The sequence below is a fragment of the Panthera pardus genome, unplaced genomic scaffold, assembly GCF_024362965.1.
Source record: "Panthera pardus isolate Hobbes unplaced genomic scaffold, ASM2436296v1 HiC_scaffold_7, whole genome shotgun sequence".
NCBI classification, from domain to species: Eukaryota; Metazoa; Chordata; class Mammalia; order Carnivora; family Felidae; genus Panthera; species Panthera pardus.
In genome coordinates, this window is record NW_026527002.1 from 29,404,250 (window position 1) to 29,476,338 (window position 72,089).

Genomic DNA, 72,089 nt, shown 5'->3' on the forward strand with positions numbered 1-72,089 from the left:
CGGCCGAGGAAACAGCATGCAAGAGCTGTGAGACAGCAAATATCTTGGCTCTTTTGGGAGCTGAAAGGAGGATTTGTAGCTCAATTTTTGAGGCTTGGTTTTGAATAAAAATGGGATATCTAAGTGGAGATCTCCTAGAAAAGAGGAGGAAATTAACAGCCTAAAAGGGAGTGAAACGTCACTGGTAATATTCATTCATTTCATAAATATGCACGGCGTCATTCTGGGCATTCTGGAGGTAGTGGTAAGAAGAGCTGGAAGGGGATGACAAATCAGAAGACAAGTAACTCAATAAACAATTTAATTTCAGATCACGATAAGGTGCTATGAAGATGGCACACGGCATGGGAGTGACGGTAACTGCTTTAAGTAGAGAAGTCAGGGAAGGCTTTGGAGGAAAAGACACCAGCTGCATAGCCTGGAGTAAGAGCATTTCAACAGAACATGTGCAAAGGCCCTGAGATTTGTGGTTCTGTGAAGCTTTTTCCAGTGTCACAAAGGCTAGGAATATCCTCATGGTCCCTCTGTCTCACCGCATGTAGGTACATCTCACTCCTTTGTGTCCAAAGGCAGCCTATAAGCCAAGGTTGTCCCCACATGCTGCATTTCCTCTCTCTCCTTGACCTTGGTCTTTCTTCCTGTCACCCTGTGCCACTTATCTCCCCTCCCCCCACCCCCAGCTACACTTCCAGCAACATCTTCTCCTTCTTGAAATGGGCACAGTGAAGTGCTGTGGGCTATAAGCTGGGAGGGGCCCCCAATAGCCAAGAACAGGAACCCTGTGTGACCCAGAAGGCTGGGTCAGGAAATTGAGTGTATGTAAATGTAATCATGGGCATTGCTCACTGACAAACCCAAGATTCAGTTCAACAACATGTCACTGAATTCCTGCTGTGGGGGCTCATGCTTGCATCACCCTAATGTATGTATGCATGTGTGGCTGAGAATGTGAGGTCTAAATGTGGAAACAAGTGCTGTGGTAGACCGAAGTAAAGTAGAAAATTATGTTCTCAGAGACACTGAGACTTTATCAAGTTGCAATTAAGGATGAACTGAGATGTTATCAAGATGCTATTTAATGAGAAACTATATAAAACAGGCAAATATATTTTCTTTATAAAATTAAGTCATACAAGAGTCAGACTCAACAAACATTAAATGAGCATCTATTATATACCAAGTACTCTGCTTAGAAAATAGATTTGATTCTGTCCTTTGCAATAAGTTTAATTTCCCCATTTTACAGGCCGGGGGGATGGGGGGAGAGGGGACAGCCTGACACATTGGTCATGTACTAGAAAGAGAAGAACATCTTGTGAGAACAGGTCTTTTGATGCCAGATCCTGGGGTCATCTGGTGAGGCACCAACTGCCTATTTGGCATAATGGCGGCAGGTTGGAAGGGAGCCTGGAGCACAGTCACGTCCAATGCTGGGTGTCCCCGGACTACAAGCGTGAGTTAAAGTCTGTTTTATCTCTTTCTAGCCATATATGATTGGGCCAGTAACTTTACCTTCCCAAGACTCAGTCTCCTGATCTTAAAATGGGAATAATAATAAAACCTACCTTGTAGGGTTGTTCAAGGATTAAAGGAGCTTCTTATATCAAATATCCGGCATCACGTCTGGCACATTTGGCACTAAATAAATGGCAGCTACCTATCGTATCAGAGGACAGAAGTTAGCGTTTAGGGTGGTCTTTTTTATATTTATTTATATTTGAGGAGAGAGAGAGAGATTGAGAGGGAGAAGGTGAGCAACAGGGGGACAGAGAGAGAGGAGACACAGAATCTGAAACAGGCTCCAGGTTCTGAGCTGTCAGCACAGAGCCTGATGCGGGGCTCGAACTCATGAACCACGAGATCATGACCTGAACCAAAGTCTGACGCTTAACCAACTGAGCCACCCAGGTGTCCCCTAGGGTTCTCTTTTTAAGCTTGATGACATCCACTAGTTTATTGTATCCTCCCAGACTGGAGGGGGTGGTTCAAATGGAGCTAGCTGATGGAGGAAGGGGTCTCTCAATAACATTGTCCTCAAGCAGGTGCTCTTGGCTCTCCCACCCTCTGCATGGAGGGTGAACATCCCAGTTGCCCTCATTAAAACATACACTCCCCACCACCCAGCCTCCTGGTGACAGAGATGTCAAGGGGACATGGGTGGCAGTCAGCAGTGACACTCATTATCTCAGAGCATATCTGCAACCTGAAGTCACTTGTCAGAGAATGTTGAGGTTTCCAACAACTGAAAGTCCTCATGTTTGAATCAAGGTGCTGCCTTCTAACATAATCGTCGCTCCCCTGTACCTTCTAGATGGCTGAATAGGACGATTTACATAAATATCCTGTGCACTATGTCAGAACATTTAAATGTGAGTGTTTGAATCAGGCTCTTATTAACAGGAAATTCGTTGCTAATTTAATTTAATTTAAATTTTTTTTGCATGCTAACCTCATCAAGTATCCTGCCTAATAAATTATTGAACAAAAAAGTTAAATATAAGTGAGCCACATGACGTTTGCAGTTAGAAAATAAATCAGAGAAGAAAAAAAGGGAAGTGAATTGTTGTAAGTATACTAGAAAGGCCTTATGTATTCAGAAACTCATTTACTTTTCTCCCAATCAATATGCAGTGCTCAGCACAGAGAACTATCCGAGACCTACTGAATATAAAGCACACCAGATAACAGCAGTGATTACAACATGCAATTGTGCAGCTGTGATCCAGCCCCTCCCCTTCAGCCCGGTCGCCTCCATCAGATTGGCTGCTATGTTAATATTTTAGGCTTAAAGGACCAGAATTAATGCATTCAGTTTTATCTCTGATGTGTTCGTTTTCTGTCAAAAATTCCTGGCAAAATTAATAACCAAGGAATCAGGATAATTAGATGGAGTGATGTACCCCATGCAGTCCTTGGAATCACTGGGCACACCATCTTCTCCTGCCTGGTCATGGAAACTTGGCACAAGATGACGTCCCCCCCTCATTTTTCTGCAGGGCAACAATTTTCAGCTATAAATAGGCTACCATTTTTTTTTCCCTCCAAATAATGAAGATAGAGGATAATTTTTCTCTGTTTTGATGAACAGCAGCAACTACAAAATCAGATGAAATCTGGGGAGGAAACTGGAAGAGGTGTAACAAAGTCTCTATCACTGACAAAGTTTAAATTAAGAAGAGTATATATAGCCTGATCATTTTACTGCCTTTTTTTTTTTTTAATGGTGATGAAGTAGTTGTCTATTAATAGAGAGCCTGTGAAATAGGCAAAGATCCTCCAGAGAATGTTCTAGTTCATTCAGCCCAACAGTAAAAAAAAAAAAAAAAAAAAAAAAATAGGGAAGTTTTTAGGGGAAGACAACAGAAACACAGGAAGCTGACAGCTGGAGAAGATAATGTAAAACTATAGCAATTTCACCCCTCACCCACCTTTCCCACTCCATCTCCTTCTTTTCTCTGATGCCCTTACTCTCGAACAGGAATGTGGAGGAAGAAAGAAGGGGAAAGAATTATAGAACTATCTGGCGGCCAATAAAATGAACACCTACTTTATGGTCAGAAATGATTAATCTTTATGATCTTTCTTTCCGCCATTTACCCAAGAACGGTAGAGAATTCGGAGTCCTGTTGCTGTCACAGGCTAAAATCTCCCTTATCCAGTTCTACTTCTGGTTTCTAATCTCCCGTTGGTTGCTCTGAGCTAGATTTCTTCGCTTGCCTCTGAGAAATTTACTTAATCCTGAAGACGTTCAGAGTCTTCATTCTGTGTCTAAGCTTGTGACCACTGTGGAAGGTGCTTTTGAAGCTCTGAAGGGAAGGTCACATCTTAGGTGGCCTCTGACCTGAGCCTCCAAGAGCGTTAGGCTTTGTCAGGAACAGGAACAGCTTGCTGAGGTCAGCTGAGGAAGTCAGCATCAAGCTGTCCTCAAAAAGGAGTTGAGGGGCGCCTGGGTGGCTCAGTCAGTTGAGCGTCCTCCTTTGACTCAGGTCACGATCTCACGGTCCGTAGGTTTGAGCCCCGCGTGGGGTTCTCTTCTGTCAGCGTGTAGCCTGCTTCGGATCCTCTATCTTCTTCTCTCTCTGCCTCTCCTCCACTCACTCATGCTCTCTCTCTCAAAAATAAATAAACGTTAAAAAAAAAAAGGAGGTGAGCTGGGGGAGCAGGAAGGTGAGAAGCAGATGAAACTGAAAAAAGAAGATCTCTCTCTTGATTCTTTCTTCTTAAATCAGCAGAGATGGGTCAGCAACAAAGGAGACAAATACTTGGTATGTCAGAAACAAAGTTAGTGTAAGAAATTAAGAAACTGGCTATAGCAAAAGTCCGATGAAATATACCACCCACCCCTAGAAAGATGGTTTCCCTTTGCCCTGGGACGTTGTTTACAGTAAGAAGTTGAGTAATGCCCACGCTTTAAAGCAACCCAGTACAGATTTCCAAATGCCCCGTCACTGTCCCAAAGCATCTGGCCCTATCTACTCTGATTTACTGTCTTGGGAGCAGTGACTGGCATAAATAATTAAATAAAAGTACCCACATAACTCTTGTCTCCAATCCCTTATCTAAAACTTTCACTTTCCCGGGGCACCTGGGTGGCTCAGTTAGTTAAGTGTCCAACCTCGGCTCAGGTCATGATCTTGCGGTCTGTGAGTTCGGGCCCCGTGTCGGGCTCTGTGCTGACAGCTCAGAGCCTGGAGCCTGCTTTGGATTCTGTGTCTCCCTCTCTCTCTCAGCCTCTCCTCTGCTCTCTCTCTCTCTCTCAAATAAATTAAAAATAAAATAAAATAAAATTTTCACTTTCCTAAAGAGTGGAGAAGATTAATTTTTAATGTTGTTAAATTAGTTAGAATAAAACCTAAGAATAGGCACATTTGAACATTTGATAGAATTGTACTTTCTTCCACTCATAATGAGAGTAGCATCTAAGGCCCCCTTCTCATTCAACTGTTACTAAAACTTTAAAGGGAAAACAATCCATTAAATAAAAACGGCTAAGCATTGAGAAAGTATCAACTGAATTGTCCCTTAATATTACCAAATTCAGTTAATCAGAAATATGGTCAAAAATAAAATATACCTCCAATTCTTGGTTATCCGCAGAAAGCAAAGCAAAGCTGAGAAGTGAATCACAATATAGTGACCACATGATTCTAAAATGTGTTTTTATTTGATTTTTAAATATATTTAGATACATTTTCATTGCAGGAATAGAGACTTTGTTGTTGGACCATGTTTGGGGTTAAATCAGATGTGACTGGCAGATCTCATTCTAAACTTTTGTACTTCCCAAGATCACTTTTTTTATTTAAAGTTTTTATTATTTTTAAGTAATCTCTACACTCAATGTGTGGCTTGAACTCACAACCCTAAGATCAAGAGTAGTGTGGTCTTCTGACTGAGCCAGCCAGACTCCCCCAAGATAACTCTTAATTATAGGACCACCAGACTACTAAAGACTCTTAGGCTCTGGAAAAAACTTATGGGTGGTGTGTGTGTGTGTGTGTGTGTGTGTGTGTGTGATCACTCAGAATAATTTCGAAATATAATTTTTCCCATACCATTTCCTATTGTGGTAACAATATAACACCTATGTATTTAAACATTTTTGAGTGAATTTATTTTATTAAGTATGATTTAAAGTATTTTAAAATGATAACAACAACAAGATAATAGGTTTCCAATTCTGGCCATTCTTAAATCTCCATCTTAAAAAAACATTTTGGGAACTGTAGCACCAGTCTCAATACACTAGTGAGTCCTTTGATCTGTTTGTTTATTTAAAAAATCTAGATGGAACTAAAGTGTATTATGCTAAGCTAAATTAGTCAGTCAGAGAAAGACAAATATCGTATGACTTCACTCATATGAGGACTTTAAGATACAAAAGAAATGAACATAAGGGAAGGGAAGCAAAAATAATGTAAAAACAGGGAGGGGGACAAAACATAAGAGACTCTTAAATATGGAGAACAAACAGAGGGTTACTGCAGGGGTTGTGGGGGGGGGCGGGGAATGGGCTAAATGGGTAAGGGGCATTAAGGAATCTACCCCTGAAACCATTGTTACACTATATGATAGCTAACTTGAATGTAAATTTAAAAAAATAAATTAAATTATAAAAAAAAAATGAAAAAAATATCTGAAAGAAAGTGAAACTGGTAAGAATGAGAATACATACTCCCAAGCATACCTTACTAGAGCAATATTGTCATCCAAATTTCTGATAAAGACATATAAATGTATAAAAATAGACCACTTGTTTTACAAAATATTGAATTCCACAAAATTTTTGTCAGGAGAATTTGATTAACCCACCAAATTTCATTCAAATTGAATTTGACTAGATCCTAGCTGGAAAAGCTGATTCTACTGAGACAGAACTGCTATAAACTGCATCATAATGTGTTCAAAGTACCGACTCTCCCGGATGGGACTCAGGTAGCAACATAGGCATCTAGAAGCAATTTAAGAAGTGATGAAGGCCCAAGGGCACAGTGAAAACAACAAATAATGAAGTAATGGCTGAATAAGATGTGTTCTTCTTAAGTCCATCAAAGGTAATGATAAAAAATATCCTAGGGATGGAGTTGATTACCTCTTCTTAAGATTAAATTCTTTCATTAAAACATCTTTAAAATATTTATTATTTATAAATGTCTTAATATAGATCAACTGGGGACATACTCATTTTTTAAACTGATAGGAGACACCAAATGCTTACAAATTTTCCAGAATTTAATATTAAAATAATTTAATGATAAGGCATCTAAAATCACACCTTTTCCACTCAGCGGCAAACTCTGAAAGAAAAAACAACAACAACAAAACCAATTCCTAAAGAACAAGAAAGAACGGTAAAGCAAAAAATATCATGGACAATTTGGCTTATAATGTCATTCGCTATAGTCTTGTGACTCCTGGAGATTATTTTTAAAATGCATGAGAATTTACGCATTTTATTTTTTAATTTATATCAGTTTTACATATCATTTTTAAACTATTAAGTCTGGGGGAAAAAGATTAAGGCTACAGGGGGAAAATTTTTGCGTTATTTAGTTCAGTGCAATAAAGTCATTTCATTTAATGTCCCAAATCTAACTCCAAGGAAGTCTGTGCATTCTTTTCAAGGCCTAGGAATAACATTCCAAATAAGCAAGGGGACCCTAGCTGCAATTTTAACTACCGGTGCTCAAAAGTCCACAGTGATCTTGATTTGCTTTCCTCTCCTTTTTTTCCTGCTCTGTGGTTTCTATGATGGTGACTTCCTTTAATACAGGTAGACCAGTACCCTCTTCCTTGGACTCCAACAGTTCCAAAGGTGCCACATCTCAGCAGGTCTCTGTGAAATCCAATCCCAGCAGGGAGAGATCTAGAAATCTACCCACAGAAAATAGATAAGCTTCCAATAATTAAAAAGGGAAATCAGGTTAAACGATTTAATGAGGTTTTGTTCTCGAAATTAGTCTCGTCGTTTTAGGAAAAAAAAAAAAAAAACCCAAAACAAACTCCAACGAGCCTTCTGTGCCATAAAAACTCAGATTTGCATGGTGTGTGCAGGTTTACAAAGTTTTTTCACAGATAATTTTATGTTAAGTTATATAGTACCTGTTTAATCTTCCATCAGATTACAGAATTCTGTTGTGATCACAGTCTGAAGTTCATGGCTGACTACAGGCACGACCTGGTCAATAGCGGTTGAGTTGTCTTGGATGAAATATAACGCAGACCGATAATGGAAGCCCCAGAAGGCACTTGTTCATATATTATTCCCTCTCTAGCATGATCTCAGAGCCAGGACTTGAGAGTTAACATCACTGTGAGACTTCACTGTACCTAATTTGATTTTTTATTATTCAAAATCATTTCCTGGGAGACCACATTCTTACTTAAGCTTAGTTTTTAAAACCCCTTTGTCTTCACCACTGTTTCTTTTAAGCTTTCCAGATTGAATTCTCACAGGAAAGCCTCTTTGCAGCCAACATCCACAGAGAGGAAAGAGGAACAATTGATACATGGGTTTGATTTTGAAACATTGATACGTTAAGGTAAAATCAAATGCTTCACATTGTGAAAGTAGCTAACATTCTTATTTCTAAAATTCAAATAAGCATTTCCTAATCATTTGTGTAGATCCAGTTTTGACTCATAATTTCCAGACTGCCACCTGGATGCATTCAAGCTGTTCTGTGACACAGTTGAGCTAATTTTGAAGGTTCCTCCTTTGTCTCTGGGCTCCTTCTCTTTTATCCCCCTAGGACTCTGCCTCAAATTATTTTATCTGAAGCTATGTCTGAACATGAATAGACAAACGGAGAACTGAGGCAATTATGCTATTAATTCAAGCAGAAAAAGAAATACGCTTTGCCCGAGTTATCTGGAAATTCCTGGCAAACGTCTTTTTCTGTTTCATTGATCTGGAAGATTGCCTAACTTCTTTTTTGGGGAGGTGTAGATCTGGTTGATGTCACATGGCTCTGAGCATTCAGCGTCCACACATGATTGCCTCATTTCCTGCCTCTTCAGACTGTATCTATTCTAGGAAGGCTAGGCCATGATAGAAGGGTTCAGCGGTCCTGAGGTACAGTGCTTATGAAGATATCCCTGTGACCACTTGGACTGATATTTTAAGTACTTAACTGACCTCAGGGACTGTTAAACCACCCATGGTGAACTGGACCGAGTGACGTTTTTATTCATTCATTCTCTCATTCTTCATTTATGGGCGCTCGCTCTGTGCCAGGTCCCGAGGTTATGAAAATGAGGCTGTCGGCACAAACACTTGCAGTGTTCAAAGACCCATTAAAAGGTAGGTACGATACAATGTAATAAATGTGAACAATGAATCTACTGTGCGCAAAAGCACACACCCTCTAGAAGTTTCAAAGACAGAGAAGCAGAAGCCACAAAAGCAATTTCCCATGAATCTATTTTTCATGCTTATCTTGTTTTATCTTTCTCCTACAATCCCTTAAGAATGAGATAAATCAGTCTTACTGGAGACTCATTTGCTACTTCTCAAAAAATATTCGGTCTCTGAGAGTTCTGGGGTAGACATTCTCAACACATGAGGGCTTGGCAGAGGTTTGTCTAGTTATCTCTGCCAAGGGCTCTGCCGGGCAGATGGCAACAGCTGTTTGTGATAGATTCAAAGAAAGTGCAGGAGGATGTCCTTTTTATTACACGAATGACTTTTTCCCCAAGAGTGGTTTCTCACTGTATCAGTGCATAATTGTTTTTGCTAATGCATTTGCTCCAATCATACAAATATGTAATAACTCTGTGTAATGAATCATTAGCAATTTCCTTAAATTCATTTCAGTGTTTGCATGTTGGTATTCAGTTTATGCTAATAAACCTAAAATATTCATGCCTTTAAGTCTAAGATTGCAGACTGTGTTAAAAAATTTGTTTTAGTAAATGTACATTTTAAATCTGCATTTGGTAGAATCATAAAGTGTCAACTCTGCGGGATTATCCTTGAAAACAGTATTCTAATTTTCTATTCACTTTTTAAGCAGAATTCTTTTATTTCCTTCACACCCCGTGATCACTTAGCTACAACAAAACGACACATGGTCATGTTTAACTTCAGAGCATGAATTGGTGTTTGGTAATGGAAGAAGATCAAAAGTGATTGATGTTGACCTTTTTTCACTTTGACTTATTCACATTGAGATGCAGGCTCTGATGCATTTGCTGAAACAGATATTGGGAATAAGTACCTTATTATCATTGCTTTTAATCAAAGAAGGGGAAAATAAACTTTGAATTCAAGCCATAAAAAGACACCACTATGAAGTACAGAGGTTTTCTACATTATTATTCTTATTAAACATAAACTGTGTGTCGGGTACTCTGCTTAATACTTAAGGTTCCCCATCTCATTTCATCCCCGCCCCCGCCCCCCGAAGTCCAAGTGGTCCGCACTATACCCTCAGCTGTGGTGTTGCAATAGTGTGTCTCAATTGAAGGCGATGTTGCCTCCTTGGGGACATTTGGCAGCGTCTGTAGATGTTTTTATTGTCACAGCTGGGGAGGGGACAACTGGCATTTCACGGGAAAAAGCCAGGGGGTACTACTAAACACCCTGCAATGCACAAAGCAGCATCCATAACAAACAATTGTCTGGTCCCAAATGTCAATAGTGGGTCGAGAAACCCTGGTGTAGCAGCAGCTGGGTGGGATGCCCGCGTCACAGTTCCTCGGAGGGCTCACTTCAGAGCAGCTGTGCCGGACAGCTGTGGTGGTCACTGGGCCACGATGGCCAGCATCTCACCACCACGAGACGTAGTGGCTCTTTGCTTTTCTGCCGCAGGGCTTTCTCTGAAACACCCGTGCAGGTGCTTCCGGGGGTGGTTCAGGCATTAACACCTGGAGACAACTCTGTATCCACGTGCAACCTCCCTGTTCGCCGGCGGGATGATTCTGAGGGCCCTCTATATACTTCCTCTGCACATCCCCGGGCAAGCTCATACACTTCTATATGAGTGACATCTAAATATCTGCACATCCCCGGATGGACGGTCTTAGTTGCCTACAGTGGTAACCCTCGTGGACAGCAGGCACTTACTGACCTAGTGCCATCTCCCACCTGCTGAGGGTTGCCCCAGGGTTGATAACAATCTCTGCAGTTCCAGGCTGTGTGTGTTGCTGAACCTCAGAGAAAGCTTTGGGGGCAGCAACACAAAGACACTACCACCTGAGCTTGAGGAGGAACGCTGGTTACTGCACTGAACCGTGCGTTAGCTGGGGGAAATCAGGAACATCCATGTTGTGGGTTTTATCACTTCCCTGTCTCCCTTCCCATACACTTTCTTCTTAGACTTGCCTCCCAAATAAAATACTTATCACCGGAATCCATATTTTAAGTTCTGCTTTCCAGGAAACTCAAACTAAGACACCAATCTACCACGTCTGCTATGGTATATGGAAAATCCAATAAAAATAGAACCAAAAGCTGGCTGTATCACCGGATGAGCAAGGGAAATCAGTACATTAGCACCTTTTGGCTTACAAGCCCCTCTCTACTTTAAATTTCATAGTCAACTACTTAATATTGCTTTACTAGGGCTCTAAATTCTGTCAGTAGTTTATCTTTTGCAAACCCAATAACCCATCTCCAGTGATGGCGTCAACCTTGTTGTTGTTGTTATCTGTGCAGAAGTCATTTTAGCTTGTGGGAGGAAGCCAGTTGGCCTGACCTATTGCAGATTTATGCTTGAAATTGGCTTTTGCTACCGTTTGGAAATCTTTCGTGAATCTTTTAATAACTTGTCACCTATTTCTCATTCCTTTTTAGCCCCTAACCTGACTTTGTTAACTCTTTTCTCCATGACCTTTTTGTACCATTTGACATCTTCTTCACGAATTTTTTTTCTTCTTTCAACTGCCATTTCTATACTACATTTACTACTCCTTTGATATCTCTGACAGCTCTCTCTCTCTCTCTCTCTCTCTCTCTCTCTCTCTCTTTTAATCCACTAGTTTCTCTTTTTAGTCCTTCCTCCAATCGGAGGACAAGACCTATCATCTGCCTTTTTTCTGTACTTACTCTCTGGGTGAGCTCATCCACTTCTATATGAGTGACATCTAAATATCTGTTTTCAGCCCTGATATTTCCCCTAGGTCCCAGGGTCATTTCTCACTGTCCACTTGATTAACCTGTCAGCTAATCTTCTCCTAGGTGGCTCATATGGCTCAGAAGAAGTTAAATCCTCTCCCAAGGGAGGGTGCATCCAGGAATGCACCAGAATGGTCTAAGGAGATTCTCCTTCTTTTGCCCAATTGGTCCAGCAGTTGTCATGCAAACCAGTTCAGTTCCCTGAGATTCAAGAAAAGATTTATTGGGGCTCTGGGGGAAATTCTTCTTTTGTCTTCTGAGAGAGCTTCTAGAAGCAATTCTTTTTCCCTTGCTTTTTTTTTCAGGGTATATTCACGGGTGGATGTGACATCTGGAGTGAGGGAGGTGCAGAGAGAGAGAGGGGGAGAGAGGATCTGAAGCGGGCTCTGTGCTGACAGGAGTGGCTCAAACTCACGAACCGTGAGATCATGACCTGAGCCAAAGTTAGGGGCTCAACCGATTGAGCCACCCAAGTGCCCCCCACCCCCCGCCCCCCGCAACCAGACTTGTTTTTAAGACTTTTCGTAGTCAAACTTCATTTTATATACTCAATATGGTTTCTCTGTGTTCCCCGGTATTCAATGACAAACTTTCTTCTGAATATTCTCTCAGCTGGGAAGTGTTTCTCCAATGAAATTCAATATGTGCTTTCAGTCTCGATTCAAGTCCTAGAATCTCAATAAACTCCTTCTGAATAGAGCTAGCCTCTATTTATTCAAATAGTCTTTATTAGGTGCATATTATATGTTTTAGGCATTCAAGAGGCAGTGGAGCTATACAGACAAATGTCTGGAAAAAAAAGTGTCCAAAAAAGTCTCCTTAGGGGAGCAACAGAAAAAAGGAAAAGTTGAGAAGCACTATTCTAGATACTGGGTAAATAGCAGCGAACAACAAGGAAAAGAAATCCCTGTTTTTATGGAGCTTATACATGGGAGGAGGATCCACAGGAAACAGCATAATAAGTAAAATGCATAATGTAGTAAAAAAGCAGTAAGTAACAAGGAAAAAAGTAAAGGAAGGAGATACGAAGTAGATGTATGGAAGAAATGGCATTGACACTTGAGATAAGGTGGCCAAGAACATTTGAGTCAAGGCCTTTTTGAGCGAGGGAGTGAGTGAGAATGTCCCTCCACAAATGGAACAGACTGTGCAAAGGCCCTGAAGCATGAACAAACCTGGCATATTGGAGGAGGGGCAAGCCAGTGTGGTAGGGGAGGAGTCGGGAAAGGACGTTAAAAGGCCGTGTCAAAGTGTTCACCGGGCCCAAGTCACGAAGGACTTTGTTTTTTAACTCTAATGACAAAAGAAGTCATTAGAGTATTCTGAAAAAGAAATAATGTAAGTGGATTTACACTTTTACCGGGCTCACTGTCACTGCTATGCTGAGAATGGACTGAACAAGGGAAACAGGACACCAGGGAGATTAGTTGGGAGGTATATTAGCCTGCTTAGGCTGCCATAACAAAATGTCACAGGCTGAGCGGCTTCAACAACAGAAATTTGTTTCTCACACTTCTGGAGACTAAAGTCCAAGATCAAGGTGCTGGCAAGGGTTTATCCTGAAGCCTCTTCTCTTGGCTTGCAGGTGACTGCCATCTTGCTGCGTGCTCGCACAGTCTTTCCTCAGTGTGTGTGCGCACTGAGCGAGAGCAGGCTCTTGCTCGAATCTTCCTGTAAGGGCACTAATCATCCCAGGGCTCCACCCTCAACACCTTGTCCACACCTAATCACATCCTAAAGGCCCTAACACCAAATACCATCACCATGGGGTTAGGAATTCGAGATACGAATTTGGGGGGTGGGTGGGACACAACCATTTAGTCCCCAGCAGGAGGTTACTGCAATAACTTGGGTGAGAGGTGATGGGGAGTTCCTATGACATGGTGTGGTAGTAAAGGACAGAAATGAATACAGTTTTAAATATATTTTTTTAATGTTTGTTTATTTTTGAGAGAGAGAGCACACGCACAGTGTGCGAATGCACACACAGACACACACACACTCATGGGGGAAGGGCAGAGAGAGAGGGAGAGAGAGAATCCTGGCGTGGGGTTCGATCCCACGACCCTGGGATCATGACCTGAGCCAAAATCAAGAGTCTGATGCTTAACTGAGCCACCCAGGCACCCTCAATACAATTTTAAAGGTGGAACAGACACAATGTGTTGTTTGATCTGCTGTGGGAGGTGAGAGAGAGGAGTCAAAGATATTCTAAGGGATTAGATATTCAGAATATTATATTTCTACTGAAGTTTTCAATATTGGTACGTTGAAGAAAACAAACCAAAGCCAGTAAGATTCTTGGGAACACTGGAATTTGAAAACATTTGGTCTAATGAATCTCAATTTGTAAATCAACGTGTGGGGACATTTTAAATGAAATTAAATTTTAGGGGTGCCTGAGTGGGTCCGTCGTTGTGCCTGACTCTTGGTTTCAGCTCAAGTCATGACCTTACGGTTTGTGAGGTTGAGCCCCATGTCATGCTCTGTGCTGACACTGCGGAGCCTGCTTGGGATCTTCTCCCTCCCTCTCTCTCTACCCCTCTCCCGCGCTCTCTCTCTCTCTCTCTCTCTAAAAATAAACAAATAAACTAAATAATTAAATAAATAAATAAATGTAAATTTTAAATTAAATTGAGTTAAATTTTGTTTAACACAATAGTTAGGTACACTGGCATTTAAAAGACAATGGCCTGGAACTGAAACCATCTTGCAGGGCATGGGACACTCACGCACAACTGAAGAACTCTTTGCCAGGGATTCCATCACTGCTGTTAAGAAATATTGGTGCAGTCTTTTTTTTATGTGTGTATTTATTTTTAAAATCTGTTATTGCACGTCAAGGCAACAGAAGACAGAGTATTTTACTGCCAGCTATTTAGGTCCATTCCCTCCCCTCCCCCACTCAGCTGTGGTCTCTGGCTTGAGGGCAGATGTGACCTCATGTATTTCTTTCACATCCTCCTAGAGAGAATGGCATAAGATGCCTTTACTTTGGTGTGCCTCTCTCTGTCTCTTCCCTTCTTCCTCTGTCTCTCGTTTACTGTCTCTGTCTCTCTCTCCACATACATGCAGTATATACTCTCATTTTATACTCTAATTTCTTACCGGAGTGCATGGAATGATATATGCAAAGATGATTCTAACCATGGTTAAGGGCTGACTTTTGCTTCAAGGACTTACCATACAGGAGATGGTAAATAAATATTAGTTTTTATTTGTTATTATTTTTTAATGTTTACTTATTTTTGAGAGAGAGAGACAGAGACAGAGAGAGACAGAGCGTGAGTGGGGGAGGGGCAGAGAGAGAGAGAGACGCAGAATCCAAAGCAGGCTCCAGGCCCTGAGCTGTCAGCACAGAGCCAGACATGGAACCTGACCCCCATGAACTGTCAGATCATGATCTGAGCTGAAGTCATACTTAACCAACTGAGCTACCCATGCACCCCAATATTACCTCTTATTAATGGTAATAACAGGAAGCATCTAAAATGATTTGATGGAAGCAAACGCATGCCTTACTTAAAAAGTCTTCTAGCCACTATCACTTTGCCTACTGTCTTAAACTCATATCTTAATAATAGAATTTAAAAATTATTGTCAGAGTGCCTGAATGGCTCAGCTGGTTAAGCAACCGACACTTGATTTCAGCTCAGGTCATGATCCCATGGTTCATGGGTTTGAGCCCCGCTTTGGGGCTTTGTTTAGAATTCTCTCTCTCTCTGCCTCTGTCTCTCAAAATAAACAAATAAGCTTAAAAAAATGTAAAAATTATTGTCAAATTAATGAAGTTTATTTTCTTAATCTTAACATAATCTCAACTCGTTAATATTTATTTCTTCATATTCTCTAACAAATTTTGTTCATGTGTAGTTGGTTTTTTATTAGAAATAATAATAAGTGAATATGTATTATTCACTTATCATTTTGTAAATATGTTTCGATGTTTCTACCTGATTATCATAGTTATCATTTTAACAGCTGCATAATAGCCCATCAAATTTACTGATAGTTCCTTATTTTTGTGTTGGACCATTTGTTTCTCATCTTTAGTGAGTTATATATGATGTTTCTGCCTAGGCTTTCTGACATTGATTTTTCTTATCCTCTATTACACATAACCCCTCCTCCATGGATTATTGTCTATTTTCTTGGTTTCTGACAATTGTGATTTACAGATGCATGCTGACATCAATTCACCTATCTGCTTTAGCTCTGATCAATAATAGTTGTTTGATCCTTCTAGCTTTTCTTCAATATTTACATTCCTGGCTCCCAATAGCTAGTGCTTCGTATCTCTGTGGCTCAAGAAGGATTTGTTATAGCTTGAGGCATGTGTGGGAAATCGGTTGGATGTTTCATGGTAGGAGAGAAAACCTATCCCAGAATAATTGAAACTTTTTAAAAATAAAAGCCACATATTTCTTCTTTCAATGAAGTTCTAAATTATAGTAAATATACTTCCAGGGTACCCATGAATTGCCTGATGATAATAAAAAAATAATAGCTGAATATTGTTTTCAATATTGAAGAAAAGCAAACAAATCCACAGCAATCATAACATTACTTCATGTGCCTAAATTAGGAGAGAGTAATGCTTTCATAGAAGATGTGATCTGGGCTCAAATAACATTCATCAGATGCAAAGGATTTGCTCTTGACTTCAAGGCATATTAAATCTCTCAAAATTTAGGTTCAATATAGACATAGGTCAGATTCCATGACAAAAACTCAAAGAAAGCAACCAAAATAAGATAACATAGTAAGGTTGTAGGTAAATAGTCTACAGAAGTCAATTTTATATATTTGATAAAAAGGAGGAAAAAACTCTATTCAACAAGCAAGATGAAATGTTTAGGAATAAGTGTGCAATCTATGTAAGGATCTACATAAAGAACATTAAAAAAATTAATGTCTATTTATTTTGAGAGAAAGAGAGTGGAGGAGGGGCAGAGAGAGAAGGAGAGAGAATCCCAAGCAGGCCCCACACTGTCAGTGCAGAGCCCGATGTGGGGTTTGAACTCATAAACTGCAAAATCATGACCTGGGCCAATATCAAGACTCAGACACTTAATGGACTGAGCCACCCGGGCACCCCAATAAAGAAAATCTTAAAATGCTACTGAAACACATAAAAGAAGATGAATATATGGAAATGTATTGCACTTCTTTAATAGGAAAAATCCATATCATAAAGATGTGATTCAATAAAAATAGCAGCGGCATGTTGGAATTATTTTGGAATCAAACAAGCTAGTGCTGAAGTTCAAATGGAAAAAGGAAAAACAAGAATCGTCAAGAAAAATCTGGAGCAGTCTTGAGAAAGGTTAGCTCTTCCTCGTATTGAGACATACTTTAAATCTTCAGTAATAAAAATAACGTGACACTTGAGCAGAATGACAGATCAGTGGAACCAAAAAGAAAAAAAAAGAGAATTTACTATATAAAGAAGGTGGCGCCCCAAATCAGTAGGATGAAGATAGAGTTTTCAGTGAATGATGATGTTCAGTCAATTGGTGACGTCATAAGCAACCTATAACTTGATAGCGCGTCTTTGTATCGACCTTCCTCCTGTTTCTCTTCTCCCATTGCTCACTCCTCTAGATCACACTTTACAGTAAAGTACTTGCATGAAAGGCTTTGTTGCAAGTTCTGGTTTCTAGGAAACATAGGCCAAGGCACCTTTTCATCTCTAACCTCTTCATCCCTCTGCCCATCTACACTCTTTTCTTCTATCTTTTATAACTTGTCAGAGGTTATACGTTTCCCATTCATCACTCCCTTTCCTGTATTTATTTAAGTCTTGGTCTTAACAGTCATTTAGATGCAGTGCTCACTGTCAGTAACTGGCTAAAGATTTTCCTCTAGCTGATTCCTTAGGAAGGGTTTCCGGGGACGATATTCCCTGAATTCTCAAGAGTTCAAAAACAATCTGTCCATTGTCCTTACACCTAAAACCCAGTTAGACTGGGTATAAAACGTGTAAGTCACAATTTTTCTCTGAAGATTTTGTAGGTGTTTTGTTTTGTGTTTTGGCATTGGAAGGTGTAGAAAAGTCTGAAAGTAGTCTAAGGTCTTTTTTTCCTGAGTGCCCAAAGAGTTTTCTTTCTTTTAAAAGTTTACTCACTGTGTTAGTGCATTTCCCAGTATGGGTCATTCTGGGTTGGTTTACTCTGGGAAGTGGTGCATTGTCAGTGTGTAGAAAGTTATTTATTTCAGAGAAGTCTTCCTGATTATTGTTTTCATTTTGCTTGTTTAATTTTTTTTTTTATCTCTGTGCTTATTGTGGGACTTTTACCATGTTTACTTCCCTGAAATCCCCTCCAAATTTTACATTTATTTTTGTTGTGATGATAATTTTATTTTACTTCATTCCTAAACTCCTCTGGCTCATGTTGCACCCCTCTCTGTTATCTTGATATCTCTTTTCAAAGTTATTGTATTTCTGTCTTATGCCCTTGTTACATAGAGATGATGGCTTCATTGGACTTCTTCCCCTTGCTTTAATTCATTGCAAAATATTTGTCCATAATTTTTTTCTGCTCCATGGCAACTTCTTTCTGGTGAGATTTTCATCTTCCATCTGTTTTTCTGTTCCACTTCTTATTTATTTTTCCTCCGAAAACTTTTTGGTATGGATCCTGTTTTAGTGCTTTTTGAATTCCATATCAATAAAGTATGCACATTTTTCTCAGGTAAGTTATTTGTAGGAGGCTCATGATATCATGATATGGATGAGTCAAGCCTATATATCAGGCTAACTTGAATTTTTCTTGTGATCTAATACAATAAGTCCTTATTTCTCCCTAGCTTGTGGAGATAAGTTGATAAGCTGCTATGTTTTTTTTTTTTTTGTTTTTTTTTTTTATCATGAAAGGTCCTTCTTTTCTTCCACTGCAAAAGAAATGGACTGCTTCCTGCAAATATGGCAGTGTGTATGATTCCCCATCTAATCTCATGTTCTCTGCCTCTTGGTTCCAAGCCAGGTCCAGGAAACTCATGCTGCTCTTTGGTTGCCCCTATTCTCATTACAGCAAAAGGTTTACATTTAGCATCTCATGTGGTCTCCCCAACTTCAGGAAATTTATTTTGTTGGCTCTTTGTGAGATCTGCTACTACTGAGCTCCTTCTGTGTGGTATTCTAAATCTGCTCCTTCCTCCAGTCTCTACTGCTTTGGGCAGTCTTCCCACTTTTTAGAGCCTAGAGTTTTAGCTGTCTCCTAGTTTTACTAAAAATGGCACCAGAAATAGAGTTTGAGCTGTTTGGTTTTCCTTCCCCCGTATTTCTTGTTTTTTGGATAGTTTTCAAAAAGAGAAGAGGTAAATGCTGACTTAATGTCACTATGTTCCAAAAGAAAACCCTAAGTTTCTCTATAAGCAATTTCCTCATGAATGCCATCAACAAACGTTTGATTCTATCCATACGAAAATAGGCTTTGTTCAAGCGCCCAAAGAGTTTCCTTATCCAGATTCCATTATGACACTCTTTTATGCCCATGTTCTTATTACATGAGTACTATGTGCATAGACTGTATGATCCCTTCGTGGTGCCTTAACTCAGGTGATCCACTCACGCACCATAGTCTATGGTCTCTCGTGTTCTTTCACTTCGTATTCCTACTACAAGTATTCTTGCATCTAGCTGATATCTATTCCCTTCGAATTTAATTTTCTCCCAATTTATCACCATGATAGATAGAAGTTTCGTTCTGTATCCAGCTTAGGCCTGCACATGATGTTGATTTTAACAGTCTCTTGGTAGTACATGAGCTCCATAACCATCTAGTATATCTGCCAAGAAAAACCCAATCTCAGATTAATCTAAATGCATCTTCTCTTCTCTAATACTGAGAACTGAGAAGAAAACCAATATCACACAACCAGTGAGATGTGTTACCAACACAAATATATGGTTCCTACTCTCAGCCAAGCAGCAGTTATGGTAATCATCATCATACTAACACTAACTGGTTAATTTATTTAAAGCTTTCTTATGGGAAGGAAGAGAGACTTTGCAGTCTTTCCCATTCCCTACTCATGTTGCTTTTATTTGAAATCTAGCTCCATATCTTTCTAGCTGTGTGATTTAGGTAAGTTATTTGACCTCTTGGTCTCAGTTTCCTCATCTACAAAATGAATAAAATAAGAGCATCTACCCCTTAGTGCTGTTGGAAGGACAGAGTGAGATAATATGATTAAGGGAGAAGATTAGTACATGTGGAATTTAAGAAACAAAACACATGAACATATGGGAAGGGGGAAAAAAGAGAACGTGAAACAAGCCATTCATAAGAGACTCTCTACGATAGAGAATAAACTGAGGGTTGATGGAGGGGAGTGAGTGGTGGATGGGCTAAATGGGTGATGGGCATTAAGAAGGATGCTTATTGTGATGAGCACTGGGTGTTATATGTAAGTGGTGAATCACTAAATTCTATTCCTGAAAACAATATTGCACTATACGTTAACTAACTAGAATTTAAATAAAAATTAGAGAAAAGGGATAAGATTGGTGTCACACACACAGTTTATACTCATTAAGTGGTAGCTAGTGTCAGTATAATTTCTATATATTTTTAAGACACGTTTTTCAGACAAGACAAACTGAGACACAGACTGAGTAATTTCCATGGAGTAAAATTCCACAAAGGCAGTGTTCTTAGTCTGTTTGAGCTACTATACCAAAATACCACTTGGTGGCTCATAAACAACAGAAATTTATTTCTCACAGTTCTAGAGGCTGGAAGTCCAAAAATAAGTTGCCAGCAGGGACAAATTTTTGTGGAGGCCTTCATCTGATGTATAGACTGTTGACTTCTCATGTGCACTCACATGGCAGTAGGGGTTAGGGAGCTCTGTGGGGTTTCCTTCATAACAGCACCAACCCCACTCATCAGGGTTCCTTCTTCATGACCTGAGCATCCTCCCCAAAGCCTCACCTCCTAATACCATCACACTGGGCCTTAGGATTTCAACATATGAATTGGGCGGAGGGGGGGGGAGGGCGCATAAACATTCCAACCATAGCAGGTAGTGGCTATATTACTACCTTTTTTTTTTCTACTGCTGAATATCTAATATTTTGCACAATACCTGGCACATATGAGAGTCTATTACTCAACAAATAGGTGATAAATGAAAGAATGAATGAATGAATGAGCAAATACACTTTCCACAGGTCATACAGCTAATAAGTGGCAGAGCTAAAATTTGAACTTGGATCTTGTAGGTTTGTCAGTCACGTCTATTTCAGCCACATTCTATTGCTCAGAGCAAGGCATAAGACCAACTGGATTTCAAGGGTTGGGGAAAGAGGCTCCAGTCCTTGCTAAGAAGAACTACAAAGAATGTGTGGCCATAAGTAAACAACCACAGATATTCTCTCCCATTCCCTACTCAAATCTTTAGCACTCTCCTTGAGTCTCCTTGCTCTTCATATATGTCCACTTTGGGAAGGTAAATAATCTCTAACTTATGGAGAAAATGGAGAATCTTAGACAGAAATTACTTTTGTTTCCTGTTTCTACCTGGCACTTAATTCACTGTAGATTGTGCCTCTCCTATCCCCCAACTCCCCCATCCTTGGCCCCAGTCCCAGGAATTAGTTGTTCTGATACTTACCTTTTTATTCTTAATTCCAGGGTCACAGATGTACAGGTCTTATTCATGGAAAAGGCTAGTCTCTTTACTGTTATGCCTGTTCCCTACTTCCACTTTTTCTTCAAGAAACTTCCATCATCGCTAAAATCTTGGAATAACTTAAATATCTGTTTTTAAGTTTCAGGCCATTTTATAAACATGCTGGTATCTTTTTCATATTTTGGAAAAAAAGCACTCCAACTTTATCTTTTGCTTTTAGTCACATGAATGTATTTGCAAAGAGATATCTCCACTCACCATCTGTTTTTCTTTGCTTTCTACTGATGTGTCAACCAGTCAACAATAGGCTTTTACACGAACATTCCAAAAAACACAAATTGTTTCCACAAAGGTTACCCATGACTTCCCGGCTGTTTAACATAATGGATTTGCTTGAATCATTACTGGATGCTTCTTATAATTTCACTAATTTCTTTTCTCTACTCATGTCTTAAATGTTGGTTTAAATTAATGATTTTGCTCATGACTGAAATAATATGATCTCATACTGGATGATCTCATACAGTCCCTGGTACTGACCATCATCATAATGGCCATATTATCTCTGATATGTGCTCATAGACTCATATCCAACTCCCAAATGGACATTTTCCTCTGGATATTCTACTAGCAATATATCAGTTCTCCACTGCTGTATAATAAGCCATACTAAAATAATATCTTTAAAAAACAACAGTTTATTTGCTTATGATTCTGTAATTTGGAGCTCAGATGGGTGGTTCTTCTGCTGGTCTGGCCTGAGGTCACTTAGGTGGCTGCAATAATCAAATGGGTTGGCTGGGGATTGGCTAGTACAGAATGGCGTCATTCATGTATTGGGGGGTCTCATCTCAGAATGCCGGGATGGCTGCAACTCTCTCTCTTTATGTTCTCTCTAGTCCTCAGGAGGCTAGTTTCTTCACAAGGTGATGACAACCTTCCAAAAAGTTGAGAATAGAAACTGTAAGACCACTTATCGTGGGGACTTACCAGTCACATGTTACTTCTGCCATATTCTCTTGGTCAAAGCAAATCATACAACCAGCTATATCTTAAGAAGCGGGAAAATAGACTCTATGTCTTGCTAAGAAAACCTGTAAAGAATTTATAACCATATTTAAACTATCACATACACCTTATATTTAACATCCCCTAACCACTGTTCATCATCTTCCTTAAATTTTCTAATACTCCCATATTTTCTTTTTTAATTCACATGGTCTCCCAGGCCATAAATCTAAGAGCATTTATTGACAACCCTCTTTTGTTTATCAAGTCCAATCAATCTCCAAATTCTGTCAAGTTTATCACCTCACTTTCTCTCAAATCCATTTTTTCCTTCCTATCATGTTAGCTTCAAGTTTTGTATGGATCTTCGGATTGAAACTCCAATTTGGCTCTGTAATCTACTTGCAAGATTCCTGCTAGGGTGATCTATCTGAAGTGCAAAATGATCATAATGAATCAAAGTAGATGTATACCCTTTTTTAACAAACTTATTTTTTAATGTCTGGCATCTGAATCTCATTCCCATGCTTGATTTGTTTTACCTCTTTCTACATTTCCCCCCCCCCCCCCCTTGCTGTTGAAGCTGGAAAGAATTATTACTGTTTCCCTAGCCTGTGGCTGCTGGGGTGCATAACCATAGCAGACATGCCTACTACAGACTTTGAATCCAAAGCAAAAAGTGGCAGCAACACCCAGTCTCCCAGGCAACAGTACCAAGAGTGGCCTCCGAAGTCCAATGCTGGGAGTTCCAGCATCTGACCATCAGATGTAGGGCATCGGCGTTTTTGTCCAAACAGTTTGATGTCATGGTCCTGCCGTGTTTTGTTCCTGCCTATTTTCTGAGCCTCATTCTAGTCTTCTACATAATTCTATGTACCACCCAATGGCTTTTCAACATATTGGTTTTTCTTTTTCTCTTAAAATTGGCCAGGGTTGGTTTTTGTTGCTTGCAAATCAGAATTTTGCATGCCTCCTACAATTTTGCCTCATATCTTTCAATGAATCATTCAAGAACTAATGTCAAGTAAACATTTATTGAATGAATTATTGAACCTGGTGTCTGACTTGGAGGGGCAGGCAATCTATAGAGGGAGAAGAGACCCATAAACATGAAAAAGTTCCATGATATTGTTGTCAGTAGTTTGTAGTTGGATACATTGTAAATTACTTTATGAAGTTCTCTCTGGGCTTTGGCATGTGTTCTATGTTGGTGCTGTTAAAGAAAAACCATTATATAGGCTTGGCCCTTAGGGCTAGCATTTAAGAGAGTTCAAGGACGCATAAAATTATTTTAATTTTAAGAGAAAGACAGTGGTGCTCTCTTTTCTTAATAAAGTGTTGGTAGAAAGTATAATTTAATCAGTTAAGCCTTGGACTATTATACAATGGCAAGAAAAACAAACAGCTACATTAAGTGCCACTCTGTATTTTATTTATTTTTTTTTAAATGTTTATTTACCTATTTTTGAGAGAGAGAGAGAGAGAGAGAGAAAGAGAGAGAGAGCAGGGAAGGGACAGAGAGAGAGAGAGAGAGAGAGAGAGAGAGAGAATCCCAAGCTGAGAGCACAGAGCCCAACACAGGGTTCGAACCCATGAACTGTGAGATCATGACCTGAGCTGAAATCAAGAGCCAGACGCTTAACTATCTGAGCCACTTAGGTGCCCCTCTCTATTTTAGAGTATAACAAATTTACTCTGACCCAATCCTCTTGGCACAATATGGTTAGAATCAGTTAATTAGTGACCGACATTCATTCATAATTCTAAATGACATTATGGAATGTCCAGAAGTTTCCAGTAATCTCATTCCATTTTAGCTGATTCCTGCTGAGTTAAGTTTTCATTGGTAGAAAATACAAAGATGCATGTTATTTGTTACTAAATAAATGAAGCAAGTAGCAAGTATAATAGTAGTTCCGAAAACTTTTATAAATAGTATCCTTCACTTTTCATTCCAGACTAATATGGCCTTTGAATTCATTGTGCCTTTGAATATATGTGCTGGCAACACTTTATGAACCAAAGAGATCAGGGAAAATCTATTCGAAATGCAAGACTTGATCTGGGTTGTGACACATGACAAAGATTTAGATACGGATATGCAGAGAAAGACAAAGGAGGTCATTAGTGAGTGGAAAGACAAAGGAGGTCATTAGTAAGTGGAGAATGGAATGGGCAAGATATATGGAAGAGGGACTGTGTTTGGCATGTTAGAGTGAAAGTAAAATCCCAGTTCAGTTGAGGAGTATTAAAATAATGCAGTAATTAGAGAAGGGGTTGGGGAAGGTAAAGTTAAGGATAAGGAATAGCCATCGACAATTTGTGAGTGGAAAAGGAATGGATGTAGTGTATAGACAGATTAATTTGACAGTCATGTGGATGATGGATGGAAATGAAGAGATATTGGAGTCAAGAAGAGTAGGTAAGTTGGTTAGTGCAATTATTACCGCATGGAGTTATTGTCATTATCAGCTCACAAAGATCTGGCAGTGAGTCAGGTAACAGTAATGGAAAAAAAGCAGAGAATTTTAAAGATGTTATGAAGCATAAATTCACAGAATTTAAAGATCAGACATGGAAGGAAGTCCAGAGAAAAATAAATGAAGAGTTAGAGAATTAGTAGCTTGTTGGTTTATTAATGTAGAGAAGCATGGCTTCACTAACACATGTGAAGTCAGAAGAGGACAATTTTAAAGGCAAAAAGACAAATCTGTTTGCAGATATGTTGACTTTGAACACGTAAGTGGAAATGGTCAAATTCCATTTGTATATTGTAACCTAAAAGAGGCACTCTGGGCTATAAATTATCCTCATAGAGAAGATGGTTTGGTCTGGGATGAACGAACTAATGAGAAAAGTAGATCTCTGGGAAATGGCCATTCATTAGAGATTGGAGGAGAACAAGAAAGCAAAGAGAACTGAGAAGGAGCTATCTGAAAAAACAATGGAAAAGTGAAAATGGAATCTGGATTTGGAGGGCTAAGCAAGAATGGATACATTAGTATTGTTAAATTCTATTCCAGCATTTCCCAAGCATCCTTAAGTTTATTGCATTTTATCTGTATGAATTATCTGCCACTATAGAACAACACTCCCTAAAACAAAAACAAATATTTGCTATAGCAAACCATTTCTGCAGGTTAGGAATTCAGAAGTAGCTTAGATGCAATGTTTTGGTTTGGGGTCTCTCATGAGGTTATAAACATGATGGCAGCTGAGTTTGTAGCTATCTGAAAGCTTGACTGGGGTTGGGGAGTTTTGCCTCCAAGATGGCTCACCCACATGAGTAGAAAGTTGGTACCGGTTGTTGACAGAAGAGCTCAGTTCTTCTCTACATGGATCTTTCCAGGGGGTACTTTGCTGTCTCTGAAGCATGGCAGTGGACCTCATCCATAGCAAGTGAGCCAAAGAGAAAACAGGAGAAAAAACCACAGTGTCATTTATGACCTAAGCTGAGAAGTCCCACTCCATCATTTTTTGCAATATCCGACTGATTAGACATAACAGCCCTATTCAATATCACAGAGGACTAGACAAAGGTATGAATAGCAGGGGGTGAGGATCGTTGAGGGCATTTTAAAGGTTGGCTACCACAACATGCCTCTTCCTGTCACCAATCAGAAACTTAGAAATATTTAGCCTTTCCTATAAAACTACTGACTTCTAAGAAATCAAGTTGATGAAAAATTTCCTAAAATAATGAGAATACCCTATCTTTTATGATTAATTCTTTTCTTCTTTCTGGCTCATTCGTTTTTCATCAATACCTGCTCTGAACTTGTAACTTGGAATGCAGTATTATGAAGTAATTGGTTAAATCCATGGGGTCAGTCACCAGACGCCAACGTTATCCTCCTTAATGAGACATTTAATGTAAAGCAGATGGATTAGTGATGTTTCCAGGCTCATTTGTTGATTATTAATGCTTGCTTTTTCTGTCTTCCCAAAGCATGTAATCTGCTTTAAAGGCACATTGATTTTTTAAATTTTATTGTAATTTTATATTTATCCTTTTATCGTTTTTTTAAGGAGGCTCCACACCCATCACAGAGCCCAACATGGGCCTTGAACCCACGAGTCCAAGATCAAGACCTGAGCGGAGATCAAGAGTTGGATGCTTAACTGGCTAAGCCACTAAGGTGCTGCTATCCTTTTATCATTCTTAAATGCTCTTCCAGTATGATAAATAAGCAAGGCCTTAATTAATTAATTAATTAATTAATCAATTACATTAATATTTAGTGAAAACACAAATGGCATTTTCAAAATAAGCCATTCTTCTCAAATTTGAATGTGCAGAAGAATCACCCAAGAAGCTTGTTTACAAATGCAGTTTTCAGGGCCCACCAATAAAAATATAGTCAGTAGGTCTGGTATAGAGCCCCGGAAATGGAATTTTAAATGATTAGTCAAGATGATTCTGAAATAATAAAAAAAAAAGATGATTCTGAAATAGGTGATCCATAGAATGATAAAGTGTTGCATTCTTATGAAACACTTTCATTAACTTATAATGTTTATATCCAGCATTTTGCCAAATAAATTGGAGAGAATACAAGATTTCTGAGAAAAAGTAGCTACCAAATATTAGTTCTTAAAATAATATATTTTAGGCACATACCTAAGGGAAGAACAGAACTTTCCATAGTTACTAGCACAGGCCTGAAGAAAGAGATAATGTGCAAAGCAGCAAGGTGTGGAGATAATACCAGGGTTTCTCCCAGGGTAATTGTAAGGATTAAATAATTAACATGAAGTGCTTAGAACAGTAACAGTCACAGAGTAAAACTTTCATAAAATTTTCTTGATGATTTTGACACTCTACATTTTATCGTTTAGACTGGACCAGAACATATATTATTCTTCTCTTGGAAACAGTGGTTAAAGATGACCACCTATTAATCAGTTAGTAGGAACTAAATATTGCTGTCAGATTCTATTGTGTATATACTCTTAATAGTTTGCAGTATATAAATATGAAGAGTGAAGTGTATGTAGTTCTTATGTCCATGAGTTCAGACATCTTCCAAAAATACCTAGCTGCTTCAAGCTGAAAAACACAAAAGAGAAAAACAAACAAAAGAACTTCTGTATTAGGGCTTCCTAATACAGGTTTCCTGGGGCTGCTGTGACAAAGCACCACAACTTTGGTTTTGGTTTAAACAACACAAATGTATCCAAGAGTCACAGGCTCTCCCGACTGAGCCAGCTAGGTGCTCCTCCCCTATTATTAACATACTAGTACATTTGTCACAACTAATGACTTGTTATTGACACATTATTAGCAAGTAAAATCCATACTTTATTCATATTTTCCAAGTTTTTATCTACAAGTTTTTACCTAATATCCTTTTTTCTGTTCTTGGATGCTATCTTAGGTACCATACTACATCGGGTCCTCATGTCTCCTTAGGTTCTGACAGTTTCTTAGACTTCAGTTTTTCACGATACAGACAGTTCTAAGGAGTACTGAGCAGATGTTTTGTAGAACCTCATTGGGGTTTATCTGATGTTTTTCTCATCATGAGAATATGGCTGTTTGCTGAGAAGGAACCTAACAGGATTTTGAGGGTCATCTAAAATGTACAGGGGGGAAAAAAAGCCCATCAAGTAGATTATATAGTCGCACAGTTCTGGAGGCTGAAAGACTAAGATCAGCCTGTTGGGAGTGTTTGTTCCTCCCGAGGGCCATGAGGCCCGTTCCAGGCCTCTCTCCTTGGCTTGTAGATGGCCTTCTCCTCCCTGTATGTGTCTGTGTTCAAATATCCCGTTCTTACAGGACATGCTGAATTAGGGTTCACCCCTGTGACTTCATTTTAACTTAATTACCTCTGTAAAGATACCAGGGGTTAGGATTTCAGCATATGGATTTGGGGAGGACACAATTCAACCCCTAACAGACTCTCTCCAATCTCCTTGCAAGGTTTCGTCTTGTTTACAAACTTTCAGATTGGGATTGAGGGTCCCTAATGAGTAGGTTTAGAATACACACATGCACACATACACACATACAAAGATAGTCAAAGCCTGCTTTTCCCACATACTGCTTTTTTTTTTTTTAATGTTTATTTATTTTTGAGAGAGAGAAACAGAGCATGAGCAGGGGAGGAGCAGAATGAGAAGGAGACACAGAATCCAAAGCAGGCTCCAGGCTCTGAGCTGTCAGCGCAGGGCCTGATGTAGGGCTGGAACTCACGAACCTTGAGATCATGACCTGAGCCAAAGTTGGACACTCAACTGACTGAGCCACCCAGGTGCTCCCCCACATACTACTTTTGTAATAAAGCTTTTTTTTTTTTTTTTTTGAGTAGATGGAGGTGGTAAAATTGGCAATGTGGTAAAATTGGTGATATAAAGGAGTGAAGTATCTTGTCCTTGCCCTAGCAGGGTTTACACTCACAGGGCACACAAGGAATAAATGTGTAGAAAAAAATGAAATAACAGTACAGAAACGTCTATGAGCTGAATTGAATTCAGCTGAGAGTGTGGCCGCATGATTTGGGTGTAGCACAGAGGAGGTGCTCAGTAAACCATATTTCTCGCTACTTCAGCACTAACTTGGTGTTCTTTCAGAAAGACTTCATATGCAATAAGAATGGGCTCTAAGCAGAAAGAAAAGGACAGTAAAGTAAAACACGTAGGGCATATTTGTCTGGAGTCGGTTCTTTTGTTTATAATCTTAATAACAGGGATAAGTGGTCAATCATTTTCACTTTTTAAGTAAATCAGATTAGAAAGTCTTCCCTTTCGTTATTCTTATTTTCTTTGGCTCTGAATTTCTGTCTCTTTTAATATTGTCCTACTACTATACATCACATTGTAAATCTTTCATTTTTTTTAATGTTTATTTATTTATGAGAGAGAGACAGAGAGCAAGCAGGGGAGGGGCAGAGAGAGGGGGAGACACAGAATCTGAAGCAGGCTCCAGGCTCTGAGCTGTCAGCACAGAGGCCGACACGGGGCTCGAACCCACAAACCGTGAGATCATGACCTGAGCCGAAGTCAGATGCTCAACGGACTGAGCCACCCAGATGCCCCTGTAAGTCCTTTCAAATAGATTTTGGAACAAGATGAGATATAAATACAGTAAAATGCTCTGAAGGAATTGTCTTATTTTGTTTGCCATAAGGAAAATACTTTTAGAGGTCAAGCTTTCAAAAGCTTGAAACTATAAACAAGAAATATGAGCTAAGGAAAGGTCAAATACTGGATAAAACTAAATCATGTAATTTGGATAAGATGTGTGTGTGTGTGTGTGTGTGTGTGGTGTGTGTGTGTTATGAGAGAGTAGAATTGTGTCAATTTAGTCGAGGGTAGGTTTACTAGGAGAAAAGGTCACCAGTCCATAGCTGCATGCACTTCATAATAAACCAAGAAACGGAAGTGAATAATAGTGATTTATGGGATTCCTCTTGATCTTGACATTTCATTATTTTTATACGGAAATAACGTTCCTAGTGCATGCTTTTCCTCATTATGTTTCCTCATCCTGCTCTGAAATAATATATACATTGCCATGAACCAACTCATTTTATAGTTTTCTGACTTCTATCAGGAAAATAGTTGTACCATAAACAAGGTTCTTGATCTATTTTTAATTGTGTTTCTGAAGGTATGAAAAGGAATGGCATGAATATGAAACCTAAGACTCAAACCTTACTTCTTACAAATTACGCACACACACACACACACACACACACACACAAACCATTCCACTAACTGGTAAACACAGTTTTGAAAGAAATAACAAAATTAAAATGATAAACTTTATTCTTCCTCTTTAGCTGAATTTTTACACCAAAAATTTAATTACGCTTTTTTTAGAATTTTTTTTAATGTTTATTTTTGAGAGACAGAGAGATAGAGAGAGAGCATGGGAGGGGCAGAGAGAAAGGGAGACACAGAATCTGAAGCAGTCTCCAGGCTCCAAGCTGTCAGAACAGAGCCCGACATGGGGCTCTAACTCACGAACAGTAAGATCATGACCTGAGCTGAAGTCACTCAACCGACTGAGCCATCCAGGTGCCCCTAATTATACTTTTGAAACAGTATGATTACTTAAGAACTAGAGAACAGAGCTTTATTTGTAGCAAGATTTTTTTAAAATTTTTTTTTTTTTTCAACGTTTTTTATTTATTTTTGGGACAGAGAGAGACAGAGCATGAACGGGGGAGGGGCAGTGAGAGAGGGAGACACAGAATCGGAAACAGGCTCCAGGCTCCGAGCCATCAGCCCAGAGCCCGACGCGGGGCTCGAACTCACGGACCGCGAGATCGTGACCTGGCTGAAGTCGGACGCTCAACCGACTGCGCCACCCAGGCGCCCCAATTTGTAGCAAGATTTTAATATGGTTCTCCTCATTGCCTACCAGTTTTTTGTTTAATATGGAACTTTGTCATAAACGATTCAAGGCACAGAATTTTCAGAAGGATGGAGAAAGTTTGTTGGGTCTGGCAAAAATCTGTGGCCTATATGTTATGATTTGGCTACAAACTCATCACATGGTTATGACTCTGACCTCTAGTCTGCCATTTCAGGATAGGAGTGTTGTAGTCAGATTGGACACGGGATTAAATCTTTATTTGACACTCAGTTGGAAGAGGTACTTTATCTTTCTAAGCCTCAATTTCTCCATCTGTAAAATGAAGACAATGATACCTATCTTATAAGACCTTGAAGAGAATAAAATGAGATAATAATATATGTGACCAATGCTAGGCATTATCTCTCGGAGCACTTTCCAAGCATAGTTCAAAGGCTAATTGAATGAAATGAGAGTGTTTAAAAATAAGACTTATTGAAAATTAGACTTGGAGGGAACAGTGGTAGTTAGATTGGCCAATGCCTTCTCCAAGTAAACATCTTTTGACTTTATAGCTTCTGCTCTAAGATTGTCGGTAAAGAAGTATTCGCCATCTGCCAGTGTGGTTGGCTCAAAGCTGAACTGTTTTAATTACTACCACATTTGCTATGTCATTTTATGAATAAAATATTGACATGCTGCCTCTAAAATCACATTGGAAAAGGAGATCACGTTATTGCGATACAAGGCTGTGGACTTTACACTCGCAATGACTATGGTTCACATGGCAGGAAAATATGGCAACACCATGGTATCTAAATGAAATATCTCATGCCTGGGAGTGCATCCTTTATAAAACAGATGGTTCTTTGTTGAAAACAAAATATGATTATGGTGTTTGCATGCAAGAAATTTTATACTATCTAATTATAGGAATCAAACTAGTTGTAACTGTTTTGGTGTGCAAAGCTTCTTCAAATCTGTAGGAAAATTTTGTACTCTTAACTCTATACAATTGAGAAAAATGAGATACAGGTAAACTATCACTTTAATGAATACTATTATGATGACCAGATCTACGAAACAAGACTGTTTGCAGGTTCAGACACACGATCCGTTGTTAGTGTATCCTGTTAATTTGGCTAGTCTGGCTTCAATATATACTACTGAGCCAAAAAGTTAGCATAACTGATGCTATGTTCACTAGGCCCTTTCTCTTTAAGACTTTAATATTTATTAATATTGCCTTGACATTTATCATTGCATTGTAAGTGGACTTCAATGCGGCAAATGTTTCTTTAACAGATATGAGGCAAGAATGACTATCCTTGGTTTTAGAGAGAGTATAGGGATCAGGTAGATCAGCAGAATCATGAGGGGGGGTGGGAAGAGGGAAAATGGAGAAGTTTCTGAGTGAGCTATCTTTAGTTGATAAATGAAAGTAAATACCCTCTATGTCAGTACTTTCAACAGAGGTAATTTTTCCCGGGGGCACTTTGAAATGTCTAGCGATATTTTTGGTTGACACAGCTCCAGGAGAGGTGGTATTGGCATCTCTTGCGTGAAGGCCAGGGATGCTGCTAAACGGGACAGCCCCTCACCGCAAAGAATTATCTGGCCCCAAATGTCAATAGTGCCAAGACCGGGCACCCTGCAACTTGCAAGTCTGAATTACATCCCCTTATATACATTGTATGAATCGACATATCTATTTCGGTTGGACTTGTAATGTAATAAAGCAATTCTTACATTTTCTCAGTTTCATTCATATGGGATTCTACTCAAATTGTATAATTTAAAAAATAGTTGCTTTCTGAATGTCACAAGAAAACAACATTTCACAGTCATAAAACCTATCCTGAACAAACAGTAACCTTAGTGGTTCTCTAAATATAGCAGAAGAGGAAAAATACGCAGATACCAAGTTTGTAAACACCTTAAGCCCATTTGCATCCCTGAAGATTCTATGGACGGCTCTGGGCAATAACAGAAAAAACCAATCAACCCATGGGACACGGAGTTATGGTGATTTAAGTTGTAAATACTGGGGCAATAGTAAAGACAATTAAACTGGGTGCAATATTGGAGAAATGGCTGGGAGCTGGAGCAAATCAGCTTAGCCTGGGGGGAATTAAGGCTCACGAGTTAAAAATAGGAAAAGCAGCTCCAGAAACAGAGCTGAAAGGAGATTAACCATCAGACCCTAGGCTGTAGACTGTAGTCCCCATAATTCTCATGTTTGGTCAGTTATTATTACGCAACCATAAAATCTTAGTGCCATTCAATAATAAGTGCTTATTTTCCATGCGTCAGCTTGTTGACTGGAGTTGGCTGATCTAGACTCAGATGGATGGTTCTGCTTTAAGCTCAGGCTTGGCTACGGTTGGCTCCACTTGTTTTTAATCTGGGGCAAACAGGTACGCAGAAGAATTCTTTTCATGGCAATGACGGAGACTCAGGAAGATAATTGCACAAGCACGTTTCAAGCTCTCGCCGATAGTGCAAATTCTAAAGACAGGGAAGAATACTCCTGTGGAGGTAGAAAGGGGGATGGACACTTTAAAACAATAATGTAGTTTGCTACGTCATTTATAATTGAGCCCAGATTTTTTGAAGCAGTATAGCTTTTGTGTATTCAACTGCAATATCTTACTTTCAATTCTCGGAAAGAAAAGATGGCCCAAGTAGTGAGTAATGGATTCCCGGGTCTGAATATCACTCCCTCTTTCTACCACTGATTGAGAAGCTGAGCAGATCAGTTTTTCTGCAGTCTCATCTCTACCATCTGTTACATGTAGATAACATTTGCTGTTGATTTACTCTTGCATGTCTTCCAAGAAACAAGGTAACTCAAATTTGCTAGAAAACCTCCGTGGAAGGCAGTAACGAAGGACTCATCATTATCTAATTCTTGAGCCCCGGTCATTTTTCTGCACATCCTTTGATGTTATTTAGAATATTTTCAGAATGGAGGAAAAAATTTGTCCAGACAAGCGTTTGATGCTTTTCCTCATCTCTCTCTCCAAAGGATACTGCTTTGAATTTGTTTAGCGTTTTAGTAAATCCATTAACCTTTCACCTGAGACCTAGAGAATGGGTCTGATGGTTTAATTCCATTTCCCGAGGAATTTAAAACCACATCATAAACGGCATCGTGTTAGACATTAATTGTGATGCATTTTCACACCAAATTCAGAAGCAGGATAATGAAAGTAGAGAAAATAGTTACTGGAGAAAGCCAAAGGAATTTGTCAGTCTTGGCTCTTGCTAATTTTGGCACAGCTGGGTTAACTCCTGCTGATGGAAATGGTATGTACTTTTACAAATATCCACTTAAAATAAGCTTGTTCTGTATGAACTTGCCTGTATGAGTTTGCCACCTATAACCTTTATTTAATCTGTGACAGTCTTAAGTCTATTGGTTTCTCCATATGCTATAATGTTCACAGTTTGGAATTAAAAAGAATACCACAGAAAGAATGATCTCAGTTTCTGAAAAGAAGGGCTAGTTGTAAAAGTCAGTCTGCTTTTCTGTTGCCGCATTTCATTGCCTGAATCAATGCTGAAAAGCAGGAAAAACATTAACAGCCTCAGCAGGTTACTCTGAGGGGAGAAAAAAAAAGAGACTTCGTTTCCTTTATACCCCACACAGGTGTGATTATCTCTGGGAACGGACACCCCAAGAGGCAAGAGCTGACTGGCGCCTGACCTGCTATCTACCACCTGGATAGCACGCCTCACCTCCATACTTTCCACCACTCACATCAAACCTAGGATAGTGCCTACCTTGTGCCTTAGCTCATGTTCTGCCTGCTCTCTAGCACCTGAACATCAAGGTCCGCCTGAGGGATTTCGGCATTGTGGGTGTCCACGGCTCATTGTTCTGCAAACTGACCTTACAAAGGTTAATCTTATAACCAGGTTCATTGCCTCCATTTTCTTTTATTTGATCAAGGATTTCTCTCCAGTCCAATTTCCCATATTGTTGAGGTACCAGAGGACCTTATCTGGTTAAGGAATTAAAGTCTCTGTTGAGCAATAACTTTCAGGAAAGGAAAAATGTGAATGCAAATTCCAACATTTCTCGCAGATGTCATTTTATGAAAACATCGTTTTATTAGAATTATCTTAGGGGCACCTGGGTGGCTCAGTCGGTGAAGCATCCGGCTTTGGCTCAGGTCACGATCTCATAGTTTGTGAGTTCAAGCTCCGCATCGGGCTCTGTGCTGACAGCTCAGAGCCTGGAGCCTGCTTCGGATTCTGTGTCTCCCTCTCTCTCTGCCCCTCCCCTGCTCATGCGCTCTCTCTCTCTCTCTCTCTCTCTCTCTCTCTCTCAAAAATATAAATAATAAACATTTTTTAAAAAGAATTAAATCATTGCCTAAGTAAGTAAGCCTTTATTATTTGTGAGATGGAAGTAGGTGAGATGGGAACAGATAATGGCTAGCGATAATACGACCTCCACTCTGTGGTATTATAGTGGCCATTCATCAAAAGATATTACTTGGAATTTCTTGTCTACTAAATTGGAGACAAGAATAAGTTTGGACAGAGAACTATTATTTACCTTAAAAAAATCTGAGTTGCTGGTTTTCTATTTGAACTGGAGTAACAGTTTGTTATTTTCCTAAATAATATTGACATTTTTGTATATAGTGCACATGGTACTCTGTTGCTTTTCTAATTCTTTTAGGTGTCTGTAGTTTTATTATATTTTTCACTTATAATACTATTTACTTCTGTTGCTGTCCACTTTTTCTTGATTTGATTTACTGAGGGTTTCTTTCACTCATGTCACTCTGTAATTATTTCAAACACTTACATTAAGTGATTGATTCTAAATTTTCTCTGTTTTCTGCACGTTTGTTTTTTGTTTTGTTTTGTTTTTTAGAGAGAGAGAGGGATAAAGAGAACGTGAGTGGTGGGGAGGGGAAGAGGGAGAGAGAGAAAATCTTAAGCAGACTCCATGCCCCAGCACAGAGCCCAATGCAGGGCTCAATCTCCCAACCCTGAGATCACGACCTGAGTTGAAATCAAAAGTTGGATGTTAACCCACTGAGCCACCCAGCACCCCTAACTCATTAGTTTTTACCTTTACTTTTATTCATCCTGTTTGATGCTTTCCTAAAAGTTGGTCTCCTTTAATGTGTTTTGCTTTACATTACTTTGTTTGATCATGAATCCTATTATGCCTAATGAAAGTGTTAATTTATGTATTTTGTCTTTTTAAAACAATAATAGCAGTTAACGTTATAAATTTATACCTGAATATTTAGAGATGTAATCAACATATCGGTCACTTGGTCTGTACCACATATTCTTTTCTAATAGTGCTCCTGCACAACCCTTAATGAGTAGGAACTTGGGTCCCTATGGTCCCAACTGATTAGACAAGGGTGGGCATCTTATTCAGATGTACCTGTTTTCATCTTATTCTCCAGCTCTCTTCTCTATTTTTCTCAGCTTGAAGATCATATTTGAAAAAGTGACTCCAGTCAGTGTCTGCTAGACGTGAAGTGGGATTTAAGAAAAAGCCAGAATTGGAGCTAACATGTTGAACCCAGCATCACCTGGAATGGAAAAAGCTAGGCTGCAGGTAAGCCTGTGCACAAAGAGAGGAAGAACCATGCAAGGTGAGGCAGAAAGATAGAGAAAGTGGTCACTTTGATTCTTGTAAGATTTCCTCTTCTTTCTATAGTTTGGCTTCTCTTCTAGACTTTAGTTTCCATTTTACTTAAGCTAGCCAACAAATGCTTCCTAGCACAAAATGATTCCTAGTACAGTAGGAATCTCCCATTGTATTTTAAAACAATTTAGTCATTTTTAAAAATTATTTTAAACTTTAAAAGAATTTTTTTAAATAGTGACTTTTGTTCAAATGTTAGCCTGTGGGAAAACTAGACAATGAGTTCATCTATCTGTGCTACAGTTTATCTAGTAACAGTAATTTGAATTTTCAGTAAAGTTCCTGGATTTCTCTGCTCCTTTCAATAACACTCATGATTATTTTAATGAAATGAAGTAAGCAGTTTAGATGGAAAGGCATGTATTAGTTTCCTATTGCTGCTATAACAAATTAATGCAATCCTGGTGGCGGAAAACAACACAAATTTATTATCTTACATTTCTGCAGGTCAGAAATCTGAAATGGGTTTTATGAACTAAAATCAAAGTGTTGGCACAGCTTCATTTCTTCTGGAGGCCCTAGGAGATGATTACTTCCTTGCCATTTCTAGCTTCTCAAGTTCACTTACATTCCTTGGTTGTGACCCTTTCTTCCATCTTCAGAGCATATTACTCTGAGCTTTGCTTTCACCATTTCATCTCTTTTCTGCTTCTCAGCTTCTGTCTTTCTCTTACAAGGACGCTTGTGACTGCATTGGACCCACCCAGATAAACCAGGATCATTTCCCCATTTTTATAATCCTTATCTTAACCACATCTGCACAATCTCTTTTAGCATTTAAGGTAATGTAGTCACAGGTTCTGGGGATTATGATGTAGACATCTTTATACTCAGCCTGTATAAGAGCATTAGATTAAAGGCTATTTATTCAATGTCAGTTCTATAACTTATTGATCTTAAGCATGTTACTTAAATTCACTGTGCCTCAGTCCATATATCTGTAAAGTAAGGGACTTATAGTAATCACTTTTTACAAACTCTCTTCCTAGGCTAAAATTCTTTTTCTGGGCTACCATGAATAATACATAAAATAGCACTAAATTGCCAGCATAATTTTGAAGATGGTTACTTTTTCTCAAGAGTATTTTAATAATTTTAACTACTAGGTTTCTTAATTTCGGGAAAGCATTTAAATGTTCCTTCTCATTTGACAAGAACAGCATTCTGCTTCACTGTATATAATCATTTTGTACTTAATGACAATATTCTTCATTCTTATTCAATACTTCCTTTCCTTTCTAATGCTTCTTTTATTCCTTCCCACTCATACTATCCCACCTCCTAATTCTTTTGGCTAAAAAAAAAAATCTTGATCTAGAAAATCTAATAGATGGTGTCGTTTAAGAAAGTTTATTTTAAATAAACATTCCATTGTTTTTCTATTATCACTAGCTTTTACCTATTCCCTACCCACCCGTGGTACCAAGGGGACATACGTTTGATAACATTTTTTTTATTTTTATTTTTTAAGTAATTAAAAAACCACTGGGTTAAAGCATGGAGAGCACTGGTTAAAAGGTAACATTAAGGAGTTAACATGCTAAGTTATTATTAACAATTACAAAATTTTCTCATAGTGAGTCTATTAGATTAGCCAATCTACTATCTAGTACCAAAGGAAAGGGGGAAATAAAGCAGACACATTTCAGGGGAGGTGGAGTGTAAAATATTCAGGAAAGCACAATTGAGAAAGGATGTTACCGTGGAAAAATCTAAGAGAGAGCTTTAGAATCAGAAGAGGGTCTGACTATCAAGAGGCTGGCTATGGTCTCTGAATAAATCTCCTTCACTGCCCCATTTTGCTTAGAGTTGCTGGGAACATAACACTGTCCTACTTTTGTCTTCATGGTTTCCCAGGGAATGTCTGTGAGGAAGAGCAGTCATATAAAACATCTGGTTTTCCTATTTAAATTTCAGATGTGAACTAGATAATCACAACCAACAAATCAGACAACCTAGAAGAAATGGATACATTTCTAGAAACATACAATCTACCAAGACTGAATCATGAAAAGATAGAAAATCTAAACAGACCAATTATTGGTAAGGAGATTGAATTAGTGATCAAAACCTCCCAACAAATAAGAGTCCAAAACTGAATAGTTGCACTGGTTAATTCTACCAAACACTTGAGAAAGAATTAATACTATTCCTTCTCAAACTACTCAAAAAAAATTGAAGAAAAAGGAACACTTCCAAACTCATTTTCCAAGGCCAGCATTATCCTGGCACCAAAATAAGACAAGGACATTACAAGAAAATAAAATTACAGGTCAATATCCTGATGAACATAAATGCAAAAATTTTCAACAAAATATTAGCAAATTAAATTCAAAGTACGTTAAAAGAATCACACACCATGATCAAGTGGGATTTATTTCAGGAACATAAAGATGGTTTAACATCCACAAATTAATGTGATCCATCACATTAACAAAACAAAGGATAAAAATTATCTGATCATCTAAATAGTTGCAGGAAAACGCACTTGACAAAATTCAACATCCATTCATAATAAAAATGCAACAAACTGCATATAGAGGGTATACCTCAACATAATAAAGTCTACATGTGACAAATCCACAGCTAACATCATATTCAATGTTAAAAAGCTGAAAGCTTTTCTTCTAAGATCAGCAACAAGACAAGGATGCCCACTCTCATAACTTTTATTTAACACACTACAGGAACTCCTAACCAGAGCAATTAGGTAGGATATAAAGAAATAAAAGTCATCCAAACTGTTTCTATTTGCAGATGATGTGATACTGTATGTTAAAAAAAAAAAAAAAACCCTCTAAGGACTCTACCAAGGACCTTTCAGAACTAATACACTAATACTAATAAATTCAGTAAAGTTGTAGGATACGAAGTCAATTTACCAAAAAAAAAAAAAAAAATCAGTTGCATTTTATATGCTAAAAACAAACCATCAGAAAGAGAAATTGAGAAAACAATCCTATTTACAATTGTACCTCAAAAAATAAATACCTAGGAATACATTTACCCAAGAAGATGAAAGATCTCTACACTAAACACTATAAGACATGGATGAAAGAAATTGAAAAAGACACAAATAAATGGAAAGATACTCCATACTCATGGACTAGAAGAACTGATGTGAAAATGTACTTACTACTCAAAGTAATCTACAGATTCAATGTAATTCCTGTCAAAATTCCAATGGCATTTTTCACAGAAATAGAACAATCATTCTTAATTTGTGGGGAACCACAAAAGACTGTGAATAGCCAAAGCAATCTTGGAAAGAAGAACTCAGGTAGAGGCATCACACTCCCTGATTTCAAACTATATTAAAAAGTTGCAGGGGCGCCTGGGTGGCTCAGTTGGTTGAGCATCTGACTTTGGCTCAGGTCATGATCCCACAGCTCATGGGTTTGAGCCCCATGTCAGGCTCTGTGCTGACAGCTGGGAGCCTGGAGCTTGCTTTGGATTCTGTATTTCCCTCTCTCTCTGCCCCTTCCCCGCTCGTGCTCTGTCTCTCTCTCTCTTTCTCAAAAATAAATAAACATTCTAAAAAGTTTTTAAGAAGTTACAGCAATTAAAACAGTTTGGTATTGGCACAAAAACAGGTATAGATCAATGGAAGAGAATAGAGTCCAGAAAGAAACCCATGTATACATATGCTCAATCAATTGACAACAGAACCAAGAACATATAGTGCAGGAGGGTCATATCTTAAATAAACGGTGTTGGGAAAACTAGACAGTCACATGCAAAAGAATGAACTGTACCCATATCTTACATCGTACACAATAATAAACTCAAAATCGACTGAAGACTTGATCATTAGACCTGAGATTGTAAAATGTTTAGAGAAAAATACAGAGAATAACTCCTTGAAATTGATTTTGGCAGTAATTTCTTGTTATTTGACAGCAATGCAAAGGGAGCAAAAGCAAAATAGAAGAGTGGTATTATATAAAACTAAGAAAACTTTTGCATCCCAAAGGAAACCATTGAAAAAGGAAAAGGCAATCTATGATGGGAGAAAATATTTGCAAACTACGTATCTGATAAGGGCTTAATGTCCGAAATATATGAAGAACCCATACAACTCAATAGCAAAACAAAACAAAAACCAAACTGATTAAAAAATGGCTAGAGAAGCTGAATTTCTCCAAAGGATGCATATAAATGGTCAACAGGTACATGAAAAGATGCTCCACAAGGCACCTGGGTGACTCAGTTGGTTAAGTGCCAGATTCTTGATTTCGGCTCAGGTCATGATCTCAGGAGTCATGAGTTCAAGGCTCTGTGCTGACAGTGTGGAGCCTGCTTGGGATTCTCTCTCTCTCTTCCCCTCCCCTGCTTGTGCTCTCTCTCAACAATAAATAAATGAGCTGGAAAAAAAAAAAAAGATGCTCCACATCACTAATTATCAGGAAAATGCAAATCAAAACAACAATACTATCTCCCTCCCATTAGAATGGCTATAATTAAAAGCCAAGAGATGACAAGCATTGGTGAGGATGTGGAGAAAAGGGAATTCTCGTGCACTGTTGGTACTGCTACTATGGAAAACACTGAAGTTTCCTAAAAAATTAACAAACTAGAAATATGACACAACTCCACCCCAGTTTACATATCTAAAGGAAATGAAAACGAAAATAGGATATTGAAGAAATGTCTTCACTCCCATGTTCATTGCAGCACTATTTACAATAACTAAGACATGGAAACAACCTAAGTGTCCATGGATGAATGAACAAAGATGTGAGATAGATAGATGTATATACATCTATCTATCTCACATCGATATAGTGAAATACTATTCAGCCATAAAAAATAAGGAAATCCTGCTGTTTGTGGCAATTTGGCTGAACTGAGTGGAATAAGCCAGACAGAGAAAGACAAATATGGCATCACTTACATGTAGAATCCAAAAAATAAATAAAATTTTTAAAACAGTCAAACTTGGGGCGCCTGGGTGGCGCAGTCGGTTAAGCGTCCGACTTCAGCCAGGTCACGATCTCGCGGTCCGTGAGTTCAAGCCCCGCGTCAGGCTCTGGGCTGATGGCTCGGAGCCTGGAGCCTGTTTCCGATTCTGTGTCTCCCTCTCTCTCTGCCCCTCCCCCGTTCATGCTCTGTCTCTCTCTGTCCCAAAAATAAATAAAAAACGTTGAAAAAAAAAAATTAAAAAAAAAAAAACAGTCAAACTCATCGACACAGATTGTAGAAAGCTAGTTTCCAGGGTTTGAGGGTGGAGTGGAAGTAGGAAGAGGTTGGTGAAAGTGTACAAACTTTCTGCTGTAAGATGAGTTAGTTCTGAGGATTTAGTGTAAAACATGGTGACAGTAATTGATAACACTATACTGTATAACTGAAATTTGCTAGCAGAGTAGAACATAAATGTTCCTACTGGAAAAAAGAAAGAAAGAAATACATGAAGGGATGGATGTGTATGTTAATTAACTTGACTGGGGGAGTCCTTCCATAATGCATATGTATATCAAATCACTACAATGTACATTTTAAATATCTTACAGGGTTATATGTCAGTTATTCCTCAGTAAAACTAAAATAAAAAAAAATTATCAAGCTTATGAGAGTAGTTTGAACACTTATATATTTACTATTTTTGCTTCTAAGTGGTCTCTTAATTTAGCAGTTTCCCCATTCTGTCAAATCATAGTGACCATTCATCAAAAGATATTACTTGGTAGAGCGGATATGTCTGGATCAGTTATATCCTCCCATCCCTCCTTTAGATTGGTCTCTTTTCCTCACAAATCTTTATCGAAAGTGATTTTCTTCAGCTTCTTGCAAATGTTACCATCATGAACACGTTAACATATAATGTGTCATCTGGACTATGAACCAGGAAGAAATTCAGCCTATATTTACAGTTGTTAATCAACAGGGTTGCCCTGTTTAACCCTTGCGCAAAAATAGCAGTGAAAATATTCATCCTAAACATCAAGAATTTATGGTTTAATAAAATGAAGGTATAATTAAGAAACTTAGGCATCAACATTCTGAGGGTGGCTCAGTCTGTTAAGTGACCAGCTCTTGCTTTCGACTCAGGTCATGATCTCGTGGTTCGCGAGTTTGAGTCCTGCATAGGGCTCTGCACTGACAGTGCGAAGCCTGCTTGTGATTCTCTCTCTCTTCCCCTCCCCTGCTCTCTCTCTCTGTCTCTCTCTCTGTCTCTCTCTCTCTCAAAATAAATAAATAAACTTAAAAAAGTATCAACATTCTGAATATAAACTAAAAAGGTTAAGGTAAATGGGCATAAATATTTCAGCTGCTATTTCTTCAGAAATGTGTCTTTCCCTGAAGAGAAAAGTGTCTGTAGCCACCGAGAGACTGAAGTGTCTGAGCCTCATTGCCCAACTACAATTCACATGTGGCCTTCTCTTTTGGAAGAAACTCAAAGCAGTTCTCCAGCACGAGAAAACTATTCCCACAACTGTCAAGATGCTACGTCACAGCTGTAATGTCCACACTACTTTTTCCAAGGAAATTATGCTTTTATGGAGAAATTAGAGCAAATTTTTTTTACAGAAAATCCTGAAGAACTTGACAGAATTTATGTAGCCAATTAATTCTGAGATGTAGCTACAACCAGGTTCATTGCTTTCTCTTGACTATCTTTAGGACCAGTAGTTTCTACTGAGTCTAATTTTTAAGCCATGCAAATTACAGGAGGCTTCAGAATGCCAATAATAGCATGCTGGGGTTAATTATTGACTCAGAAGGGAGAATGTCAACTACTGAATCATCTACATATCTCTTGCCACACCTGGGGTTTTCTCTGGACGACTTCCACCCAAGTGTTGACAAAACTTGACCTTGGATACTCGCTAAGATTTGTTGGGACTATTGCCAAAGGTACTTATGTGCCAATAGGACAGGCTCCACATACATTAGCCAGGTTATTCTGCTCCACATATGGCAAGAAGGGTACTTTTTGAGTTTTCCACATTAATACTGATGGAAAGCTTCTAGACAAAAAGGCTCTTATTGCTGTAATCCCACGCAGTGCCCTGGATCCTATCCTCACGTAAACTTTAGTGCATAGCTAAGTCGAAAGACTAAGGCTCATTGATGAGTCACCTGGGAAGAATAAGCATGCCCATTTATTAAAGGTAAAATACAGGCTCACAGCCAGAATACTACACTTATACCTGCTGAATGGTCTTGGCAGCAATCCTAGTGGGGTGGGGGTGGGGGACAGGGGGTACATTATTTTCCAATTGAATTAACTGGAGCCAAAAGTACAGTTCTGACCCCAGCTGTGCTACTGATTTGTCTGGGGAAAGACACTTAACCTAGAGTCTCCCAATTCTCCTTGGAACATAAAATCATTAAGTAACTGACCTTGAAGGTTATTGTGACGAATGATGACATTTTAAGGAGGCTGGGCTTTCGCAGAAAGGGTGCTTCACAGCAGTCTCAAAGGCCTTGGTGCTTCCACAAGGGGTGGTAAATAGATTAAAGAGAGTGAAATAACAGTAATAAAAAGGGAATTATAGAAAAAGACTAAATAATGTTGTCTAGCCTGTTAAAACCATTTCTTGCTGCTATTATCTATAATTTCTAGGTCAATTATGCTAATGTCAACCCAGGGCCTAACTGAGTTAAGGAAAGAATACCGGAAGATTTGTATTGACACGATGTCAAGAGAAGAGTGGCATGGGGTATGGAAATGCCTCATCATGCCTCCATTTGTATATAATAGTCTGCTTTGGTGCAAGCTTCTAATAGAGCCTGATGGTTAATCGTATCCCATGTGGAGTGAAACTTGTGCCTCACTAGACTACACATCCCAGAGATACTAGTTTCACAAAATGTGAGGTGGACAGCAAACTTTCACAACTAATTCTCTAGAAAGTATCCTTTAAAAGAGTCTAGAAGATTGGCCAACAGTATTTATTGAGTGTTTTCTGCATGCCAGGTCTGGAGTAGACTCTTTAGACTTAATCACAAATTATTGTCAGGTCGTAAAGCAAATTCAACGGATGAACAGAAAATATCTAATATAAAAATTGAAATGTATTAATTTTAAAAGTTAACATATAAATAAATTGTCCTGCCCATTGTCCCCTAGGAAGTCTTCACAACCCAGGAGAAAAGATTTACTCCCTAATTTCCACACCCCTTATACCTGCCATATGCAATGATGACACATATTCTTTTTTTTTTTTTAATTTTAAAAATAGGTTTTATTTAATCCATTATATCCAAGATAATATCATTGCAACATATAACAGATATTTTAAAAATTGAGATATTTTGTATCCTTTTTTTTAACTAAGCCTGAATCTGGTGTGTATGTAGATGTCACAAAATTTATAGTCAAAGCAAGTAGATTCGAATATCCAAGTTGTTCCAAATACAGTTAAAATTTTTCTAATAACTCAAACCAAGAACCGATTTTTAAATTTAAATCTCAATTCATTAAAATTAGGTAAAATTGATGAGCACTGGATGTTTTATATAAGTGATGAATCACTAGATTCTACTTTTTTTTTTTTTTTTTAATTTACATCCAAGTTAGTTAGCATATAGTGCAACAATGATTTCAGGGATAGATTCCTTACGCCCATTACGCATTTAGCCCATCCCCCCTCCCACAACCCCTCCAGTAACCCGCTGTTTGTTCTCCATATTTAAGAGTTTCTTATGTTTTGTCCTCCTCCCTGTTTTTATATTATTTTTGCTTCCTTTCCCTTGTGTTCATCTGTTCTGTGTCTTAAAGTCCTCATATGAGTGAAGTCATATGATATTTGTCTTTCTCTGACTGACTAATTTCACTTAGCTCTAGTTGCATCCACATAGTTGCAAATGGCAAGATTTCATTCATTTTTATTGCTGAGTAATACTCCATTGTATATGTATACCACATCTTCTTTATCCATTCAGCCATTGATGGACATTTGGGCTCTTTCCATACTTTGGCTATTGTTGATAGTGCTGCTATAAACATTGGGGTGCATATGTCCCTTCGAAACAGCACACCTGTATCCCTTGGATAAATACATAGTAGTGCAATTGCTAGGCCATAGGGAAGTTCTGTTTTTAATTTTTGAGTAACCTCCATACTGTTTTCCAGAGTGGCTGCACCAGTTTGCTTTCCCACAACAGTGCAAACGAGATCCTCTCTCTCCGCATCCTTGCCAACATCTGTTGTTGCCTGAGTTGTTAATGTGAGCCATTCTGACAGGTGTGAGGTGATATCTCATTGTGGTTTTGATTTGTATTTCCCTGATGATGAGTGATGTTGAGCATTTTTCCATGTGTTGCTTGGCCATCTGGATGTCTTCTTTGGAGAAGTGTCTATTCATGTCTTTTGCCCATGTCTTTTGCTTCACTGGATTATTTATTTTTTGGGTGTTGAGTTTGGTAAATTCTTTATAGATTTTGGGTATAGATTTTGGCATAGATATGCCTTGTTGATGGTCGGTTTTTGTTGAATTTAATGGGAGTCCTCTGTGCTTCCTGGATTTTGATGTCTGTGTCTTTCCCCAGGTTAGGAAAGTTTTCTGCTATGATTTGTTCACATAACCCTTCTACCCCTTTTTCTGTCTCTTCTTCTTCTGGGACTCCTATGATTCTGATGTTCCTTTTTCATGAGTCACTGATTTCTCTAATTCTTAAATCGTGCTCTTTTGCCTTAGTTTCCCTCTTTTTTTCTGCTTCATTATTCTCCATAAGTTTGTCCTCTATATCATGGATTCTCTGCTCTGCCTCATCCACCCTTGCTGCCAAGGCACAATTTGGGATTGCAGCTCAGTTATAACATTTTTTATTTCATCCTGACTGACTTTCACTTCTTTTATCTCTGCAGAAAGGGATTCTAATCTATTTTTGACTCCAGCTAGTATTCTTATTATCATGATTCTAAATTCTGGTTCAGACATCTTGCTTGTATCTGTGTTGGTTAAGTCCCTGGCTGTTATTTCTTCCTGTTCTTTCTTTTGGGGTGAATCCCTTTGTTTCATCATTTTGAAGAGAGAAAAGGAGTTAATGAGGTAAACAAATTAAAATAAAAAATTTTTTAATTAAAATTAAAAAATTAAAAACAATACACACACAAATCAAATAAATGATGCTAGATCCTAGGTGTGTTTTGGTCTGGGTGTTGAAAGGCGCTTGATAGATTAGAGAAAAAAGGGGAAAGGAAAAAAAAGGAAATAGTTTGAAAATTTGAAAAAATGAATACACTGAAATAGAATAAAATGAAATGATGGAAGTAAAATAGAATTTGAAAAATTTTACACAAAAGTAAAAAATATAGTAGAAAAAATAAAGAAAAATATTTTTAATAAAAATTGAAAATTAAAACAAAATTTTTCTCTTTCTGTATTCAAGAAAAAGAAATGAAAAAGAGAAAAAAAAGGAAATGGAAAATACGGACCAGCAAACAGACTGAAATACGACTGAAATTACTTCATTTTCCCCTAGAAGTCAAACTGTGATTTATAGTCCGTAAACTAAGCAGGTGGAGAGATTTGTGTTCCTGAAGAGCGAGGTTGGCCCAGTTGGGTGGGGCTTAGTGTAAAGGCTCCATTATGCACTAGATGGCGCTGCTTAGCTTACTGGGCTGGATTATGGTGGTGCTTGTAGGTGCGTATGGGCGTGCACGGGAGCGGTGAAAATGGTGTCACCTAGCTACCAATCTCCAGTATCTGAACTCTGTTCTCCCCGATCAGTAATTGCGTACCTGTCCTTTGACTCCGGCTTCTGTCCACTCCCTGCTTTTACACTGTCCATGACCAAGCCCCAGGCAGCACCTCCCTCCTGTGTTTTATCTCAGATGCGGCTGTTTTTCCCGACCCTTATTTCTGAGGGACTGTGGCTCCGACCCATTTTGTCCCTCTGTGGAGGGTCTCACCAAGCAATGGCTGGATGCCAGCCACACCCAGGAATGTTCGCAGGACCGTTCTGGTGCCGATGCCCAGAGACTGGGGCTGGCTGCCAGCCCACCCCAGAAAAAGTTCACGTGATCTCGTAGCAGCAGCGTTTCAGGAATTATGGAAAATCACAACACACATCTGGCACCAGGCTTCACTCCTAGCGACCTTGTTTCAGCACCAGCGAATGTGGCTGTTCCGTGGGATCTGCTGGCACCTTTGTCAGCTGCACGGCCTCTACCAAATGTCCTCCCAGCAAGGGAACCGCTTTTCCCCTTGTGGCCTGAGAACTGCCTGGGCTTCACTCTGCTCCTGGGGATTCACCCTTCTCATCAGAGCATCGCCAGGTATCGAGCTGCGGAGTTGCAGACTCTCCGCTCCCCTTGTTTATAGAGTCTTAGTGGCATTTAAACCCTCTCTTTTCTCCTTTCTCCCTTTTCAGTTCAGTCCCTGTGGCTGTTTCCACTTCTCCACTTTCTCTCCAGATGTTTTTTTTTTGGGGGGGTGCTTTTCCCAAACTCTCCCCCCACACCTCCCCCGTCTCCTTCCTGTCTCAGCCCGCAAAAGCACCTCCCTTCCCACGGCTTCTCTCTCCCCCAGTTCACCTCTCTGTGCCACATACCTGCTGAGTTCCGTGGTTCAGGTTGTGCAGATTGTTGTGTTATTCCTCAGATCAGTTTTCTAGGTGTGCAGGATGGTTTAGTGTTGGTCTGGCTGTATTTCATGGTCACAAGACATAAAAAAACTGCCAGGCTGTTCTGCCATCTTGGCTCCTCTCCCTGATGACACATATTCTTAAACTCAGGTACATGGGTCTTTGTCCTGTGACGGGCTTCCCAGCACACAAATAAATTTCCCTCCACATAGGAAGCTATCTGAATAGGGCAAAGAATTCTTCCCTAATAACTGGACGCTTGAGACTGGGTAGGACAATTAGGCCATTCCTTTTGGAAAAACCCTGTCTTCCTTACTATGGGGCCCAGCATTGGTGTAACTTTATCTGAATGTGCACAAGTTTTTGTTGACTCTTGTGTAACCTGGGAAAGGAAAGGAAAGGGATGAGCACCTTGATATGTCAGCACCATGTTGGTTCAATTTTGACATGTAATGTAGTATGCATAGTGTGCATTCCTAAGTGGGATCTGTAAGCACGGCCTCCATGTTCAGGGTGAACACCCATTGACGACTCTCTGGGTATTGTGGATGGATGACAGTCCTCTGCTCACACGTTGCTCTAAGAGGTAAATCCGGGTAACATTTGGGTGGACAATCCCTACACCTCCTCGGCCAAAATAACTATTTGTTCTAGCCTTTTTCTCACTTTATTTCCCAGCACTATCTGGCAACTGAGTAGATGTATTTCCAAGAAGTCTAAGCTCCATTCTCTGATATCTCTCTGGATTCCCCAAACCCCCACGAGTGTGTTTAGCTTCTTCGTTATCGGCTGTAGATTTTCCTCCTGGGAACAATTTACCGTGAAATGTCCATTTTCCAGACAAGCAAAGCAAAAAGATGAGCACAAGTAGAAAATAGTAAAAGGTATTAAGGTAGAGGATGAATAGTATATTACAATTAGTTGTACAAAGAGATTGACCTAGAATCACATATTATGACTTCAAATATAGGGAGGGAGGAGAAGAATAGGGGGAAAAAGGTAATGCATGCTGATTGATATAAAATTTTATTCTTGGAGTTGATAATGTGAAAATCTGGTTAAATATGTTCTTAAAAGTTTTAAAGCAGCCAGTGGCATACCACAGAATTAGACTAAAAATGTAACACAAAAGCTATTTATTGAATTAATCAATTTAAAAATTAAGTGACCCTATTAAAAGAGGTTCTCAGATTGAGTCAATTAACTTAAACTATTCTGTTTACAAGTAGAATTCTTTGAATGACTACACCTAAAACAAAGCTACCCGTTTAGAATAAAATCACAAGATGAATAAGAATGTAGTAGACAAATACAAACACACAGAAATCAGACATGCATTAAGATGGGCAGAGTGTGCGAGTGGGAGTGGAGGAAGAGGGGAAGAGAGAGAAAGAGAGAGAGAGGGAAAATCTCAAGGAGTCTCCATGCTTAGCATGGAGCTTGACACAGAGCTCGATCCCATGACCTTGGGATCATGACGAGCTGAAATCAAGAGTTGGACACTCAGTCAACAGAACCGTCCAGGACACACCCAGAGGGTCTTTTTTATTTGATGTGAAGTATAACTGATTTACTAATTTCAACATTTATTGCATGCCCACTACCTGCCATATACTCTTCTGGATGCTGAAGATACAGTGGTGAGCCAGATGAATGTATAAAGGAAAATAAAACAAGGCAAGAGGACAGAGAATGCTGAGAAGTTGGGGTGGAGGGAATGAAGATGTAATAAAGGATTATTTTTCCTAAAACATATAAAGAAAACCACTGATAGAAATATAAGCAGAAATAGAAATACAGTTCCACTACATCTCTTTAATACATTCACTCACTTTTTTGACAGATGAACAGGTAGATATAAAAGGAGATATAGAGAACTTTAATAATGTGCCATTAACATCTTGACTTATTGATATATATGTATATATTGTGCACAATCTCCGTGCTTTACAAAGAGAAAACATTTTCCTCAGGATCTGTGAGTACTTAAAAAAATATATATCATCTACTATGTCACAAAAAACACAATAAATTCTCCAAAGCAAAAATTACACAGACTATATGTGAAATAAAATTAATCATTAAACAAATTTTTTTAATGTTTATTTATTTTTGAGAAAGAGAGGGAGAGAGAGAGAGAGAGACAGAGCACAGCAGGGTAGGAGGAGAGAGAGATCGACACAGAATTGGAAGCAGGCTCCAGGCTCCGAGCTGTCAGCACAGAGCCCAGCACGGAGCTGAAACTAACAAACCGGGAGATCATGACCCGAGCCAAAGTCTGACGTTTAACCCACTGAGCCACCGAGGTGCCCCAAATTGGGCTTTAATTTTAAAAAGTATTAACCCATAGCCTGTGTGAACATTAAAAACTCCCTTATATAATTCTTGAATCAAAAAATTTAAGAAAATGACAATGGAAAGTGTTACATATTAGAATATGAGATAGAGTCAAAGAAGTATCCAGAGACAAATTCAATATCATTAAATACTTTCATTTACAAGCAAGCCATAAGGAATACAAGTGACCCGAAACCAGAATTTCCTGAACTGTCCACAGCACCAAACCACAAAATGTTAGTAGTATACTGTAGAAAGTATATTGTACTACAGAGAGTATACTACTCTATATGATGTATATATATTATACTATACTATTCTATGAGGTATACTATACCATAGAAAGTGTTCTGAGGTAAAAATAATTTGGAAAATGCTGTGTTAAAAAAGCTAAACGTTTTTTAATTTGAGAATTCCTCAGTATCTTTAATGTGATAATGAGGGTTGTAAAGCACTAAGAGGAAATACAATATTCACTGTTTCCCAAACTATTTGATCAGAGAAAATTTTTTTCATAGTATACATATTAATATCTCAGGGCAATGCTCTTCTGAGTAGTTTAGGAAACATAGAGCTGAGCATTCAACTTAAGAAGCATTGAGAAAGAAGTAATAGTAAAAGAGAAAGTAATAAAACCACAAATTGTTCAAATTAATAGATAAATTCATAATCTGGTTCTCTAAAAATAAAATAAAATGGATTATACTTGATAAGCCTAAATGTAGAAAAATAACAATACTATTTGTTATAATAAAATTGAAATACCAATGAAGCATTTTTGAGTAAACTATATATTGCTTAAATTAGCTCAAAAGGAAAACAGAAAGTCAAGAAAATAAATATTATGATAGAATTGGGGGAAAAAGTCACTTAAGTGCTTTTATTGAAAGGTCACAAATTACATGATTAGTTATTTTGGAACTTAAACAGATAATTCATTTATTATATAAATGGTTCCAGAGAATAGAACATCATAGAGACCTTACCAGTTCATTAAATTTTTGTTTATGTTTATTCATTTTTGAAAGACAGAGAGAGACAGAGCACAAGCAGGGGTGGGGCAAAGATAGAGGGGGACACAGAATCTGAAACAGGCTCCAAGCTCTGAGCTGTCAGCGCAGAGGCTGACGCAGGGCTCGAACTCACCAACTGGGAGATCATGATCTGAGCCAAAGTCAGATGCTCAACCGACTGAGCCACCCAGGAGCCCCCTTACCAGTTCATTTTCAATATCTAGGGTAATATTTGTTTTAAAATGAAAACAGGATTGTACAAAACAGAAAAAGAAAGAGTAATTTTTGTGGGAATAGATTAAAAATTTCTAAATAAATTACTGATAAACTGAATGTCTTATTTTAAGTGTATATAAAGATATATTCTACTTTATTTATTTAAATATTTATTTTATCAAAATATTTATATACTGTTTATTAAGGAATGCTAGCATTATTGACAACAAAGAGATTTTTTAAAATTTTTTTGAATGTTTATTCATTTTCGAGTGAGAGAGAGAGAGAGCGTGAGTGGAGGAGGGGCTGAGAGAGAGGGAGACACAGAATCCAAAACAGGCTCCAGGCTCTGAGCTGTCAGCACAGAGCCTGATGCAGGGCTCAAACTCACCAACTGGGAGATCATGACCTGAGCTGAAGTCAGACGCTTAACCGCCTAACCGACTGAGCCGCCCAGGTGCCCCGACAACTAAGGGGTTATTAACAGAATCCATCAATAGCAAAGACCAAAATGTGATAAACTTGGGGCCCCTGGGTGGCTCAGTTGGTTAAGCATCTGACTTCAGCTCAGGTCATGATCTCACCATTCATGAGTTCCAGCCCCACATCGGTCTCTGTGCTGACAGCTCAGAGCCTGGAGCCTCCTTTGGATTCTGTGTGTGTGTCTCTATCTGCCTCTCCCCCACTTGCACTGTGTTTGTCTCTCAAAAATACAAATAAACATTAAAAAAATTTTACAAAAAGGTGATAAACTTGATAGATGTTGAAAAGGCATCTGAAAGTATTCAAAATCAATTTCTGATCAAAAGCATTTAGTTATTTTAAAACAGAAGAATTCTTTCTTAACAAAGAATATTATCTCAAGTTCAGTGCAGAATTTTCTGATAGGCCAACTAAATAGGTATGTAGAGAACCAAAGAATTTGAACTTGGTATTTGTGAAATACCCACTGAAGTAGTCACCACTAGAAAACAGAATTCACCAGAATTTCTTGATAATATTTTGCAAGTTAATGCTGGTTCTGTTTTGAATTGCATATCGAATCATAATCTTTTCATACTTTAAGCCTCTATATTGTCTTTATCTGGCTCTGCACATGAAATAGCCAACCTCATTCTTAACAGAGGTTGCTTAATGCTTAAGCAATTAGTATTCATATTAAAGTCAATAACAAAACAATGATAGTCATCATCATTTGTATTTTAATAGGTCTGCCAATGTAGTAAGACAGGAATAATAAATAAGAGATATAATTATGAGATTCAGGGAGGCAAGATTATCACTTTATGCTAAGGATATGGCTGCTTACTTTGACAATGCAGGAAAGCAATAACAAAAAATTATTAGATATAGTGAAAGACTTCATTAAGGTGATTGATTATAAAAGAAATATACCAAACCGTTCATTTTTCTATTTAATTATAATAACAAGTTTGAAAGCACAATGAGAATAAATCTCGATTACAATAGGAAACAAAATTATAAAATCATCTTGGCATAAATCTAATCAAAAGAAGGGCCTAGGGCACCTGGGTGGCTCAGTCGGTTATGCGTCCGACTTTGGCTCAGGTCATGATCTCACGGTTCATGGGTTCGAGCCCCGCATTGACCTCTGTGCTGACAGTTCAGTAGTTCACAGAGCCTACTTCAGAGTCTGTGTCTCCCTCTCTCTGTCTCTCTCTCTGTCTCAAAAATAAATAAACATTAAAAAAGAAGGGCCTATATTAGTAAAATTATATATTTCTTTTCTTATAGACATAAAAGAAGATTGAATAAATGGGGGCATATACCTTAATCCTAGAAGGAAGTCTCAAAATTTTATATATTGTCAATTGCAACAAATTATTGGTACAAATTTCGTGCTAATCCAGTCAAAATATGGCTAATTCTTAGATGTTTCTGGAAGAATAAAGTCTGTCTGTATTAAATATTTTAGGTAATAAAACAATTAAAATTGGGGCAAGATGAGAAGAGGCCTTTTAAATAAGGTAGGAAATTGAGAAAAGCTATAAAGGATAAAATAGTTTGACTACACAAAGAATTTTTAAATGTCTTATGGCAAATTATATCTTAAAAAAGTTATAGAGAAACCAGTTTGACAATAAATTTCATATTTAAAAAAGTTATAGAGAAAGAATATTTAAAATGCACATTATTGGTAAAGGGTTAATTGTAATATACAAACGGCTTCTATGCATATATAAGAAAAAAACCCAAATAAAATAAATAGGTAAAACAAACAAGGTATAAATGTGCAATTCATAGAATTGTATTGTAATAGTATTTAGCCATGAAATACAAATTCTTATCCATTATGTTAGTAAAATTAAAGAAATCATAATACCTAATGCCTGCAAAGATTTGGAAAAACAGTATTCCCATGGTCTTCTGGCAGAAATGTAAATTATAACACCCCTTTTTTTGGAGGAACCAATCTGGTTATATCTATTTCCAGATACTACCCTTCAACCTAGAAATTCTATTATTATGAGCTTACCACATAGAAACAAAGCTTTGATGCCTTAGAACTCATGCTCAAAAATTTTTTCTTATGGGACTGTTTGTAGAAGACAAAGGTCATCAAGGTCAGTGATTGTCCAGCAGTGGGAAGTTAATTGAATATATTGAATAGAATATAAATCCACATCCATGCGTGGATTTATGCAACCATGAGGAAGAATGACTTGAATCTATACCTACTGAACTATATATTTCTATTATTCAGTGAGAAAATCAAGATGGAGAAAAATGCTTACTTGCAGGCAGTGAAGCTGATAAAAAGCCCTGTATATGAAAGGGTGGGTTGTATATGTTTGTGACTGTTGCAGGAGCATGGATAAAGAGGAGGAACAATTCACAGGCTGCTAGTGCTTATGGTCAAGGTGTAAGGAGAGGAAGAGGGGGAGAATGAGAAGTAAGGCTTTAAAGAGTCTACAGTGTACTGGAAAACAGTTCTGTTCTAGACAACATGGAATCCAATCTACATTATTTGTTCACATTGTAAAAACCAAATCTATGCATGAACGAGAAGGTAACATGAATGGATTAAAACACTGATTCGTCCAGGACTCTTATTTCAAAATACTGAAGTTTTGAATAAAGAAAGAAAAAAAAATTCAGTGAAAAAAGCCAGGAAAACTGAAGTAACAATAAGGAGGGGAAAATTGTCACAGCCTGTTAATTGAAATTTGCTGTGCTGGTTGTGTTTGTTCAGATGTCATCTCTGCTGATAGGGAAATAAAGCTGAGGCAGAGTAAAGGGGAAAAGGAAATGATCTCTGAAGGTCTCATGGAGATCTAACGTGTTGCTTATTGCTGTTCAGGATAGCAAAGTGACTATGGCCCACTGAGAATGCAGAATTCCAGTGTCCTCCACGCTTAGCTACATTTCAGGGGAATACAACTGAGGTCTCATTTTCAGAGGTGGTAGGATCCATCATGTTTAGTGTATGGGTGGGAGCCAGAGGAAGAACAAAATTCTTGTAGAAATAGAGATATTCCCCACTGGGAGATGCCAGGGACCAGCTATCCTTTTGCAGCAGTCGTTTATTCTTTTTTTTTTTTATGTTTATTTATTTATTTTGAGGGTGGGTAGGGGCAGAGAGAGGAGGTGGGGGGGGGGGGAAGAGAATACCAAGCAGTCTCCCCACTGTCGCTCAGAGCCTGAAGGGGCTAGATTTCACAAGACCCAAGATCAAGAGCTGAGTTGAAATCAAGAGTTGAACACAACTGGCTGAGCACCGCCCCCCCCCACCCCCCTGCCGCCCCGGTGCTCTAATTTACTCTTGATTCCAATTCATATGGTAACAGAAGTTTTGGCACCCAGAGGAAGCCTACTGTGACACTGCCTTTTCTGGAAGCTTACCTTGTCCCTTTCCTTGCCCATGTTCTTCCACCTTCATTCCCTCGGAGTCCCCAGTCATTATCCCATAGAAATAGGGCCGTGTCTTGTCGTTGGTCTTAAGGCACATTCCTTCACATCGTTTATAGGTTGTTTTCATATAATGCAGTGACAGACACAGGTTCCCAAGTCATCTAGGTCTTGGACTTTAGAGGGGCTCTGCAGATAAGTAGGAGTTGTTGGTCACTGATGACCATATAGTTCTAGCATGAGATGTTCAGGATTTGGGGAGAAAGAAAGGTAGGTCATGAGAGTCTTTCTTTAGCTTAAACTTGATGGGCTGATAACATGTCTTCAAAAAACTTGTTCCTCCAATTTCTTAAAGTCTTCTAATAAGTAATGCATTATGTCTCAAATTTATCTTCTTTCTGGAATTTACTAAATGCTTTTACATATTTCATGCTTTGTGATATGCAGCTATGTCTTAAAGGCAAATTTGATGCATTCCAAGCTTTATACTCTTCATAAATATTTTAATTCAAATAAAATAAATTTCAGAGTGTTATTTTTTCTCAAGACCAAAAATATCGCTATTAATAATTTCTAACTTTATCAGTGTTCTCTAAATATTATAAACAAAATTAATATTATAAATCTTGGTTTAGGTTGTTAATTTTTAAAATGGCTCTAGTTTATATTGGAGGAACTTTTAAAATTTTTGAAAATATTTATAAAAATGGTTCATTTTCCCTGAAAATTGCATCTCCAGTTGTGTATCTCTAAGTGTTGGGTTTTATCAACCTGATATTTTTTCTACATCCTACCTGCCTAATTTATCATCTATGGCTTGTCACAACTCATTACTTCAAATATATCACTCTTTTGTTCCACCAATTAGAAATGCTTATTTTGTTTCTGAGGCCAACGATCCCCTGTAGGGAAAGGTACAAATAAGAGAAACACAAAATGTGAAAAAAAATGTTTTCTCTTTTTTTTTCACTTTGGCTGGGAGATATGTACACTTAATAAGGTTCATAAATTTTGGTTTCCCTCAAAAGGAACCTGAACACTAATAAAATAGCTTCACGTGAAATACTCCAAATTTTGCAAGCCATCCTAAATTCATTCTCATTAGCAAGCAAATGATTAAGAAAACCCACCTACAGACAATTTTAATTTCCCTGAAGAGGGTGGTTTTTTTGGGGTGTGTGTGTGTGTGTGTGTGTGTGTGTGTGTGTGTGTGAGATGAAGCAACTGAAAAACTCTGTAGTAAGGCAGAGGTATTGCTGATATAACCCTGCTCTGGTTCATTCACTCAAAGATTTTAGAAACAAAATATAGAGGTTTTCTCTTTATTCTACATCCTCCTACCCTGTCATTGTCATTTGGAACCTAGGTTTTCTTTTTCTTTTCTCTTTCTTTCCTCTTTCTTTCTTTCTTTCTTTCTTTCTTTCTTTTTCTTTTTCTTTTCTTTTCTTTTCTTTTCTTTTCTTTTCTTTTCTTTTCTTTTCTTTTCTTTTTGTGTGTGTGTGTGTGTGGGGGGAAACTTAGTTTTAAAAGGAAATATTAACAGGCTGTGCAGAATGCTAAAGTTACAGTTATTTTCTGAGTTCCACCCTATAATTTTTTTTAAACCAGAAGACTATACTAGATAATTGGTATGGTTTAGGAAAATATAACAAATAAATTGAACACACTTGGATTAATTCTCAGATGTTAGTTCATTGGGAATGTATTTACTAATCAAACAAACATCTTCAAACCTCTAAATACTGTTGGATACCAAGCTATGAAACACTTCAGTAGTGGGCTTCCATAGTGCTTCCATAGTAGCACTCTGGACCCTGAAATACCACAGTATATGTCACATTGTTACTTCCATTGGTACCTTGAGGGGACGAATTAGCATCTTTGATTGGATGTCTTGTTCCTGCCCAGAAAGTCAGTTTAGTTTGGAAGCAACCTTCTCAAGTCTGCCTACCTCTCAGTATCACTGGATCTTGGTTCCATAGGCTTATATTGTACACAGATGACAATAATTCCTTTTTCTCTTTCTCCAACTTTTCCTCAAAATGATGTCTTAGAGTAGAGGGCATCTCAATGACTCAATACACCTGCTTTTTCTTCCTGTTTGAGTCACTCATTATCTTTTCTTACAAGTATTAATTGGGCACCTACTATTGGGTATCACTGCATAGGGGATTCAAGATAGTTTTAAGGATTCAAAGGTAATTTCTTCATGATATTTTTCCCAAGAAGACTTGAAGACTAATAAAATATATGAAAGCCATGTCTATGACTAGTATACGAGCAAGAAAATGAGACGGACATGAGAAAGGGACAGGTGACATCTTAGGAGTCAGAGGAGGAAGCAACTGCTGTCAGCAGAGGGATTAGAGACAGTTTATTGGAGAAAGTGAAGGCCAACCGTTTCCTCTACTGAAGCAGACTACACAGATGCACGTGGATTCACACATAAGTCACAATGCTGCATTACTCTTTAGTTGTTACCCTAATGCCCTCTTCCCCACTTAAGCTTCTCTAAAGCTTCTAAGCTTCTACCCTAAAGCTCTCCTCCCCACTTTAAGCTGCCTCACTTAAATCATGAGCCCACTGCATCCATGGTAGACTGGTCTGTCCTTACCACTGTATTAATGGCCCCATCCAAGTGCCAACTGGTCCCCTAATTGTTACTACCACTAGATTCTTTTCAAGCCTGATTTCATTTGATCTCTCTCTCTCTCTCTCTCTCTTGCATCTAATACTTTTGACCACCTCTTTCTTCCTTTGACATCTTAAATAGCATCCTTTCTTGATTCTATTACCCCTCCAAGCAATGTTCCTCAGGATTCTTTCTAGCTTTTCTTCTCCTAACAACTTCTTTAAGTGTTGATACACCTCAAATTTCTCTGACTCTCCTAGATAATCACTCATTCTGTCCTCCCTGAATGAGTTCATTTGGTCCAATGGTCTCAGTTAATATCTTCACTCAAAATCAGTCATGTTCTGGGCTCAAAAGTGCTATAGGACATTTCCACTTTTGTTGATCGAAAGCACTATTGTGGGTTGAGGTCTCTGAAGAAGCACACCGAGAATTTGTGTGTAGGGTGTTTGTTAAGGAGTACTCTTGGGAACATCTTTAGATGGGGAAAGAAAGAAGCATCTTGGACAGAAGGAGAAATTAACTTCGGTAACTTCTTGAGGAACTCTGAAGCTGAGATGATTCTACAATATTGTCTGTAGTTGGAATGAAGAGGCTGGGCCTTTGTACCCATGCACTGACCAGCAATGGATACAGGCTACCCTAGAGAGGGGACTAGACTTGGACAAGAAGCCTCTCACTCCCAGCAGTGCAGAAAGTAAGTCCTTCAACCCCACGGGGGTACCAGCACAATGTTTACTACAGGCACCTAATGTGTCTATAAAACTGTGTTCATTATTTTTTCCATAAATGTGTTACTTCTCTTGCATTTTTATGTTTGTTGAATCACTCTCCTATCTAGCAACCCATATCAGATCCTGAGGGATCACTGAGTCCATTCACTTAGTTCTCACTAGCAGCTAACTCAAAATCCAGATCTTTCCAACCTCCATCCTTAATTTTCTCTTTTTCCTCCTCACCCAGCTTGTTGTTAGGGGCCTAATGCAGACATAGCATCTCCCACCTAAACATCTGCGTCAACATCTTCATTGGTATCACAGGTTCGTGTCTTTCATCCTTCCTATCTTTTATTCTCTTCACCTCCAAAGTGATATTTCTAGACTGTAAAACTAACCACATCAGTCCTCTGTTTATTCAGTTGCTCCTATTGTCTTCTGTATAGTGATCAAATTTCTTATCATGGCATGAAATTTCTCCAGCCTTGTCTGAGGCCCACAATTCAGCCATTCAGAAATGCTTGCAGTCCTGAAAGTACATCAGGCTATTTCATATCTCCCTGCCTTTGATCATGGTGTTCCTTCTGCCTGGAATATTCTTTCATCCCACTCCCTTGCCACTTGAGAATGCCTATTCGTCTTTCAAGTCTTAGTTCAAGAAGTACCCCTCTGTGAAACCTTTCCTGGCTGGTTTTACCCCCTTGAGTCACCCCATTTTTTATTTATGGCCCCACTATGTCCCAACATACTGCTATCTTTAAATCTATAATTCGTAATTGCACTCTTTGTACTCATGACTATCTGTCTTACTATTTGTGTTCTCCTGGAAGGCAGAAATTATGTCTGATTTATTCCTGAGGAGTGTGGCAGAAAACACATTAATTAATGATGACTGAAAAGATTGTTAAGTAGAAGGGAGGGGCCGTTGCTAACAGACAGGATGAATCTGAAAAACAAAAAACAAAACAAACAAGCGTGGTTTTGTGACTTTCTTCAATTATACCAAACAGCCTCACAATAGAAAGGGAAGAGATCATGTGAAGTGCTCAGGGTACAGAACTGAAAAGTTGGGTCCGTTGGAAGGATACAGCATGGAAGAGATCAAGGGTTCTAGTGAGAGCTTTACTGAAATAGGGAGTGGTCTGTGGTCTGCAGGCAAAAAAAGGAAGAAAGGAAAGTTCTGGACCTCAAAATTTTAGAGATAAAGCAGTTTGAGGTGTTGAGAAGGGCCGAAGTCCAGTCTTAAATTCAGGTTGCTTATGGGGAGGGGAACAAAGATAAACGTTGTTATCACTAAAGAAAATGAAAATCTTTGAAGTCAGGAAGCTATGTGGGTTATTATTAGAGTGGCCATATATCCTGGTCTCTTGGCCCCTTTCTGAGTTATGCCTGCTGTTCCAGCATAATTATTAATGGTGTTTCTCTCCCTCTCAAAACTGTCCTTGTTTGAATGATAAATTACCGTCATTCTAGTTATTATTAACTTCCAAAAACACCATGATAATACTCTGTGTAGCTAAGATAGCTTTCTGGACTTTTAGAGAAAAATTAGGCTTTCAAAATTAGAATGTTCACAATTAGAATGAAAATATAGTAGGGGATTTAAAGAATAGTTATTGCAATTTACCATGGGAAGATAATAATAATAAATGCATTTTTAATTAAAACGTATATCACAATTAGAATTTTTTAATTTCACGGTTACACACAAAAACTTAAGTTTTCTGTGGTATGGGTCTTACCTTTTTATGTTATTTTAGAATAGAGTGCATTTAAACAAATAAATAAATTTTAACATGTAGCTTAATAATTTACACTTAAAGAAGAGTCTGTAAACTTAGAGATGTTTCAAATATAATCGCTCCATTGTGTAGAGGAAAGAACACAGGATAAAAATCAGAGGTTGTAGTTCAGTTTCTTACCAGCTAACATGAAAATAACCAAGTTAATTATTCTAAGTCTATTTCCTCACTGGTAAAAGGGGATAATAATAGTCATCTGACTTCTTAAAGGGGTTGTGGTGAAGACGAAGTGAAATAATGGAAAATTCTTTTAAAAACTGTACAAATGTAAGTATAGCAAATGTCCTTACTAAAAACAAAACAGAAACAAAAACAAGAAAAAGAAAGAGCCCAGGTCAGTTATTGATATTTTTGTTTTTAATTAACTTGAACATTTTTACATAAATGTAGAGTTAACAGATTTGTCGCTGTTAATATATAAATAGATGAGTTGTTCAAGATTTAAAAATTCATTTCATAAAATAGGATGTAGAAAGAACACTGAGAATAACTGGAAACCATAGTTATCTTGTTAGAAATCTGTCTTCTCATTTTACGTGAAAGACAGAGTAATTAGGGAACCGAAGGTCTGATGAGAAAATGAGGTAATTTTTGGAGACAGAAATATCGAATTCATTTTTTTATAAGTGCTTTACCTATTAAAAGCCCTCAACCTAGCCATCAGAAGGTCAACCATTTTATAGATTAACTCACTCAACCTATGTCAGAGGTTAGGAACTCTCTGGTGAGAACAGCTGTTTGTCATTTGTCTTTCCACATCAAAGACACAGGGAGATTCTTTAGTAAATTAGGGAGGTCTTAAGGAGATGAGATTAATTCCTGGTATAAAGAAAATGCATACAACAACACTAGTTTCCCTATAATGAAGGTAGGAAATAATAAACATTAATTGGAGCAATAAAGCTTCCTAGAAAATTTGGCCTAGGATATTTTATTCTAAGTTTGCAAGTATGTCAAAACTTATTTGTAAAACACCACATATAAGTTTATATGGGAAAATTATTCATTTTTCATGCAAAACATAGATTTTTCTGAGTGTGAAATCAACTTTATTAAAAACAGGCAAGTTTATTTTTGCATACAGTTTGCAGTAGGTTCATAGAATAATAGGACGAGAATGTAAATACTTGTGAAAATGAATATACTTTGGCAAGAAAAGAATTTATTTTGAATTCCAACTATGGTCTAGGATCTGTGCTATGCATATTACATGAATAATGACATTTAATTGCCATAGCTATTGATGACGTAGGGCTAATCTCCACCCTCATTTTTGATAGGGAAAACAAGGTACAGCAGCTAGGTTAAGTCAGAAGTCGTTAGGCAGAAATCTAAAGATTCTCCCCCTTTTAGCCCAGGATTCCCTGGTTATTTAATCAGATGCTAATCTAGGTAATGCTGTGAAGAGATTTTGCAGTTGTAATTAAAGTCCTGAGTCAGTTGACCTTAAGATTATCCAACTGGCCTGATTTAATCACATGAGCCTTTAAAAGACAGATTCGGAAATCTAGAAAGAATTAAAGCATGAGAAGGACTCAGACTTACTCTTGCAGCTTTGAAGATGAAGGGGCCGTGTGAGTGTGGGCAGCCCCTACAACCAGAGAGTGGACCCTGGCTGATGGCCAACAAGTAAACAGGGACCTCCATCCCCAAGGAAATGAATTCTCTCTACCCTCCTTAGTAAAGAGCCCATTCTGGTCAACACCTGGATTTTGGCCTTGTGAGACCCAAAGCAGAGGACCCAATTGAGCCATGCCAGACTTCCGAATTACAGATGGTGAGGGAATAATTGGGTGTCCTTTTAAGTTGCCTAGTTTGTGGTAATTTGTTACAGCTGCAGTAGAAATCGAATACAGAAACTCAGTCATAGAGTAAATAACCAGGAGATCTAATATTTAACCCACTCAGCATGAAGTATAGTAATGAAAATAGAAGTGAGCAAGAACAGCGCATTGATTTGAAGAAACTTTTCTCTTTCTCTCTCTCTCTTCCCTCCTTCCTTCCTTTCTTTCATCAACTATCAAATATTTTTGGACTATGTTTTACATAACAAGTGTATCTCTATAGAGGCTACACAGATAAAAAAATCTAGTCCCTTTCCCCAAAGAGTTTACAATTTAAGGGTTGTGGACAGACAAGCAAATGGGTTGGCACAGTACAATATATTCTTAAGTACTATAAAAAAAATAGGCTAGAGGTTATGGTAACACAGATTCTTTTAGTCTGATTTCTTAGCGTGTTCCCAGTGGTAGGCAGAATAATGGGCCTCCAAAAATGTCCTTGTTCTAACCCTCAGAAGCTGTGAATATACTGTATTACAGGGCAAGAGGAAATTGAGGATGTAAGGTTGGTAATCAGCTGACCTTAAGAAAGGGAGATAATGCAGAATTATCCGGGTGGAACCAATTAATCACAAGGGCCCTTGAAAGTGGAAGAGACAGGCAGAGAAGTAGGTCAAAATGAGTTTATATGAAGAAGGTCATATAAACTAGACAGCTGGCTTTGAAGATGGAGGAAGGGACCACAATCCAAGGCATGTGGGGAGCTTCTAGAAGCGGCAAAAGACAATGAAAAGAGACTTCATTGGGGTCTCCAGGAAGAAACACCCCTGCTGACACCTTGATGTTAGCCCGGTAAGAATCATTTTTGGACTTCTGATCTCCATAATTATATAAGATAATAAATTTATGTCATTATAAGCCAACAAATTTACGGGAGTATGTTACAACAACAATAGGAAGCTAATACATTGCCTGAATTTCCCTAACATGAGATGAATTAAAACAGGAATAGAGTGGGAGAATGCATTAGGTTTGTTTTATTTTAGCTAGTATTCAAGAGGCATTTCTAAACATTAAGAGCATTTGAAAAAAAGAAAATGAGTTGCAAAAAGCTAAATCATAAGAGAAAAATTAAATTTCATCCAATTAAAATTCTGTCCTAAAGAAACGATTAACAATTTTTTTTTTTAAAAAGCTCAGACTGGGAGCAAATGTTTACAAACATAGATCAGGTAAAACACTTGTATCCAGAATATGTAGAATTCTTACAATTAATAAAAAGACAAAAAATACACTTTAAAAACGGGAAAAATATTTTAAGAGACATTTCAACAGAAAAGATATACAAATGACTAATAAGTACATGAAAATATGTTTAACATCATCAGTCATTAGGGAAATGCAAATTAAAATCGCAATGAGATGCTACTTTGTGCCCAGAATGACAAAAATGGAAAAGATTGACACTGTAAAGTGTGAGCAAGGATGTGGAACAGCTGTGAGTCTTGTACATTGGTGGTACAGATACAAAATGGTAGCAGTACTTTGGATGATGGTCAGTCAGTTTCATGTACATTAAATGTGCACTTAGCACCTGACCCAGCAATTCCACTTCTAGATACTTATCTAAGAAAAAATAAAGCTTTAGATGTCTGAACTAAGATCTGGATGTAAATGTTTATAGCAATTTTATTCATAACCACCCAAACTGGAAACAATCCATCAGCTGGCGCATGGATAAATGAAGTATGGTATATCTATACAATGGAATACCATTTGCTAATAAAAAAGAATGAACTGATGTATGCAGCAATATGGGTGAATCTCGAAAGTATTATGTTATGTGAAGAAAGTTAGATACAAGTGACCACATATTGTATGATTCCATATGATATTCTAGAAAAGGCAAAACTATAATAATGGAAAGCAGATCAGCGGTTGCCAGGGGTGAGGGTGGGGGTGCGGGAGGTAATTGCAAAGGGACACGAGGAAACTTTTGGGGATGACAAAAACATCATGTAAGTTGTTCGTGGTGGTGGTAACATAACTACATATACATTTATAAAGATCCATTAATCTGTACACTTACAAGGAGAATTTTTATTGTATATGAAACATACCTTAGCAAACCTAATTTAAAATTCTCCTTCCCGCCAAAAGAAAATAAGTACATAGCACATGGTTTAAACAAGGAAATGACCAATCTTACAAATGCAAGCTCTCTCCAGAAAATCTGGCTTCTCAAATACATAGGGCAGCAAAACCATATAGGTACGAAACTTTACAATTACTGTTCGTGAATTAAAAACTAACTGTAATGTATGAGTCTGCTATATTTAATCAGTGTAAAACTTAAAAAGGGATATTTTAATTAAATACAATAATCCAGAGATGAATTAAGATAGCCTGAAAGAAAAACAGGAAATGTTCTCATATCATCCTCATAAAAAAAATGCACTAGGATAAACAGTTTGATGTACAGTGAATAGAACATTGAGAATTACACAATAGTTTGCTGAAATGAGTGCAATTTATCTCACTCAACATTCCGGAATAGACTTTTTAAAAAACTCTTTTACTAAAAAGAGAAACATTTCCATGCTTGTAAAGTGCACTATGCTCCTCAGAGAAAAATACTAAGTATAGGGTATTATTATTTCATGAGCATTGGGCTTACTTTGACAGTCATTATAGTTGTTCCATTTATAATTGCTGGGACTGCCTCCATAAAGTGCGTCTTTTGTACATGCATTTGTAATTCATGAAAAGCACACGCTCATTTTGGGAAATGCCATTTTAGAGATATAGGCATTGAATTTGTTGTGAGACGGCAACTACTTTGCCCAAATTACTGTGTGCCTTCCGAGGCATAGAAGGGATGAGCTCCAGGAGGGGCTCCTGGGGTATTGCCTTCTGTACCCACAAGGGCTCAGCAAATCTCCCTGGATTATTTACATGAGAGAGATTTCTTAAGAATTTTATTTTGTGAACAGTTCTTTTTGAGGATGTAATTTTACAGAAAAGGGCCTGAAGATTGTAACAGGAAAATCATTAGATTAGAAAAACACAATTTCATTTTACTTATAAATTCTATAATCTAAAGGGGAAAAAAAAGGCCCAGCCCATTTCTTTGTGAATATCCCTCAGTTGCAACATATTACATTTGTAAATGCAGCAAGCGTCTCGCTGTTTTAATAAGCGTTTCTGCCTCTTCCCTTGGGGGTTTGTGGTCGTCGTCAATAGTTATAAAGATGTGATGGGATGTTTTATCTCATTAAGATGCCACACAACCAGGATTCCTTCATCCGCCTTACATCTGATTTGTGCTCCTCAAATATGACCTTTAAGGCCTTCGTTGCTTTGCACACACATTGCATGTCCCAAGGGTCCATAATTAAGTAGGTCACATGCTTCATATGGCATATTAGTACTTGCCTTTCAACATGCATTTCCCCTGTTCTACTGTGGGAAAATTCCCTTTTTCCTAAGACATTCTTGCACCAGCTCTTGGCACTTTCCATAGAAGAAATGTCCTTGGTATATTGTGGGAACACTTAAGGTCATTTGGGATTTTATCGGTCATGAGAATAATTGGCCTCATGTTTTCTAAAGAGCAGAGTCCACTCATACTAATTGTAGTATTGCCTGAGGCTTGTACATCTAGGGGCATAAAAGAACTCTCATGGATCAGTTGTGGATGTACCCTTCGCCAATTAAAGTATGTCAATAATTTGTGAATGATGCTATCCATAAAATGTCACAACAAAAAAAAATTTAAAAAAACATCTTGATAATCTTTGACATTAATAAGTTGGCTTGCATAAATGCATATGTACCTGGTGGAGTTTCTATTAATTCCTCTTGGAAATGGTATTTACTATGCACGCTGTAGGATTTTCCAATCAAATACATAAATATGCATGCTTATTTATGCTTAAGATAATTTTGCTTTCATAACTTTAATAACTGAGTGTGAACTTTTAGCAACAAGATAAAATATCATTTTGCTGACTATAATTATGGAATGGTAAAAGATTTAAAAATATTTAGTACAAGTAGATTTTGAAGAGAATCAGGATTACCAGCTCTGGTTGTCCAACTCCACGATCACAATCTTTAATCCTTTGAAAGTCAAGTAAATTTTCCCTAAGAAATCAACTCGTGTAACCCTGCACAAAGCATTTGTGTCCTAATTAATAGGTCTATTTAATTCATTAAGTTGGATTGCAGGACTAGTGACTTGCCCCTTTTAGTGATGCTAATAAAGAGATATCAACAAAACACAATTGTTTTCACATGATAATCGTGTTAAGAAATTAATAGGAGATAAAACAGTGGCAAAGAAGACAAAGCCCTACAGAACAGTGACTCTCAGATTCAACGTCTCTATGAATCACCCGGTGAACATGTTGAAACATGGATTCTGATTCAATCACTCTTGGGTGGAGCCTGAGATTTTTCCTTTCTAACAAACTCTTAGGAGATGCCCATGCTGTTTGGTGCAAGGGACCATGTTTTGAATGGCAAGTTTATAGACCATCACGGAATGGCAGTTCACTATTTGTATAGGTACTATGGATTGGCCCATATTTCCATGGCACCACTCAGGGCTGAGCTGTCTCCTTTTGTTGTACCTAAAGAAATAAGAGCAATGCACTGGGATGTAAAATGTACCTTCTGGATTAAAAGTTTGCCGTGTCTCCCTTTTATTCCCTGCTAGAACTGAACCACAGCTATTGACTTTAGAAAGAACAGTGCTGATCTTACACTGAAATATGTTGATGGGTGATGGCGACAGGGGAACGTGTGGGCCTCATTGTCCTACAGGTGTCATCAAAAAAAGTAATTTGCTTGGAGGGGGGGGGGGGGTGCTGTGCAGACTCTGTATGTTTGTGTGTATGATTGTGTGTGCCCAAGTGTGGACTTTCATTCCTAGTTCAGCAGAAACATACTGAATGGGCTTATTACTTTCATTTTTCTCCTAGAACGTGGACTGAAGCTTTCATTTCCAATCTTACTGGATACAAAGACCTCCTTTTTATTTTAAATTGAAGTATAGTCAGGCGCCTGGGTGGCTCAGTCAGTTAAGTGTCTGACTTTGGCTCAGGTCATGATCTCACGGCCTGCATTGGGCTCTGTGCTGACAGCTCAGTGCCTGGAGCCTGCTAACGATTCTGTGTGTCCCTCTCTCTCTGCCCCTCCCCTGCCTGTGCTCTGTCTCTGTCTCTCAAAAATGAATAAATGTTAAAAAATTTTTAAAAATTGAAATATAGTTGCCACAGGTATTTCAGGTGTGCAGCATAGTGATTGAACAACTCTGTTCCTTACCCTGTGCCATGACAGGGTAGCTACAAAGACCTCCTTTGTAATACAAAATATATCAAATAATTTTATTATCCAGCTGAAAATTCATAACCAAAACATTTGAATTGGATTTGTCCTTAATTTTAAGATTATCTACATAAATTTGGGGGAACTCCACTCCCCCCTCCTCCAAAAAAAAACCCAAAATGAAAGCAGAATACCTCTGAGAGACATAATGTTCATTCAACCCACAGACAATAGTTTCTCTGCAGCCATGGTTTTGGGGACAATTAAGATGATCTGGTTGATGAAACTCTCATTTCACTATACCACATTCAGATCTGCTTCTGTTTTGTTCTCCAGGATGACTGATTTCTTATAAAGAATAGAAAGTCAAGAAAGACAGGAGATGATGAACTTACATAAAATCCAGAAGAACTTGAGGGCTACGGAAAATTTATATATATATGTATGTATGTATATATATTCCTTCCTTTAAAAAAATTTTTAACTATAGTTGACACACAGTTAAGTTAGTTACATTAAAAAAATTTTTATATATATATGTGTATATATATACATATATATATTCCTTCCTTTAAAAAAAATTTTTAAGTATAGTTGACACACAATGTTACATTAGTTTCCAGTGTACAATGTAGTGATTCAACTTCTCTATACTATTCTCTCTACGAGTATAGCTACCATCTGTCACCATACAAAGCTATTACATTATCATTGACTATCTTCCCTAAGCTGTGCCTTTTATTCCTGTGACTTATTCATTCCAGTCTCTGTACAGAAAATTAATATGTAAAAGTAAGATGCAAGGAATGTTTAACTTTTCTTTAACATAATAAATGATGAGCAATGACAGAAAATGAAGATTCTGTTTCAAATGTTCTTATGAATACTTCAAAGTATTTTTTTTTTTTGCTTCTATTATCTTTGTCTGGGTGATATTTCCTTACAGATAAATCAGCAAAGCCAAACAGTAATATGTAAGGCTTATCACCAAGATTCTGCTAACAACAGAGACTTCCATGTTTTGAAATAACAAATCAGTTTTCAACCTGTGATGTGTTCTCCATAACCAATTTCCTTTTCCTCATAGCAACTTGCCTACCTTTTTCACCCTCCACTGTTACTTGTGGCTATGTGACTGAGTTCTGATTAATAGAACGTTGGAAGAAATGTGTTCCTTCTCTAAGGCTGTCATTAAAAACTCCCCTGCAAGTCTGCATGTGGTCTGTCCCCTATTTTGACTGGTTGCAGGGGGAAGAGCACTGAGAGAAGGGAAGAGCCACAAGCCGGAAAGAGCCTTTATCTGTGATTGACCATTTCAAAGGTTATCTGAAAAAGAAATTCAACATGGGACCATAAAGTTAGAGAAAACTAAACTTCTAGTGTTTGGAGGCATTATCCACTTTGGATTTATTTGCAATGCGTTAAGCCTACTCTCAAAAGCACAAATGGAAACTGGGAAATTGAGTCTAGCTTTGATGTCCATATTGGGGAAAAGAATTGGGTCTTCATCTTTGAATATTTGGCGAACTGCCTTGTGTTATAAGATGCCCCATACACATCTGCTGAAAAGATTTGAATTCGGTACTACTCTCTATGTCCTGTTCCTTTTCCTGAGCCAGGGACCCAGAGGTGACGGTCTACGAGCCCACATTGCACTCAGACCTGTATTGAGGAACAATTAGGGCTATTCCACTTTTAAAACTCTTCTCAGGTGTACTTTGCCTAAATTTGTTGCAAAAGAACTTTTGCATGAGTGGTTTCACCTGTCAGTGTTTCTGTTTTTGAATGACTTTCTTTTGTCTTAATCTAAAAGATACTTTTATTTAGCAGTAAGAAAAGGCTAACCTCACTTATTTGGAAATAATGTCTGTTTATTGGCTAGAAAGGAAGAGAAAAGGATTCCTTGTATCATAAAATACATATTGGGCTTAGTTCTAATCTCCAAGGAGTTTTCACTTTCTGGGAGTAGAGGGGACATTATCTTCTATGATTATTTCTAAAATCTTCTCTTCATACTAAAAAAGTGATAACAGGCTGACGCCTTCTGTTTCTTGGGGGCCTACCCTCTGGCCATGGTGTGCTATCTATAGGAGATCTGTTTCTTTGAAGATATTTTTTTATACATCAAAATAGTGATGTGCCCAGTTTTCAAAAAAATATTTCAGCACCTAATGAATTGCATTAGGTACCTAAGTATACTATATTAAGTACCTAAATACCTAAGTATTGTCTACTTACCAGAAATGCCTCCTGCTTTTTGTAAACCTGTTCTTTGGACAGAAACAGAAGCCACTAATGTGGACTTAAAAATAACACAGTAAAGCCATACAAGTGTCAAACATAGGATAGATGGCAGCATTTGAAAGGAAAAAATATCTTTTGTGTGGGAGGATGGGAAGCACACTCAGAAAACTTGCCAAAGAAGAGAAGATACATGCTTTGTTTCGCCTTCGTATCACTCTTAAAGGATTCTTATGCCAGATCTCTAAAACTGTGAGAAAATACATTTCTGTTGGTATAAGCCCTCAAGTTTGCAGTAATTTGTTATGATAGCCATATGAGCTAATATATTTCCCTTACTATAATAAAACTCCTGGAGAGTAGACACTGTGTTTTGTTCATTGCTGCAGTTTTCGAAGTATAGAACAGTGCCTGGCATGAAGCAAGTGCTCAATAAATACTTGTTGAAGGAATGAGTGAGAAGAAATAAGGAAATGTATCTCCCGCTTATTCAAAAGATGTAATTTCCCTTTGAAATAGATTTAATAGTCCTCTCTCCCTCTCTCTCTCAAAAATAAATAAACATTAAAAAGGGGGGGGGGGCGCCTGGGTGGCTCTGTTGGCTAGGCGTCCGACTTAGGCTCAGGTCATGATCTCGCGGTCTGTGTGTTCAAGCCCCATGACGGACTCTGCTGACAGCTCAGAGCCTGGAGCCTGCTTCGGATTCTGTCTCCCTCCTCTCTGCCCCTCCCCCACTCATACTCTGTCTCTCTCTCTCAAAAATAAACATTAAAATTTGTAAATAGATTTAATAGCCATTATGAAATTGTCTGCTCCAGGAACCATTTTCTGGTTTGTTCTCATTCTGAGACAGTAGTGTGTAGAGGTTAAGAGCTCTGAACTTGGACAGACTTGGATTTAAACTCTGACCATGGAATCACTGGCAAGCGTGAAATTGAACAAATTAATGAATATTCCTAAGCCATAATTTCTGCATAAGACTGTTGGGACTATTGTACTATTCCTAGAATAGTACTTGACCATGTAAGCATAGAGTAAATAGTGAATCACTATTATAATATTAATTATAATTAATTGGAATTAATAGGGAATAAACTAAAATTTTATACACTCAAGTATCTTTTAATTTTCAGTTGCTTTAAAACGACATCCATCTACTATAACATTTCTTTACTAAGAATTTCAGTCAAGTAAACTCTTTCTAACCAGAAAATTACCTACTATGGTATTTGCAGATCTATCTCTGTGTACCATGTATAAACCATGATGATGTATTAAATATGTGCAAATTGCTGGGAGTTCCAACTTGCACAATGAACTCGGCCCCTTCTGCCTGGCCTGCCTCACCCACTGTCTCAAGGTCACTGGACAAGCAACTGGCCTTTTGCTTCCCAGTCCTTCGGCTGACTGGGCACAACGTGATCTGTCAGTTTTACTACGTCACGGAAACAAATTATCTTTGTGCTATTTACGTTGTGATTTAGTGCCTAAATATCATATTCTGATATTGTGTGTCACTCAGGGACACAACATTTCAAAAGCATAAGTATTAATTTGCATAAATTAGCATAACATTGAAACACAGATGAAAATTCTTGAGCTACTCCATCACCACTGCAAATAAAATAAAATTTTTTTATTTATATAAATAAATATAAATAAATAAAATAAAATAAATAAAATAAAAATAAAATAAAATAAAAATGAAGGAAGATCTTTAAGAATATGAGGAAGTGTTTAGATAATAAAGTTGAGGAGTAGTGCTAAAGAAGGAGGCAAGGAATGTATGTTTTTAGAAGGCAAGACAAGTGTTCTTAATCCAGTTTTATTATTTTTTTCATTGAACATAAAAATATTTATTGGACTTCAATAAATTCATTCTCAACCTCAATCCCTTTAATTTTCTGCTAGGGTATTATATTTCTCAACTGAGAGGTAAAATACTTTTGGGGTTTGGAGACAGAATATGTACTATTTATTGTATAAAAATCTCAACTCCTCACACTGCTGGAGATCTTGCAAACTGTACCTTCCTACTCCAGGCGGTGCCACAACAGTTTCCTTTCTGTTCCTCGAAAACAAAGCTGAGGAGCATAGCTGTTTCTTTGGCCTAGGAATGAACTTTCCCTCATCTTTATATGGCTGGTTTCTTTCGAGAGGCATCCCTGCTTGCACGTCGTCCTGGTTTTATTCTTTGCCCAGCACTGATATTTTTCTCGGTGTGTGTGTGTGTGTGTGTGTGTGTGTGTGTGTGTGTGTGTGTGTGTTTGGCCATTCATGGACGAACTGGTCATCTCCTATCCCATTAAAAAATAAACCCCGTGAAAACAAGATCTTGTTTATTTTGTTTGCAGCTGTATATC

At 38.1% G+C, this 72,089-nt stretch overlaps 1 long non-coding RNA gene across 1 annotated transcript; it reads right to left on the reverse strand.

The window, feature by feature from the left end:
• Window positions 1-21,934: 21,934 nt before the first annotated feature.
• LOC109269405 (uncharacterized) lies at window positions 21,935-47,992 on the reverse strand. The gene is made up of 4 exons (XR_002081066.2): window positions 47,755-47,992; window positions 43,597-43,686; window positions 25,543-25,649; window positions 21,935-22,193 (listed from the first exon to the last, which is right to left on the reverse strand). It is a non-coding gene; the product is annotated as an uncharacterized LOC109269405 (long non-coding RNA).
• Between the last annotated feature and the right edge of the window lie 24,097 nt (window positions 47,993-72,089).